General features: G+C 40.2%; 1 protein-coding gene, 1 long non-coding RNA gene and 1 pseudogene across 2 annotated transcripts in view; 2 read left to right on the top strand and 1 right to left on the bottom strand.

The window, feature by feature from the left end:
* The first annotated feature begins 30,922 nt into the window (after positions 1–30,922).
* Positions 30,923–31,758, top strand: LOC147887947 (uncharacterized). The gene has a single exon (XM_087393862.1). It carries the CDS (start codon positions 30,978–30,980, stop codon positions 31,650–31,652), a length of 675 nt encoding a protein of 224 aa, XP_087249988.1. The 5' UTR covers positions 30,923–30,977; the 3' UTR covers positions 31,653–31,758.
* Positions 31,759–36,853: 5,095 nt separating this feature from the next.
* Positions 36,854–37,660, top strand: LOC147887946 (uncharacterized; annotated as a pseudogene).
* A 33,319-nt stretch (positions 37,661–70,979) lies between these two features.
* The window catches only part of LOC147887945 (uncharacterized), a 22,480-nt gene continuing 21,370 nt past the window's right edge, over positions 70,980–72,089 (bottom strand). Inside the window, exon 3 of the long non-coding RNA XR_015543166.1 lies at positions 70,980–71,245. This is a non-coding gene — a long non-coding RNA (uncharacterized LOC147887945). The remainder of the gene's footprint in view (positions 71,246–72,089) is intronic.

Here is a 72,089-nt window from a genome sequence, read left to right as displayed (position 1 = left end):
CATGATACTTTGCAAGGGACTTAAAGTAGGTGAGTTTAAGTCCCTTGAAAAGTATCATGGCCATCGAGTCCCATCTGCACCCCTAGCAGACCACCGAGTCATTCTTTCTTACACCCATGCTTGATGCATGAGCAAAAACATGAAAATATGGCTTCTTGACCATGCAAATGGTACTTGGTGCTCATGATACTTTGGACAGGCCTTAAAATATGTGATTTTAAGGCCCTTGCAAAGTATCATGGTGATCGGGTCCTATTTGCATGCCTAGAAGACCATCGAGGCATTTTTTTCACGCACCTGGGCGAAGCATTAACAAAAACATGGAAATATGGATTCTGGACCATGCAAATGGTACTAGATGGTCATGATACTTTTCAAATGCCTTAAAATAGTGAGTTTAAGGCCCTTGAAAAGTATCATGACCATCTAGAAGACCATCGAGGCATTTTTTTAATGCACATGCATGATGCATGAGTGAAAAATGAAAATAGACGGTACTTGATGGCCATGATGATTTAAATGGGCCTTAAAGTAGGTGAGATTAATACCCTTGCAAAGTATCCTTACTGTTAAATCCCATTTGCATTCCTAGCAAACCACTGATGCATTTTTTTCTAGGCACATGTGATGCATGAGCAAAAATATGGAGATGGCTTCTTGACCATGAAAATGGTACTCAAAAATCATGATGCTTTGCATGGGCCTTAAAGTACGTGATTTTAAGGCCCTTGAAAATTATCATTGACATCAGGTTCCATTTGCATGCCTGGAAGACTACCAAGGTAGTTTTTTCATGCATGTGTGATGCATGATTAAAAATATGGAAATATGGCTTCTTGACCATGAATATGGTACTCGATGGTCATGGTACTTAGCATGGGCCTTATTTATGGCTATTGCAAAGTATCATGGCTATCATATAATAATTGCATGCCTAGAATACCCCGAGGCATTTTTTTTAATGCACATGCATGATGCATGAGCAAAAACTTGAAAATATGGCTTCTTGATCATGCAAATGGTTCTTGATGGTCATGATACTTTCCATAGGATTTAAACTAGTTGAGTTTAAGGCCCTTGCAAAGTATCGTGGCCTTCAGGTACCATTTGTATGCTTAGAAGATAACCATGATACTTTTCCCCGCACATGCATGATGCATGGTGAAAAAAGTGATATGGACCATAAAAAATACAATAATACCTACACCAAATGAAAGAATACCTAGCAAGAATATTTGTATCATCATGAATTAGAGGCCGACCAGCTTTTGTCCTGTTTTGCCCGCCCACCAACTTTTGTCCTGTTTTGCCCATGGATGCCTAACATTGCCATGGAAAAATGACATCATGGACACTTAAGGTCCCGGTGCAATTAAAACGGTATATGGACCCTAAAGCAATGCTTATGGGCTACGATCCATTTCATGTTATCATACTTCAAATTCTATCAAGAACTAGAATAGAGACGAGCATTAAAACTTTGATTCCAAATAAAAAACGTGAAAAATTCTCCAAAAAATAAGGTTTTTGATTTTTGAAGCTTTTTTTATGGACACTAATATTGACGTTATCAGAGGTAAACCACAATCCCGAATCGCATATTCCTATATACTCTCTCTCTATATATCTATCTATCTATCTATTTAGAGAGAGAGAGATAGATAGAGAGAGAGAGAGAGAGAGAGAGAGAGAGAGACGCACACACACACACACACACACACATACACACACATGGGTGGAAGCATGGTATAGTGGCACCAAAAAGTGAGGTCCATGACATTACTATTTTGCCTTGTAATAGTTGTAAACCACTAACCTTAAAAATATTAAAAAAATTAAAGAACATGCTGCCCCTCTCTCTCTCTCTCTCTCTCTCTCTCTCTCTCTCTCTCTCTCTCTAAGCCAAAGTCCCAGCGATGAGCTTTTTGTCAAATGGTCTAGCATGGTTATGTTAATGAATGTAGGGTCGAGTGAGTTGCCTCAGTTTAGCATTCATGTAGCATCAAAAGCATTAAACATTCATAAGAGGAACTTCTATGCAGGCCAATGTAGGCTTATTGGATTTGCAGGTGATTCATTGCCTTTGGATGCATGTCAAAGGAAGGGCCGGATTAGCTCAATCACAACAGAGGTTTAGGAGCTTGTATTTTCTTTCTGGGCTGTCCATACTCGTGTCTTGCCAAATAAAAAGGATGTATGCCGAAAGCAAATAGGGTTGAAATCATATGTGAATCATCTATGGTACATTTCCTTGAAATACCTTGGGTTTAGTCTTCATGCCTATCATCTTGGCACTACCTTATCTACTATTTCAAATTTTTTCTTTTTTTTGTAGACTACATACTAGCTTGCTGCACAATACTTAGGTGGATTCATGCTATGAGTTGCATAATAGCTGATTGCAAAGTCCTCATATTGACTAGCTACTAACTAGCTTTCTTGAAACTAGGTTGTTGCGTAGTAGTATACAAGTTAGGTCTTTGCAATCCAAATAGCTACAAAAAGTAGCTTCCAAACTAGGTAGCTCTAAACCACAAACTAGGTAGCTACAAACTAGCTTTCTCTTGCATAGGTCTTTGCAATTTAGGTTGCCAATAGCTGGTTATGTACAACCTAGCTAGCCGTGAACTAGCCATCTCCAAACTAGATACCTACTAACCAGATATCTTCTAGCTAGCTACTTGCAAACCAGCTACACAAAAACTAGCTGCATGCAAATGCAGAGTAGTTATTTTGCAAACTAGGTTTGTCCAACTAGCTGATTGCAAAGTCCTCATATTGATAAGCTACTAACTAGCTTTCTTGAAACTAGGTTGTTCCGTAGCAGGATACAAGTAAGGTCTCTGCAATCTAGATCGCTACAAAGTAGCTTCCAAACTAGGTAGCTCTAAACCACAAACTAGGTAGCTACAAACTAGCTATCTCCAAACTAGCTTTCTTTTTCATAGGTCTTTGCAATTAGGTTGCCAATAGCTGGTTATCTACAACCTAGCCAGCCATGAACTAGCCATATACAAACCAGGAATCTCCCAAACTAGATACCTGCTAACCAGATATCTCCTAGCTACACGAAAACTAGCTGCATGCAAATGCAGAGTAGCTATTTTGCAAACTAGGTTTGTCCAACTAGCGAGATTCAAACTATGTACCTTCAAACTAGCTATCTGCAAACTAGCTAGCTCCAAACTACACTAGCTAACTGCAAACTAAGTCCAAACTAGTATGCAGTTAGCTAGCTCCAAACTAGCTATCTGCAAACTAGCTAGCTCCAAACTACCTATTTGGGCACTAGAAAACTAAATCCAAACTAGTATGTCAGTAGCTAGCTCCAAACTACCTAACTGCAAACTAAATCCAAACTAGTATGTTGTTCATTGGCTCCGAACTACCGAATTGCAAGATATGTCCAAACTTGCTAGCTTCAAACTATCTAATTGTTGGTATGTCTCTTGAGGGGTCCCCTTTAGCGACAAGGGCTATATTGACATGCATTGGACATATATGGCATATCGATATGGCCCTTGCCTCTAAGGGGGACCCCTCAAGGGCCATATCGACATGAAAGGGGACCCCTCAAGGGAAAATGGTGCAAACTAGCTAAGTGCATACTACCACACTGCATACTAGTAGCTGGATTGTTGCAAGCTAGCGACCTATGAACAAGGTGGCTGCAAAGTAGGTATCTCCAAGTGTACATGTTGTTGCCAAAATCTAATGTATGTTGATATGCATTCCTTTCTATATCTAATCATGGTTACATATGGTTTAGGGTTCCGTGCTTAAATTGGTGCATACTACCTTGCTGTGAACTAGCTACTTGCAAACTAGCTCACTTCAAACTACAAACTAGCTAGCTTTAAACAAGCCAGGTGGAAACTAGTGAATTGCATACTACTATGTGAATACTAGTTGGGTAGTTGGATCTATCAACAAGTTGGTGCAAAACATATGAATGGTGCTGATATAGAATGGTGCAATTGTTGATATGGCCCTTGAGGGTCCTCTTTAGGGGCAAGGGCCATGATATCAACATGCATTGGACATATATCGCATGTCAATATGGACCTTGCCCCTAAGGGGAACCCTCAAGGGCCATATCAACATAGAAGGGGACCCCTTAGGGGAAAATGGTGCAAACTAGCTAACTGCATACTACCATGCTACATACTAGTTGGATATAGCTGCATACTAGTTGGATATAGCTGCAAACTAGTCACCTATGAACAAGCTGGCTGTAAAGTAGGTATCTGCAAGTTGGATGCATGACTAGTTGTTGTCAATATACTAGTTACATGTGCCTAGTGTTTTGCATTAGTATAACTAGGTGTTTATACATTCCTTTTGACTGATTGTGTCATTGGTGTTGATACAGGTTGAGCTCTTTCTCGAGTTTAGAAAAGAGTTTCTAGATGTGCAAATACAACAACATTCTTTTGAGTGCTTGAAACCTTTTTTTGTACAAAAATTGAAGGATATTGTATTCAACATATTCAAATGCTATATCTAAAGGAAGCTATTACCCAAATGCAATAGGCCAATGTTGGGTTTTATGAGAAAACCCGTTATTGCACACGTGATATGCAAAAGTAATGGTGAATAGCATGGTTGCTTTGCCTCACAGAAACCAAAACTCAATGTTTCAACATTATATGAATGTGTGTTATGTGAGAAGTGTAGGGGATCCATATGCAATAATTTGAAACGCATCTTTGGATAGTGCCACGATTTTGGTTCAGATCATTCAATTAGAGAGAAAGACTTGTAACATGTGGTGCTTAAATATTAAGATTGTTAGTCGATTCGATTCCCAACTATCTCCTTGAGTTCCTCTCTTAGCTGATTTAGCTCATTCAATTAGAGAAAAATACTCCATACATCATGTAACATGTGGTGATTCAGCTTCCAACGAGTTAGGTCTTGTTTCTTAGAGGCCAGGGCAATGACTTGCATGGCTTTGGAGACATGATAAATAGGGTGACTATTGGAAAATCTAAAAATCCATATCTCTTGATTCTCTTGTCAAATTCCCATGAAATCACCAAGATCAAGTTGGTAATTTTACCTTGTAATTGTCTCCTCATCCACGGGTTTGAGATAATTATATGGTGTTCTAAAATTTGCAAGATTCATTGAAAAAATTGATTGGGTGATCTAATTAACACATAAGCTTAAACCTCATAATCTAATGTAATTAATCTAATCTCTGCTCAACCTTGCCCCTCTGCCTCACTGCCTATCCTCTCTCTCCCTCCCCACAGCCTCGTCGCCCCCCCTCCCTCTCTTACTCACTACAAGGCACAGGTCCTTTTCTGACGAAAATATCGACCTTTTTTACACAAAAGTTTTTTTTTGGACAAGCGCAAAGGTCGATATTTACATCGCTATAAGCATCGAAAAAGAATGGTCGCCATATAAGCGTCGCTATATAGTGACACTAATAAATGTCGCTATATAGCGACACTGGTAAATGTCGCTATATAGTGACACTCGTAAACGTTACTATATAGCGACGATTAACAGAAGCTTTAAAAAAACATTAGTGGGGCTAAATAGGGCCATAATAACAAGCCTGTTTTGCCCCACTAATGTTTTTTTAAAAGTAATTACGAAAGAATTTTGTTTGTTACAAAATTTTCTTTGTGAAAAGGGTGATACAGAATCGCTCAAACGAGCCGAGCGACAGAAGCATATACATATCGAAGATACAAATTGTTTGTTTTAAAATTACCCTTTCGAAAGAGAGGAGAAAAGAAGAAAAGAGGGAAAAAAAGAGAAAAAGAGAGAAAGCATATGCTTATGAAAAGAAGAGAAAAGAAAATGAAAGAGAGGAAATAAGAGAGGAAAAAAGAAGAGAAAAAAGAGAAAGGAACATGGAAAAAGAGAAGGAAAAAAGAGAGGGGAAAAGCATATGAGCATATGAGCATATGCTCATGAATAAGCATAAGCATATGAGCATAAGCATAGGCAAATGCATATGCTTATGAAAAGAATAGAAGAGAGGATGAAAGAGAGGAAATAAGAGAGGGAAAAAGAAGAGAAGTAAGATGAGAAAAGAGATGGAAAAAAGAGAGGGGAAAAGCATATGAGCATATGAGCATATGCTCATGCATAAGCATAAGCATAAGCATATGAGCATAAGCGTAGGTAAATGCATATGCTTATGAAAAGAAGAGAAAAGAGGATGAAAGAGAGGAAATAAGAGAAAGGAAAAGAAGAGAAGGAAGAGGAAGGAAGAGGGGGAAAAAGAATGAAAAAAGAGACGGGAAAAGAGCATGAGCATTAGAGAAAGAAAAAGAAGAGGGAAAAATAAGAAAAGAGAGGAGAAAAGAAGAAAAGAGGTAAAAAAAGAGAAAATGAGAGAAAGCATATGCTTATGCTTATGCATGAGCATATGAGCAAAGCATAAGCTTATGAGAGAGATACATAGACAAATGAATATGCTTATGAAAATAAGAGAAAAGAGGATGAAAAAGAGGAATTAAGAGAGGGGAAAAGCAGAGAAAGAAGAGAAAGAGGGGAAAAGAGAAGGAAAAAAGAGAGGGGAAAAGAAGAAAAGAGAGGAAAAAAGAGAAAGCATTTGCCTATGCTTATGCATGAGCATATGAGCATATGCTCATGCATATAAGCATAGGCAAATGCATATGCTTATAAAAAGAGGAGAAAAGATGATAAAAGAGAGGAAATAAGAGGGGAAAAGAAGAGAAGGAAGAGGGAAAAAGAGAAGGAAAAAAGAGAGGGGAAAAGCATATGAGCATATGAGCATATGCTCATGCATAAGCATAAGCATATGAGCATAAGCATCTATAGGCAAATGCATATGCTTATGAAAAGAAGAGAAAAGAGGATGAAAGAGAGGAAATAAGAGAGGGAAAAAGAAGAGAAGGAAGAGGAAGGAAGAGGGGAAAAGAGAATGAAAAAAGAGAGGGGAAAAGAAGAAAAGAGAGGAAGAAGAAGAAATAAGAGAGGGAGGGAAAGAAAGGGGAAAGAGGAGAGGGGAAAGAGGAAGGAAAAGAGGAAAAGAGGAAAAGAAGAGGGAATAAGAGAAGAGAGGGGAAAAAAGGGTTCCTACGCCCATCACTGCGTTGCAGGCCAATGCAAATAACGGAAAAAAAAAAGGAAAAAAGAGGAAGCACTTTCTTACCTGAAAAACTCCAGCTCAGTGTTTCGTGGACCTGGCCCTACAAAAGAGAGGAAACATATCATTTTTCAGATAACTAGTTAGAGGAAGGAGGAGTTTGGAGAAGCAACTTCCAAAAGGGATTGGATTGAGGGAACAAGCATAAGCCTATAAACAAGGAGAAAGCACGAAAGGAAGGGAAAGAGGAGGAAGAGAAATACCAAAAAGAGGAGAGCAAATCTCGTTTTTTATCCTTAATCTCTGAAAATCAAGCATGAAAATTAGCACATAGGCTTAGCAATGCAAGGAGAAACATGCTTCAACACTCACAAAATGAAATCTCACAAAAAATGAACCTACATTGCTTAAAGAGACACACCTTCTTGAAAAACTTCCTTTCACACAAGTAGAGAGAAAGAAGGGTGGAGAGGGAGCACAAGTGTCAATGGGAGAGGGGCTTGGTAGGGGTGAGAAGTGTGGAGAATAGAGGAGGAAAGCAAGGTCGCCAGTTATAATGTGGGAGGAGAGATTTTTGCTTTTCTCACAATAGAGTTGTGAAAGACGGCGTCGCGCGGGGTTTTGGGTTTTAGTCCCTCAGCGTTACTATATAGCGACACTGGTCAGTCGGTTATATAGCGACACTCATATCCTAAAAGTGTCGCTATATAGCAACACTTCTACCCTAAGTGTCACTATATAGCGACACTTATATCCTAAAAGTATCGCTATATACTTATATATCCTAAAAGCGTCGCTATATAGTGATGAAACAGGGTAAAGCATCGCTATATAGCGACAATTCAGGACACTTGATCTAAGAAGAGAGAGAAGGAGCTCATGGGTGGCTATTTTTTGGATCTTAATGGATTTCCTTGCATTTTGTGTTGTGATTTTAGAGGTGTGTAGATGGAAAAGAGTGGAAGGTTGTTAGATGATGCACCAATGCTCGGGAGTGCAGAGTGGCTTACGGAGAGATTGTATTGTCATTGCACTCATTGCAAGCGAGTACATCAATGCCGTATTGTCATGCACCACTTGAGGATGTATAGGGATGAGCCCAAACCCGTACCCATTATTGGTGGTGCACGTGGTGATGAATCATCAAAAAGTCAATGCTATTTGAGTTCGTGACTAATATTGCATGCGTACACGACACGAAATCTTGAGACAAGATCTTATATTTACACGAAACCTTGAGACAGGATGAGGAGGATGGTGTGCATATACCTTCACACTTTGAGGAGTATAGTCTCCTGGATGTGCCAGATGATGACAAGGATGAAATTGATTTCAGACGATTTAGTATTTTCATTCTTGATGTAAAATGGTTTAGAACTATTTACGACGGTCTTTGTTCTTCTCGAGCATTGTGAGTAGGTGCATACTAATGATTTAATTAATTAAATCTTTCGTTTTTAAATATCAATTGGTACATGTACTTAAGCATAGTTTCATATAATTGATGGCATTTCGCACCCATCTTCAATATAGGTGGTTTTTCATCCAGATCAAGATGGTGGTACGTGATCCAAGTTGCACCACGAAGTAAGCAAATTTCTGAAGATAGAGATGTGGATATGGAGATGCCACTACTAGTGCCGGATCCAATTGATCCAGATGGATTTAGAGAAGAAGATGAAGATCACAATATAAGCCAAGAGGAAGATGTGCATAATGACATCATACAGGAGGAAGATGGAGATCATGATATTGAGGAAGAGATGAAGAATGGCTATACAAGGTTCATTATCCTTGGTACAGCTACCAAGAACCAAGAGCATGGATGGTCATTTTAGTTTATTAGGAGAGAGAGAGAGAGAGAGAGAGAGAGAGAGAGAGAGAGAGGGAGGGAGGGAGAGAGAGATTCTACTTGTAACTAGAGAGACAATTAGCAAAAGATGGTTAGCAGCAAGCCCCATGTATGTGGAACAATAGAAACTGAGGGCAAATTAGACAACAAATTGATGTATTTGAGCCCCTGATTGGAGGGGACATAGGGGCAATAGAAAATAGGTGGCAAGGTAGGCACCACAGCGTCAAAGGGGGCCTACACATAGGGCTTGGAAGAAGGCTGGCTGTAGGGCAGGAAAGGCCCCACAACAAGGCCTCATATAGGCCCAGATCTTGAGGTCCATTCAAAAGGGCATACCCTTTCACAAGTGTCCATTCATCCCAACATCCACAAGTCTAAGGAATATATCATTTTTTTTTCAGATGGCATTTTGGGGTTTCATCTAAAGGTACCCATGTTTGCAATCGCTTTCCAAGTTTTTAGGCCTTCTGAGCTCATTTTCGGTATCAAAGAGGTCAAATTGTGCATGTATCAAAAGTTTTATTTTGTTCCAAGGAATTTATACCCCTCTGGCAACATAGTTCAAGTTTTCTTTTGTTCCAAGGAATTTGTACCAATGGAGCAAAGTAAAAATGGTCATCCATGGGTCGAATATTTGACCATTAGTAATTTCTAGTTTTGTGGGATATGTGTCTATTTGTATTGGGTCCTCTGCATGTACGAATACAAGTTGTGCATATAACATTATCTTAATTTTCTCCCAATGCTAAATGCATAGTTTTGCTTAAATTTTCTCATTGAAAAAAACATTATGGTTGAGTCAAAATCAATCCTTGTAGCTAGAGATCAAGGTGGTTGTAAGAGTTTTACACCATACGATCTTTAATGGCATATTGCCATGAGCTATAGAAAAAATTCAATAAAAACTTGCAAAACTCGCAAAAACTTACTCGCAAAATGCCAAGCCCCGGATGACGGCAAGTGTAGACTTCTATTGTTGACTTGGCATGTATTGACTTTTATTCATCTTGTTGACTCTTTTAGAGTATTTTATTCTTCTTTCTATGGAAGCCTTCCAAATTCATTGTCATTTTTTGAAGTTGGGGACAAGTGTAGTTATAATTATTGGTCTCGGCACTGGCCTTGCACCATTCAAGGGGTTCATGCGGGTATATCCTATTTATCCTTTACTTCTTTGGGATGGGATAAATCTTTTGGCGAGCTTTTTAATGTGAGCTTTTTTACCATTTCCTTTGTTTTTGCGAGCTTTTTTTAGAAATCCATACATGTTTTTGTTATAAGAAAGATGGGGAGGTTAGAAAGAGGGGGAGAGGATATAGGATATATTCATTTTCATAGCATGTGGAAGGGGTGGAAGAGTGTATACTATGCACAAGGGGGGGGCGGATATGAGTGGTAGTAGGAGGCAAAAAATTATGGAAGATATGTCCATATTCAAAGTAGAAGGGAGGAACTATGGGAGATATGTTCATTTTAAAAGTGTATAATTTGAAACTTTTGACCTCATATTTGGATTCCTCGTCGAATTCCGGTCATTTTGAGTACCAACATGACCATATTCCGATAAAATAGGCCCAAAACAGGCCAAAATGACAAAAACACCATTTTTCCAATTTTTATCAGAATATGGTCATGTTGGTACTCAAAATGACTGGAATTCGACGAGGAATCCAAATATAAGGTCAAATCTATCAAATTATACAATTTGAAAATGAACAAATTTCTCATATGCTCTCCCTTCCCCTTTACATTTAGTAGATGAACATAACTTTCACATTCCTCATCCTCTGTCTCCTCCTTGCACTCCTTTTTGCATACCTTATAAGTTCCCCCTCTAACTATGATAACGAATATATGTTCCAACTCCCCTCCCCTCCCTTCTCCATGCCACTTTACCCATGCGCCCATCCCTCCCCTTTTCCTTTATCTCCCTTCCCCCCCTCTCTCCTCTTAACTGCAACCACAACCCAAACTTTCCACCCACCCCACTCCATGACCCCCCCCCCCTCTCTCTCTCAGGTGAATGAAAAGCTCACAATGTTCATGAAAATTGAAAAAAAGCTCATGACAAAAAGCTCACCAAAAAATTACACCCCTCTGGGATTGACAAGACTATGCAAATGTTGCTCAGGCAAGGTGAGCTCAAGATCTTCTCCTATCTCTCTGCATTAACAATGGCTACTTGCTCCTTTTGGTGAGCTTCAATGGCTTTCTGCAAGTGCTTAGCAAGGCCCCACTTGGACCTATTTATAGATAGGGAGGGACTTTATAATGTCTCCTCATTCTAGGTTGGCTGAATAGCTCTTAGGATAGTCGACCAGGTTGCCTTGCCATGTGCTAGCTCATCAACTAGCCTGGCGACTTTTCTAGTGGCACTTGTTGATCATATATTGGTCTTAAATCTATTCTACCTTCAAGTTTGGATCATACCTTCAACTCCAGCCCATTCATCTCTATGTATGCCAGTCCTTTGTGCTTTCTTTGATGCATGCTTTTTGTTGCCCATGTAGAAGCCTTCACATGTCAACCTTCATGGATGCACCGTGTCTAAACACAGCCATGCTAGTTGTAGATGCTACCCATGTGTCTGCCTATGAGCTGGCACATTATGCATCATGGTTGACTCCTTATTAAGGAAATTGAGTGTGGAGTAGAACCCTTGTTAATAAGTGGGGGCCTTGGTGGAGATGCTTATTACTTCAAGAACAACATAGGGCAAATTTTTGCTTTTGTGAAGCCTCCACAGATGTAGCTTGCTCCTAATAATCTAGCATGTTCTTCATGTTAACAGTGCTATGAATGGCCAAAATCTTTGGAAGATTTGTATTTTGAGTCATTGCCCATGGCTATAACTAGAGATGAAAGTTTTGAGTCTTTGATTTAGTGACTTGTTATTATTGATAATTCTTGAATTGATCATCCAAAACTTGCTGTCACATATGGGTGTCTAACTTTTTATGTCCCTTGTTGTTTGATAGGTTTCTATTGTTGAGATATGGAGGAGACTATCGATCTCACAGCAGACCCTGCTGCTCATCATGTAGGCTAGGCAAGTTTGAGAACACAAAATTAGTAGTCTCACAGGTTCATTGTGACACATTGAAAAGGAAGAGGGCCAAAAATTGGAGTAATATACAAGTCTATGCCTTGATTCTAGCAAAAAAAGCAGAGTATAACAAGTATGAGAGCCGTATATCCAGAGTGAAGATGGTAAGTAGCATATAAAGGTGGAATTCTATAGTTCAACATCTAAAGGAGAATGGATTTGAAAACCGAGTGCAAAGGGAAGTGGGAGAATTTGCTTTCAGAGTACAAGCTTGTTAAAGATTTCCAAAATAAATCAATGCATCCAAATTACTTCACTATGACAAAAGATGACAGAAAGAAAGACAACCTTCATGCCCAATTAGACCAAGAGGTGGATATGAAGCTAGATGAGTTTTTAGGAAGGTGTCCTATAGTGACACCGCCTTCCATGATGGACTGTACTTTGCATAGTCAGACTCTCATGATATTGGGAGGACTCCATGTGATATGGAGTAGGTCAAGCAGTAATTAACAGAGGAAAATTAATAATGCAATCAATGCTATATTGGAACTTTTTGGCAAATGAAGACAAAAAAAGAAAAGAATTACAAGCATGCCATCGATGTTGAATGCGAGAAGATTGATCTTGAGAGTGAGCGAATGGAGAGGGAATCTCTAGATAGGGTAAAGTTGTGTTTACAGCTGGGAAACTTGGCCAATGCATTAAAAAATAATTGAAGGATAGATGTAGGGGTATGTAAGGAGTAGTTGCAGGCGTGTGTAAGGAGTGGTGCTGAGGTGGTGCTATGGTATGAAAAAACTAGTGAGCATATACTTAGTGAGATGATATTATACAGCTTGCTCTTGTGGTGTAACATGACATGGAAATTTTGTGCTTCTTTAGGAGGCCTCTGCATCTAGAAATCTTGCCAATGTTGATGTATTTTGTTGACCACTTGTTGAAGGAACAATGTGCAATCCAAACTTCCCCCCCGAAGGTGTTTTAGCTACTTGCAAACTTTCTTGAATGTGGCATATGTTTGGTTGGTGTTTTTTAATGTAGAATAGTTTTAATTGTTGATTGCTGAAACCATGAGTTGGTCCATGGAAAGAAAGTTTTTTGTTTTCAATCTTCTCAATATCCCTTGGAGAACTAGGATGATTGTTCATGACATGAACTTCTTACCATAGGGGGGTTGAGAGTATGGATGGGATTAAGATTTATGCATAACTAGGAAATTGCTTGGCGAATAAGGTTTTACATGAAGTACTCTTGATGCAGTTCTTATTGATGTTTTACATTTTTTTGCCACTCCTTTATGGCTATGCATCTTCAAATTGCTATCTTGCACCTGTCTTTGACTTTGTTGGCGAGAACATGACATATTAACACAATGGATTTACTACTTATTATTGGCTTTGTAGTGCTGTGTGAGTGTGTGCTATGTGTGTGGTGTGTCCGTGCCATGTACTATGTGTGTGCGATGTGTTTACTATGTGTGTTGCATGTGCGGCGCATGTGTGTGCATGCTTTCTGTGTGTTGTGTGTGTGTGTGTTGCATGCTGTGTGTGTATTGTGTATAATGCGTGTGTGTTTTTTTTTTGTGTGTGTGTGTGTGTGTGTGTGTGTGTGTGCATGTGTGTGTGTAAATAATTCAGTATCCAATCATATAAATGAACCATATATTTATTTCCAAGTAATATTACCAATAATTGAAATAGGAAATTAAATTAGAAAAGATACATATACTCCAAACATTATATTGATCCTTGCTGAAGTGCAAATTTTTTTTAAATTGATTTTTGATGAAATCAAAAGGAGATAAAAATGTATCTTCAAGGGGTAGCCAAGGTAGTCGTGTATTTGATAACAATTATTCGAGGACAGAAGAACTATATCTACCAACCAACCAGACAATAACGAAAGTTAGAACTTTACTAGTTATCGGATGGGTGCCAGGTATCCAAGCATTCTTCCCTCGCTTGTTGAATTGCTTTCACGAATAATATACATCAAATAAACAAGAACCAATGCTAGTAAATGTCGTATACCATGAGCCAAAAATAAAGAGGAAAGGGTAAGAACATATTAGGTGCAAGAGAAACCAAGTTAAACTATATGGAAAAAACATTTCCTAGCCTTCCATATAGGAGGCATAATACAAGTAGAGGAAAAAAGCCTACCATGTAGGAGGCACCATAATTTAAAGGTTAGTGAGATATTTTCCTAGCCTACCATAAAGGAGGCACGATAATGTAATTGCTAAGCCTTCCATAGAGGACGCACAATAAATGTTAGAAACAAATTAGAGAAATTGATCAAAGTTAGAATTTCATTGCAAGGGAGTCCAGTGCATAAGCATTGCCATATTGCTTATTATTTATGGAAACCAAGATTATTAGGAACATAGACCAAAAGAGATATATACACGCAACGAAAAATTTCAATAAAAAAGTAATCTAACAAAGGTGCTTCCCAATCAGAGTTCATCTACTTATTTCTTGGCTTTTCTTGCCAAATAAGGTCGAAGCCTACATTTAGCTTCTTCTTCACAGGCTTTCTGCATCTTATGATTGACAAAAGCTATATAACTAGGCTTTAGATTGGCATTAGTTCTAGCAGTTTTTTGGTCCACAGGGGTTTTCATGCTCGATTCTTCCTGTAAGACAAGAAATATTTTAGTGGAAAGGATAGAAAAAAGCATTATAAGTGTGTTAGTTAGAAAGCTAGCAAATATTTAATCACATAATAAGTGGTGGGAAATGTAAAGAGATGCAAGACTAACAAGGAATCAATTACTAAAATAATACACAAAGTCCTAGATAATGGGAAATTATTACTTAGCATTAAATATGCCCATACAATAAGAAAGAAAGGGACAATCATAAAATGAAATGCCCATGTAAAAGGAAGCATAGATCAAGCGAGAATGTTTAGAATACGTAGAATACCACTCATGCAGGCACGGAAGTACATAGAGCTAAAGGTAGGCATCGACCTACACAAATGTATCATAGCAAGCAACCAAATGATGCTAAAGCAATCAAACAGTCAAAAGCTAAGACAACAACACAGTAGAAATGATTCCCAAAGCTTTGAAAAGAGCTACTGAGAGCTGGTAAGTAATCATCAAATTAGTAAAGGGCCTAGGGAAGCAAGACCTATAGACAAGACTCCGAAGGGAGAAACAATACCTAAGTCGATGCCATTGCATAAAGGGAGGCTATGAAGTTGGTTGCACGTAGAGGGGAAGGATTAGAGTGCAGGCTTAGGAAGATAGGGAGTAAAGGTAGCTAGAAGTAGCAAATATAGAAGCTACGACAAGGGAGGATAGAGGCAAGTAGGGGATATTTAGGTACTAGTTAGCTCGTGAACCAGTAATGGCACCGCAAAGTAGTTCCATCAATCTTATCCCATACTAAAAATGAGGGGGTAGATCCATATGATAGCATACAGTAAGCTTAGAGAACCAAATAGAAAGAGTAATTAAAGGTCGAACCACACTTGCACTAAGAAGCTTTTTAAATTAGCCAAATTGATCCATACACACACCTACAATTGTTAAAATTGTAAGTTGGCATTGACTCTTTGGAGCAATTAACATATCTGGACTTGTAAAGTACAAAAGACTAAACAATTTCAATATTTGACAAGGTGCCAAATGTTAAAAATTGGGGTTGATTAATTAGAGGCAAATACAAAAGGGATCCAACCCATAGCAAGTTGCCTGTTACATTGATGTTTGAATACGGCAACCTTCTCCATACAAAGAAATGCTACTACCAAATCCTCTAGGTAAGTTGCATTGTATCGACCCAAAACATTAATAAAATTCATATTGTATTAGGGTTAACAGTGTGTATGTGTGACCATCATACGACCAAATAATAAGCATGTGCATGTGTGTGCGCATGTGTATTTGCATGTGTGTGCTTTATAAGTGTGTGTGTGTGTGTGAGCATGTGTGTGAGTAAATATGTGCATGTGTTTGTGTATGTAATCGTATGTAGCCCATGTGTGTGTGTGTGTGTGTGTGTGTGTGTGTGCGTGTGCACGCATGTGCATGTGTGATGTGTGTGTGTGTATGTGTGCTATGTGTGATGTGTGTGTGCTCAATGTGTGTGTGTGTGTCTAAAATAAAAAACCTTTTAACAACACGACACACGAAGCTCAGATAAAGGTGGGTGAAACATTATTTTTTACATGGTTGTTCATTAAACCAAAAGTTGGTATAAAAAGTGTACACAAAAATTATAAAGCTGGTGTAGTCCTAACAAGAATCTTATTTATTGAAGAGGAGAATCTGCATACCTGCCACCATCCAACAAGAAAACATGGTAAGAACCAGCGCAACTTTAATTGGGAAGACATGTGTCATTGACAATCCTCCCTTGTTATCGGATCGGGGTCACAATAAATCAGAAGCTTAGTCATAAACTTAGCCAGCACCAAGTAAAATATTAGGTATAAATGATAGGTTTTTCCAAGTGTGGATTGGGTTGAGTGGTTAGGAAAAAGGTTGAGTAAAAAAAATCTTTTAATTATATATACAAAAAAAGGGGGAATAGGGAGAGGAGGGGGAATTTTGTAGAATTAAAAAAATCAGGAAGAGAGGATTTTGTAAGGATGAAGTTTGATAAAGTCAACTAAAAAGTAAAGAAGTGAGGGGTGCAGGAAAAAAGAACCTAAATGAGAGTTTTAAAGTAAGTGATAAGGGCTAACTAAATAAAGGAGAAGGTCTTTTTAGATAAAGCAACTGTAAGGAGTGATAGGGAGTTATTTTAGGAAGAGAGGAGGATGAGAAAGAGTTTGGGGGAGGATAAGAAAGAGGAGATAATTAGAAAGGGAGAGAGAGAGAGAGAGAGAGAGGCATATAGATGGGTAAGAGGGGGGTTTATGAGTATCCTACAATATTTAAAAATAAATAAGATAAGGATGGGGGGTAGATAATTTTTTAAGGTTTGCAATTAAGAAAGTTAGAATTAAGAAGGGAATTACAATATAATGGCGGGTTTTAAAGGGAAATAATTAAAGATCTAGAAGAGAGGGGGGGGGAACCAAGGGGGGGAAATTTTATTAGAAAATAACTAAACAAAGACAATAAAAAGGGTTAGAGTCTTAATAAATATATAGTAGAGGGTTAGAATATATAGTAGAGAGTTTAGAATATATAGTAGACAGGGGGCTCTAGGAGAGTTGGGAAAAGAAAAAAGAGGGGGGGGGGAGGGGGGGGAGAGGGAAGGAGGGAGGGAGGGAGGGAGGGAAGAATATATATATATAAGAGGAGGGGGGTTTATTAAAGAGACTAAATGCTTAGAGAGGGGTGTGGGGATGAAGAATCAATATAACCAAAGAGGGGGGGTTCAAGGAATGTATGTATTAAGGAAAAGTAATCTTAGAGAGGGGGCGAGGATAGCCAAAAAATAAAACATAGAGTTATAGTGTGAGATATGTAAGTAGGTAAAGAACTTGTGTCCATGGTCGCCATGTGGAGCAAAATTTGAGGAGCCTATTGTCACTCAGAGCCATGCACGTGGTACATTCGTAGTACCAACAGTAGCACAATATTCAGACTTCCAAAGCAGGGCACTAGGCTAGAGTAATTAGCAACGGAGGCACCTAGCACAAGCCGATAGGTGTAGAGGGGCACGCTGTTGTGGGGCTGTTAGCAAGAGAGAAGACCAAAACGCAATGCGCAGTGGAGTTGTAGGTAGTAAGGAGACTTAGGCCAGAGCACAAAGCTCTTTGTAGAGGGCAAGCATGTGGCGTGGAAGGGACTTTGAGCATGTGAAGGAGAGGTTTAAATAGAGGGTGATAGGGGTAGTTGGGATGGTAAGGTAGGAGACTAAGGAGGGGGGTGGGGAGCCCAAGGATAGCGTACACCTCGAGGTATGCACAATGGAAAGAGGCAACGATGCATTCAGCAATGCACCCCACCCCCTCTCCTTAGTCTCCTACTCGACTACCCCTATCGCCCACTATTTTAACCTCTCCCTCACATGCTCAAAGTCCCTTCCATGCTACATGCTTGCCCTCCACAAAAGAGCTTCTGCTCTGGCCTGAGTCTCCTTACTACCTACCGCTCCAAGGTGCATTGCATTTGGGTCTTCTCTCTTGTTGACAGCCCCGTGATAGCACGCCCCTCTATGCCTATCCGCTTGTGCTAGGTACCCCTGTTACTAATTACTCTAGCCTAGCACCCTGCTTCGCAAGTCTGCACTCTGTGCTACCTTATTGGTACTATGCACGTACCATGCACACGATTGCAACAGCAGGCTCCTTAACTTAGCTCCGCATGGCGACTGTGGACACAAGTTCTTTACCTACTTACATATCGTTGGCTACCAGTAGCCTGCGAGGAGGATTGTTGTGGCTTTCCCTTGGAAGTGTCCTCCTGCAATGCCTTCATGGACTTCACTTAGGATTGGCATGATCTCATGAGGCATTACACATCTTCTTAATACCTGGTCCTTGCCTATCTTGTACAATTGTCCTGCAATGAGTTGATAGGGTGTAGCCTTTAGAATTAGTTTTTTGGCATCGACTGCTTTCATTTCAAGGGGTGGTCTTTCTATCATTAAGTACCCAATGATATCTCCATACCACTCTGGAACATCATCTATTTGAAATAGTGTTGCATCTGGTAAGTCATCTTCTACTCCAATGGCTTCTTCTCTCGACTTGACACCTGACATGTGATCGGCAATGTAGCATTGGGTACCTTTGCGAACCACTATTTTGAAGTTGAATTCTTGAAGTAAGAGAAGCCATTTGGTTATTCTTCCTGTTGTACATGGATGGTTCACAAGATAAAGCAATGCTTGATGGTCGGTGTAGAAGACAAAATCATTTATCAGTAGATAGTGCCGAAATTTCTTAACAAGTCTATGTTTTATTTTTTGGCTATCCCTGCCCCCTCTCTAAGGTTAATTTTCCTTAATACATCCTTGAATAGCCCCCCCCTCTTTGGTTATATTGATTCTTCATCCCCACACCCCTCTCTAAGCATTTAGCCTCTTTAATAAACCCTTTTCTAATTATATATATATTCTTCCCTCCCTCCCTCCATCCCTCACCCCCCCCCTTTTTTCTTTTCCCAACTCACCTAGACCCCCCTGTCTACTAAATATTCTAAACTCTCTACTATATATTCTAACCCTCTTCTATGTATTTATTAAGACTCTAACCCTTTTTACCGTCTCCGTTTAGTTCTTTTCTAGTTAAAATTCTCCCCCTTGGTTCCCCCCCTTCTAAATCTTTAATTCTTTCCCTTTAAAACCCACCATTATACTGTAATTCCCTTCTTAATTCTAACTTTGTTAATTGCAAACCTTAAAAAATTGTTTACCCTCCCATCCTTATCTTATTTATTTAAATACTATAGGATACTCACAAACCCCCCTCTTACCCATCTATATGCCTCTCTCTCTCTCTCTCTCTCTCTCTCTCTCTCTCTCTCTCTCTCTCTCCCCCTCTTTCTAATTATCCCCTCTTTCTTATCCTCCCCCAAATTCTCTCTCTGTCTCATCCTCCTCTCTCCCTAAAATAACTCAGTATCACTCCTTACAGTTGCTTTATCTAAAAAGACCTTCTCCCCTTTATTTAGTTAGCCCTTATCATAAAACTCTCATTTAGGTTCTTTTTTCTTGCACCCCTCACTTCTTTACTTTTTAGTTGACTTTATCAAACTTCATCCTTACAAAATCCTCTCTCTTCCAGATTTTTTTAATTCTACAAAATTCCCCCTTCTCTCCTTATTCCCCCTTTTTTTGTATATATAATTAAAAGATTTTTTTTACTCAACTTTTTTCCTAACCACTCAACCCAATCGACACTTGGAAAAACCCATCATTTATACTTAATATTTTACTTGGTGCTAGCTAAGTTTATGGCTAAGCTTCTAATTTATTCTGACACCGATAACAAGGGAGAAGTGTCGATGACACCTTTCTTCCCAATTAAAGTTAAGCTGGTTCTTACCATGTTTTCTTGTTGGATGGTGGCAGGTATGTAGATTCTCCTCTTCAGTAAATAAGATGCTTGTTAGGACTACATTGGCATTATAATTTTTGTATATACTTTTTATACCAACTTTTGGTTTTATGAACAACCATGTAATAAATAATGTTTTACCCACCCTTATTTGAGCTTTGTGTGCCATGTTGTTAAAAGGATTTTTATTTTAAACACACACACACCCAAACCTCGTTAACCCTTGGCCGGGTTAACCATGTGCCACATTGATAAGGCTGGGTTGGGACTTGGCACATGCCACGTGCCACGTTGCTTGCTAAACATTTTTTGGGTGGTGGTCTAGGGATGAGGTTCTTGTACAACTCTTCTTGAGGTAAGATTGATCCCCTTCAGGTTATACTCTTTAGTGGAATTGTCATAACTACACAATCGTTGTGCCTAGTGCGTGATTGTTTCAAGATAGTTATGGTAATTTCAGTATGTGTCAAAGTACATTGAACAATGTGATGATCACAAATGGAATAACCACTAGAAACACTTATGATATATTCCTTTTTTCAAATAATTATAAAGAGGCTTCCTCTTTTTGGGTGCGGGGTAGGACACCATTTGATGGCTGTCTTGCCCCCATCTAGTGGTGTCCCCTCAGGTAAGGGTGGGTACACACACACACACACACATTTCCTACACCTTCCTCTCTTTTTTGTTCAGACCCTCGCCCCCTGGTCTCTCTCTCTCTCTCTCTCTCTCTCTCACTAAGTGCTTATTCTTGCATTTGTAATTTTTTAATTATCCATAATTTTTTTCCTACTACTTTTTTTCCCTCAATGTTCTCTTGTCCTTAATTTTCTTCCTTTTTTTAAAAATTTCTTACTATTTACCTAGTTTCCCTTACAAATTTATATTTTCTTGTTAAATTTTTCCATCATTTATATATACATGTATATATATATATATATATACTTTTTTATGTCGTGTCTTCTAACATCCTTATCCTTATTGTATATATTGAATTCACCACTATGAATAAACAATTTTATTTCTCTCAATTATCTACCTACACCCTTTAAAAATCTAACTAAAAATTGGAGGTCTAATCAATATATCAGTGATATCCTAGAGCTTCAACACAGAGTTCAGATTTTGCACCCCAAATATGGGCATGAAGAGGACAATGATTCTAATTCTGACTCTCAGCTAGATGATTCTGGTTTTCAAACCACTTTTGGCTCTCAAAGTTAGAAAATTCAGAAAGGCTCTATGGTTTTGGCAAGGGGTGCTAAGTGTGGGACTTTGTATCCCTTACATGTATCAGGGGTGTCTAATTATGTTGTTGCAATAACCAAGGAGCCAAGTACTTCTTTGTGGCATTGTAGGTTGGGGCACATGAGCCAGAATGGAATGAAACTCTTATGCCATTCCACATTTGAGTTTTCTTTACTTTGAATTTTGTGAGCATTGTCTCTATGCGAAGCAAACTAAATCATATCATAAAAGAAAGATCTTGAAAGGCTTGATTTGGTGTATTCAGATGTATGTGGTCCCATGCCTACACGGTCATTAGGTGGGGCTGAATACTATGTGACATTCATTGATGATGTAACTGGGAAAGTGTGGGCTTATGCCATAGCTTAGAAGAGCGATGTGTTCCAAGTATTTCAAAAATGGCTGGCTTTGGTTAAAAATCAGTTAGGTAGAACGCTTAAATGCCTACGAACTGACAATGATGGAGAGTATCTCTCTCATGTCTTTCATCATTTTTGTGATACACATGGGATCAAGAGGGAGCTCACGTCCCCTCGTACTCCAGAGCAAAACCTAGTTGCAGAACAGATGAACCGCACCATTCAGGAAATGTTGCAATGTATGCTTTCAAAGCAAGTCTTTCTGGTGGTTTTTGGGCTGAGACAATGAAGACTGTAGTGCATGTGTTCAATACTGAAACCAAAAGGCAAAACTCTTCCATACAAATTCACCACTTAATCAATTGGAGAAGAAGAACACAAATCACACCACAAAAATGACAACAGACTGGGTACAATCTCCCCCCCCTAGATGAGTGGCTCATGCTTCCTCATCTAGAGAATTTATAATATTTCATAAAAGCACGAAGGAGCCAAAATTATCCCTCTCTTCCAAAATGAGGGATTTGCATTACATAGCCAGTTTTGGGCCCAAAATTGAATTATGTCCATTCCAATATACATTGCTCAAACTTGCAACAATAAAGAAATAAAAAATTGGCCCATGGCCATAAATAATGCACTGTGCGACACCTCAATTAGTACCCTCGCACTAACTCCAATCCTTGCTATGAGTTCCATCACCTTTACTCAAGCTGCCAATTATATTAGTTATTAACAATCGATTGAACGAATCATCGAATCAACCGATCCCAACATAACCGCGCTTAAAGCACATTAACCAAGCATAACACCAATAAGACTAGCAACATCAGTATTAAAGTATCCACTAGGACCCTCGCCGCATCCGGTGTGCTCCTATGGAGTACTTTGCCATAGTCACACTTGACTATAATAATAATGTCCAAAGCAAGATATATCAGAAATATAATTTACGTAACAATCACCTAGTAAGAGTTTAGATGGTGGTATTCCTGAAAAGGCATGGAGCGGCAAGAAGCCATCTTACACTCATTTGCGTATATTTGGGTGTGAAGGCAAATGCACATGTGCCAAAAGAGCTTCGGAAGAAGCTAGATTCAAAGTCTAGGAAATGCATCTTTCTAGGTTATGGTGAAAGTGGGGAGATGGGCTATCATTGCATAGTGATACCATGAGTGCTATTCAGCTAGCACAAAATCTGGTCTTTCATGCGAAGACCAAACACATTGAGGTTAGATACCATTTCATCAGGGAGGTACTTGAGAACAAGCACATAGAGCTTGTCAAGGTTCATACAGATGATAACCCTACAGATATGCCGATGAAAAGTCTACCTATTCAGCAGTTTGAGTATTGTCGTGTATTGATTGCCATTGGATAGTATGTCCATTGGTTGTTTTCCCTTAAAGGCACATTGGCCTTTAAGTGAAAGGTTGTACGGGTTAAAGGCCAATGTACCTTAACCCTGGTTATGTACAATACTCAAACACACACATATATATATGGATGACATAGAAGATTAGGTGTTCTGCACCCACCAAAAATTGTGTGGCTCTCTCTTGTGGCTCTCCCTCTCTCTCACCCCTTCCATTCCAATTCTGTTGAGAGCACTCTCAGTGTGGAGGCTTATCCTTGGGCAGTAATCCCAGAAATTACTTAAAAAGTTGTACTAAGAAAATTCTTTAAATAAAGCTACACACGTAAAGAAGGAAAGAAGTATACAATAGATAGAAAGATAGGTAAAAAAGAGTATAAATAAAGACATGTAAATGTTAATACATATAAATACATATATATATATATATATATATATGGCAAAAGAGACAAACTCATGTAAGTTTAAGGAAAATGAATATATATATATATAAGTATATATATGTATGTGATATATATATACATATAAAGAAAAAGAGAGTTAAAAAGGGGCTAACAGAGACATAGACAGAAAACAAGTGCAGCTACTTCCACCGTAATTAAAGAATGCACAAGCTACATTGTAAACAAGCCTGCGAAGAGAATTGTAGACAAGGCCACATATGACTAAGGGAAAAACTACTTGAGTAGAGGAGGTAGTAAAGCGAGGAGACAGTGTTATGGATAAATTTGACCAAGGTAAAGGGCATAAATATGTGTGTGTGCTTGTATGTGTGGCAATAGTATAATAAAAAATAGTGTGCACAGGGCCCAAGGTTGAGGTGTTAGGGCATGACCATGTGCCACCCTTCCACGTAAGAGGATCCATAAGGTGTGTTGTACATAATCCATGGTAGTAATATTATAAAATGTTAAGGTGGCATGGTTCCTCCATGTGCCACCCCTCCACCTAGGTGGTCCCATGCTTGCATTTAGTGTGACGGCCCAAGGACCATGGGAGAAGTAATATAAAATAGGTGGAGATGGATATTATATTGGATTATTTCCTCCATGTAGGATAGGCCCATGTGGGGGGGTGTAGATAGTCCAAGAATGCAAGTTAAATAATGGGGAAAGTAGGATGCGGTTGCAAGACTCCTTGTGCCAACCCTCCACTTGTCCTCCTAGATGTTTGAATGTATTATAAAATTGGGAAGGGACCGAGGGAGTATCTTAGACTTGGGATATGGGGTTTGATTTATGTGGAAAAATTAGGCAAAGGGTTGTCGCACACAATTGAGAGTGCGTACCTACCTAGCCCACATGGGAGATTCCTCCACATACACCATGCATGTGGGAGGATGCATTTATTGGGAGAGACCCCCTCTCTTGGCTATAAAAGGAGGGGGCTATTCCTTGATGTGACACACTCATTCTTGTAAAGCCTCCTAGCTAGTACTTTGATTTCCCCCCCCATCCTTCCTAAATAAAGCATGACTCTCTTCCCTTGATGTCTCTATCTCTACATTCCACCTCCCATCATGCACATGCTCCTCTTCCCCCTCTTCCTTCCCCCTTGTGCCATAGTCCCCCTCTTCATTCCCACCCCTCTTAATCCCTTTTCCCCATCCATGTTAATGCTTCTCCCCTCACGTTCCCTTGTCCTCTATGGCCCTCGAGCATCACCATGCCTAGCATCTAGCCTCATGCCTTGATTTCTTTTCTAGTTAGTAACGGCTGCGTGCAACAATTAGCACCAAGCAACATAAAAGAAATCAAACCTTGCGTTCAAGTAGTTAGGAGGAAAAAGGGGAGACAAAGGGCCAACTAAGAAGAGATACGACATGCAACAAGCACAAAGAGAGCAGGAAACCATGAAGGAGGGTAAAAGGAGGTAGAGGAAGGTTGAGATAAGTCACAAGCACAAGCTCACTTTGAGCCAACAATGCTAATAACTAAGAGATGCCAAATTAGTGAACCAAGAAAAAAACTTTGCAAACCATGAAAGAAAATGTAAGAGACCATGAAGAAATACTACAAAACCACATAGTAGTCAAGACGGGACTCCATCAAGGAAAAGTTGTGTTAAAAAAAGGGATTTAACATGTGTGTGTGTGTGTAAATAAGGGTATTTTATAAGGAGGGTTAGAATAAAATCCAAACAACCAAGAGTAGCCATATGGGATTTACATGAAGGGTTAGGGGAATTACATGGGGAAATTTAGAAACAAGGATGGGTTAGGGGACTAACAAGGGGTTATTTTTTTAAAGAGAAGTGGGAAGACTGAGACAAGTGGAGGGTTAGTAAAGCACATAGGTGATGGTAAGGGAAAATTGTGTGTACTGGTGTGTGTGTGCATGCATGCATGCGTGCATGTGTGTGTGTGTGTGTGTGTGTGTGTGGGGGGGGGGGGGGTGGGTGGGTGGGGGGGGGGGAGGGGAGGATTCCAAGTGAATTTGAAAACAACATAAGGAGGTTGAAATATTAATGAAGCATATACACGTGAGTGTGTTGGAGAAATTGGAGGAGAGAGAGAGAGAGAGAGATAGAGAGAGAGAGAGAGAGAGAGAGAGAGAGAGAGAGAGAGAGAGAGTGTGTGTGTGTGTGAGAGAGAGAGAGAGAGAGAGCACACGTGCATGCGTGCATGTGTGTGTGTGTGTGTGTGTGTATGTGTGTGTGTGAGCATGCCCTACACATGTGTGCACACGAAGATAGGAAGATTTCGAGGACCCCAATTTTGATCTGTTAGTGATAGGAACTATTCATATTTTGCATGCTAGGACTAGATGTTTATTTGCATGAAGATAGAAACGGATTGTTGATTGTGTAGCTAGTGGTAGATAAGGTGATGGAAAGAGCATGCACATACAAAAAGTAGTCGCACCTCCCCGAAAAAAGTAGTTGTGACTATTTTTGTGATAATGTTTTGTTCGTAACTCGAATTTAGGAATTTTGGTATTGTTGCAAAGCTGAGTATGGATTTTTAGAAGAACTTGAGGTTTACAGTAGGAGAGAGGGTAGAAAACTTAGAATACGACATGCAACCATTTTTTCTTGAAAAAGGTGTAGGGAAGCTGGTGTTATTGAGGAGCAAAGGAAGTTTGTGAGTGTCTTGGGATTTGAAGAAGGGTGATGCTTCCACTTTGCGCCATACCAAAGTCTTCCTTGTGTATGTGAGTCCCCTTTAATCATCGTTCTTGTCTGTAGACACAGAAATTAAAAGTGTGGGTCGAAGAAGTTATAATTTCTGCAAAGTGTGTTAATGAAATACATGAGTTGCTGATACCTTTCTAGTGTTTGGCATATGTTTGTGTGTTATAGGCCTATAATCTAGGTCACCCATGGTCCTCTGGTTTCTCTCATCACTATTTTGGAGCCCCCATCTAAGAGTTTTCTTAGGAATTTCCTATGATTGAGGAAAGCACTTATGTCACATATATACCTATTGTTTCAAGAGCGAGATGGCCCAAGATTTTCCCAAGCTTCTTGGATTGTCTAATGAGGATTCTTCTCAATTCATCAAAGATATAGAGTTCACAGCATTGCTAAATGAAAAAGATAGACCCATAGTTCTTTTACAAATCCTACGCTCTTATTTCCAAGGTGAAGCAAGGCTATGGTTTCAGAGTTTTGTTCAAGGTGTTTCATGAACCCAAAATTAGGATGTTGAATATTAGGAGGTAAGAGCTACATTTTTGGTCAAGTATGCACATGAAAGGGATATAATCAAATCTAGAAGGAGTTGTGTGACCACCAGCAAACATCCAATCAAAAAGTGGACCACTACCTAAACCAATTTGCTAAGCTCTGACAAGAATGGATCCTTCTTTGCATCCTGAAGTCCACTCAAAGTACTGAAGATTAACAGATTTGTTGCTGGGCTCATGGCGAATCTCAGATTGAAGGTGGAATTCAAGAATCCTTGTCACTTTGATGAATCTATTGAAACTGCACATGCCAAGCAGTGAAAAATGCATCAATTGGTTTGATCAATGTCAAAGCTTGTAAATCCTGATTGGGATGTGTCTGTGTTGCCTTATATGCCAAGCCGTGATTTTCTTTTTGATGTATCAACTCAACATGCTGGTAATGCCAACGATGCAATTGGATACGATGTAATGAAATGAGAGGAGACCAATGATGTGATAGAATGTGACAAAGGACTTTTGCCATCCCCAATGATAGGTGTTGCAATTTCATTTATAGAAGGTGGTGAAGGACTGCTTGATTACACTTCAAACTCTCAATTCATAGATGAGGAATCGTTTTTAGCCAAGGCCAATGAAGTGGAGCTAGAGATGCTTGAAGGGGGTGATGAAGAAGAAGCAAAGAGCTCTTATCGGTACAAGGCTCAATTAGAAGAGGATCCAAGATATCTTGAAGAAGGACCAAACATGGATGCTGAAAATAAGGAGGATTTTTATGTTGTGAAGAAGAGGAGAAGCATGTGATTTATATTTCCAACTAGAAAGAAGATTGTTTAAACGTGACAGATGCTCAGCATGATGGAGAGGTAGATGCTTGGGATGCATTTATGCAACTAGTCCATGAGGAGGAGACAGTTATGGATGAAGGTAGACAAGAGGATGGGCATGAACCGTATCAATCCCATTTTGATCAAGACATAGTGCCAGTGAAAACAAAGTGTGAAAACAATGACAATGATAATGAAGAGTAGGGAAACAAGCCTATTGTAGAAGCTCTAATGTAGAAGGATAGGATTCGAAGATTCTCATATGAATATGCCTCTTGATGCTATGGATGTACTGCAAATGCAAGCCTATGATTTGGATTCCTTTGACAGAAATATATATCTTTCCAAATCATGTGAAATGAGGAAATCTTAGATGACCAGGTAAAGGTAACATGCCACATGATTCAATGCATGATGCATCTTATGGAGAGTTCCCAAGTAGAGTTATATAGGCAAAAATCAATGGCAATCGAAAGATTCTTGATTGGGGCTTTGAGGAGTCAATTGAGGGATTGGATTTGAAGATGGCATGCATATGGGAGAGATTAAAACATGGGCTACAAACGTTGAAGACACATGGACAAGAGACTCAAATATGCTTGGATGTAGGTGGCTTGAGGCAATGTGGCTAGTATGAAAGGAAGGGTTTACTTCCTTTTGACCTAGGAGGATAACAAGGAAAAATAAAAGGATGCTATTCGACATGAATGTCTACAATTGAGGGGTGGGAAAAAGTGATAGGTAGGTCTTGAGGACCTGATATTTAAATTGCTAGCAATAGGAACTAGGTGGAAGTGATACTATTGTACATCTTAGATCATGTTTTGCATGCTAGGACTTGTAATGTGCACAATAGATGAGAATGAAGAGCAAGATGAGATTGTTTGATGTTTGATGACAAAGTCCACAGTCACAAAAAAACTTATGGATGGATGAAGCAATCTCTTCAATGTAGGGAAGAAAGAAATTTGAAGTATTTACCAAGACAAGTTGCCCTCTAGAAGAAACAACTACACATAGTGCATGGTGATGTGGTGGCATCCATCAAGTTGCCAATGCCTAGATTGAAGCATAAGATCAAGAAGTTAAAACCAAACTAGACACAAATAGATCTGTAATTGCAAACATAATACCTTTAAAAATCCAACAACATATATGTATATAGATAAAGACCAAACATGATATGCATAGAAACCTTGTATGCACATAACCTTGCAGCTAGCAGACCATAGCCCAACAAGTACATTCTATTGATTAAATCCACTCTTTCTTCAAATTTTGAGGCACATTATCCATAGAATCTCTCGATTATCTTTTTAAATTTCTCCTATTCAACACTTCCATATGTGGGAATGTGAACCGTTGAGAACTTGGGACACATAACTACAATTTACAACACTACTTTTAGCTCATGAAAGTGAGGACCAAATGTTAAGGCCATCTGAAGGAAAGCTTTTTAAAAAAGCCCTTTTTTAGAGAAACAAGAAAAGATACACTCCATACACATTAAGGTATATTCTTCTTCAGCTTGATAATATCAAATAATATATGTATACGTGTATTTTTCCAAATAATTATGTGGAATATTTTCCAAGCGTTTTTCTTGTATTAATTTTAAGTGCATAGTTTTGATCATGTTTTGATGCTTCTCTAGCTAATCCTAATGCTCCCTATTAATTTATATGATAATTGTTTCATGAAATAGATGGTTAGCATGTGATTGTGGGTTTTGTGTATATAATTGTAGGCAACAATCAAAAATTCTTTTGTTTCTATCGTTATAATCACTTCTTATGCCCACAAGAATGATAGCTTTAGAACCAACATAAAGAGACATAGTTAATCTCATTCAAACCCTAAGCACACAGCTCAACTTAGCACTAAAATAAACCACAGTTCACAACATTACTTTTAGCTTTGGAAAGTGAGGACCAAAAGCTAAGGCCTTTTGAAGGCAAACCAAGAATATACCCTAAAATACACACTTCTTGCTCATTAAAATCTGTTCTAATTTTGATAATGTATAATAAATAGATGTATACAACCATTTTTGGCAAAGTAGTAACTTGTTAGAATATTTTTAAGCATTTTATCTCATTTTTAAATAAACCTTGAGGAAGCTAGCATGTAACACACACACATGCATGCACACAAGTACACGTTGATGAGAGAAACTAGATGATTGTAGGCAACCTTTATGATAGGCTTCTAACACACGAACATACACCAAACACTAGAAAAGGGTCAACAACTCATATATCTCATCAACACACCTTGCGACAATCATAACTTCTTCAAACCACATTTTTAAATTTCTGTGTTTGCAAACAAGAACACCAATCAAAGGGGACTTTCATACACAAGGAAGACTTTGGTTGGTGCAAAGTGGAAGCACCACCCTTCTTCGAATTGCAAGACACTCACTAACTTCCTCTGCTCCTCAAAAAATCAGCTACAAAAAAATGTCGCGTGCTATATTCTGAGTTTTTGACCCTCTATCCTGCCAATCTAGACCCCAACTTTTTCTAGAAAGTCATAGACCTCAATCTCAGCTTTGTGGAAATAACAAAGACTCCTACAAATCAAAAGTTATCGCAAATATAGTGGCTGTTGCTTTTTTTGGGGAGATGCAATTGCTTTTGTTATTTGCATGCTCTTTACCCACTCCTCCACTGGCCTATTTACCACTAGTTTCACAATAAACAATTAGTTTCTATCTTCATGCAATAAAAAAAGTTGTCGCACCTCCCCAATTTCTAGCCACCTTTGGCTTACACAGGCAATCATTTTTGCTTCAATATGCCAGGGTAGCATTGAGCAATACATGCTCTAAGCAGCATCGAAAACCGTGGGATGGTGAGTCTATGTATTTGGTTCAACCACTTTGCACCTCGTATCTTTTTGCTAATCCACTATGCTCTCATTTTCATTCTCTTCCTCCTCTACTCCACTATGTCTTGGGCCTGACTTGAACGCATAGAAATATGTGACATGTTGTTGTGCCCAATTTATGTTAGTCTCTTATGGCGTTGTCACCTCCTGCAATTTGATTTGTCGCCACAATAGGGTCTCATTGTGCGGTGGCGTCGTTGTGCCCAGGTGGCAAGGGTTTGGTTTTGTTTTGAGTGCCGGCTTTTCTGTGTGAGGCACTAACACCCACTAGATGACTCATGGAGAACTCTTTCCCCCCATCTTATGAATTTAGCGCCACCTCAAGTGTGGACTCAAATTCCCCTATACATCTCAAGGTAGTCGATGGTCACGGCAAAGACAATCGAAAAAATCTTATTTGTGTTTCAAACCATCGGTTTTCTACAATTTAAATCTTTGAGCCACAACTAACCTGAGAGCGGAGAAGGTACCAAGATCCATATGGACCCAAGTATGCAGGGCATGCCTAAGGCCCAAGACCACACTAAAATTCCAAACAAGTGATCATGCAACTTGGCATCCCTGAAATCCAATGAGAAATCGAGGTGCAATACCGATACTAGGGGGGAGCTCAACCCAAAGTCACTCAACCCAAAGTGTGGGAAATGAAGCTATATGTAAAGCAAGTGCTTGGAGGTAAGTAGCAAGAGCTGGGCAATAGATGGGCTATAGCTATGGCTATGGCTATGGTTATGGCTATGGATATGGCGCCATAGCTCCATGGCCCTCCTTCATCTCTCCCAGATTGCTTGCTTTGCCTTCCTTGTCCATCCATCGATCTCCTCTCTGTTCCCATTACCTTAGCTTCTCCATCAATCCTGTTCGTCAGCTCAACCCCCTCTTTGCTCCACAACCCATCAACAAAAACCCATCTCCCATTCACCCCCGCTATTCCTCCCCTCGCAACGGCGATCCTGAAGAGTCTAGTCCTGCCGAGAAACAGCCAAATGCAGGGAACGAGAAGGATTTTTCCGACGTTGAATCTGTAGACCAAGCAGAAGAAGATGCTGAATTAGCCGGCGTGGAAACCCAGGATCTCCCTTCCCAGGGGGGCATCTGGAAAAAATTTAGATGGTTTTGGAGTTCCGAGAAGGAGCAATCTCCACCAGAAAAACTAATCGGATTGGATGATGAAGTATTTGCGGTACAATGGCGTGATATTCTCGATCCAACGTCAGAAAACCTTCTTGCTCTTTTGCTAACTGGCCTGCTCGGCTTGGCAGTGGTGCAAATATTTTGGCAGTTACTATTGGTAGCGATCGCCATAACCGTAGCTGCTTTGAAATACTCCGTCATAGCAGCAATTCTTGTTGCCCTTCTGGTTGTCTTGCTTTAGCTGCATATCAATCTTGAAGCCTATGAAATTGGAATTGAGTTCATCTATGAGGAAGCAGTAAGGCATCGTCTTGGAACTCGCAGAAGACTGATATATATTCGTCAGATTTAGCCCTTTTGAAGTGTTTACTGACTTGAATGTTTTAACCTTAAATTCTATTGATTTGCTTTCTTTAGTCACCTTCTTCCTTTCTTCTTTATTTCTTGTTTTCTCTCTTTTGTTTATTTGACATATTTTAGTAAGCACTCGGTTTGCCCAAGAGACTCAGTGGGTCTTTAGAAACCCAATATAGCTGCTTATGCTTGGGCACTGATGACGACAAAAGTGTTGCTTTGCTTGCTAAGTATGTCTTACTTATGTTTTTCAAAAAAGTTTTGTTGCCTCTTTTTTCTTCTCTTTCGTTTTCTCTTTTATTTTCTGTGTAGATTTGTGGACTTTAGAACAACAAAAAATCTAAATTTGTATGATTGGATATATTCTAGTCTTACAAAGGTATATATTCAATTTTATGGCACATGATTTTGGCACATAATGCAAAAAACGGAGACGCAGATGCTTATGGGATTCATAACGTGTTTATAATTGAAGAGATGGTGCATGAGAGGGTTTATGAACCTCTTCTTGATGTGTGACTATGCAGGTCATTCCGAGAAAATGTGCTGTCGGTTCTCTCTTGCTGTCCATGCATTGAGCACATACCCTTTTCTCCGAGTTTCACACTTGAATTGGCAAGAGCCTCTCCACATACACCTGATTACTCTCACGATCTTGTTGGATAGTTTCTCGTATCTATGGGCTCTATCATCGCCTTCTTTTCTGTAGAAAAATATGATCTTATATTTTTTATCTGATTTGGTTCCCATTTGTCAATGAGTTTCCTAAGTAGGCTATTGCATCTACTTCTCTTCCAAAAGCTCATTTGCTCCCCGTTTTCCAAGCTCTTGCTATCAACTGCCCACAACATATTGCTCTGTTTGGTCTTTTAGGAGGCCTGTATTCTTTTAAAATGGAGATTGCGTGTTTTGGCATATTGTGAATGTTGTAGAGGTTGAGAAGTTTCAGAGGCAAGAATCAGAAGAATGGGGCAACATGGTCTAGTTTGTATTAACCTTCTTTTGGACTTTTTTCAATACATTCCTTGTGTTTGTTTGATAGAGCAGTGAGGGCCCCCCTAGAGTGGTGGGGGTGGAAGGACAAGAAGTACCATATTATTAGATTTCATGCCTTGTATAACCGCCTCAAGTAAGAATCCATGGATTTCTCAAGTCGCAGCAATGAGAACAAAACAATCACTATAATCAAGCCCTGAAATACCTGGCGATCTCACCACCCGGCCATAGGTCATGTACCTTGAACCACATGTGAAGCCTCATGTCAAAACGATTGAGGATTGATAGTTAGAACACATGCCCCTTTTATCAACCTACAACTTTTTGCCAACTGGGCAACACAATTGGACTTACTTTACCTAAGATGTCCCTAGCAATGGGACCTTGACTTGTATTTATACAAGTAGCTGTCCTATATTTGGCACCTAACTTGAATCTTAAGGGTTTATGGCCTAAAATAGCCTGATTTTCCACACGTTCCTAGAATAGCTCTTACCATGGCATCAAGCTCTAGACTCAACTTTAGGTTGTTTCTAACCCTTGGTTAGAATATTCCCTACCCTCTACTGATCCAATATTGAGTTAGTGTGATCTCAATTCTTTGTGTGTGTGTGTGTGTGTGAGAGAGAGAGAGAGAGAGAGAGAGAGAGAGAGAGAGCAGGCGCTCGTAAATACACATATGTATATCTATTTTCTATACGTACATACATATTTATGTATGCATGCATGTATGTGTATGTGGGGGGGGGAGAGAGAGAGAGAGGGGGGGGGGGGGAAGGGGGGTGGGTGGGTAAATATGTCGTCCAATGCCCATTTGGTCTCTATTAGTATACGAGACAAAGTATAGTACAATGTATGAAATGCCACAAGGAACAACAAAGTGTGTAGTACACCTCTACTAAAATAGGATGATACAATGTAAGATGGGTGTTGCTGAGATGTGCCATCATCAAAACCTATTTGAGATCTAAGCGTCGTGTGATCAAAACATTCCAAGAATTCCCTGTCATTTCTGACAAACTACCCCCCCAATCCGAGAATATGCTTGCTATTTGATTCACAAGAGGTTGCAACTGACCCCAAAAACCACTGGATCTTTGTATATCTCTCCCCTTCTCCTCAAAAAAAAGGTCTAAGAATCTCTTATTCGAATATTTGATGAAGCAATACATGCAAGAGAATCATCCTCTAATCTTAGAAGGAGAGATGCTTACACCTCTTCCTTAAATATCCCCAAACTTTTTATCAGGATGAGGACAACATGCAGTAAGACCACTGAGCTAATTCCATGGCCATAGATAAGCCAGTACACAACCTGGATATCATACAGGTAGCTCAGATTTCCTCTATTCTTACAAGCCACTAACAAACTGGCAGCAACTAGATGCCCGTAGAGAGTTGATGATGCACTTGAGACTATTGGGGCTCTTCGTGTCAGAGACATGGGATGATTGGGGCTGCTACGACTTAGAAGCACTTCCAACTCTGGAAGACTGCTCAGCAAAGTAGACAGCTGGGAACATATATCTGATGTGGACTGATTAATATGCAAACATGCCCCAAATTTGATGTCTATGTAGCAGTCTAGAGCTGACCCACCTTCAGGCCTTTGAGTACCAAAAGGGGGACTTGTGCTCCTTCTATTGCTGGATGTCTTCCTGTCTGTTGTATGCCAGAGGAACGATCTAATAAGATTAGGGGTTCAAAGGCACCCTACAGGGGCAAAAGACACTGGATGGATGGCAGTGGTCGTACGGTTGTATGGGGCAATTCCTGCTGCTGCCGTGCAGTTGTACGGAGTTCTTGATCATTGCTGGTACGGATGGCTGTACGTGATGTACGGCTGCACGTGCGACGGCGTACGTGTCTGCAAACCAGTTGTGTAGGATGACGTATGGATTGTTAGTCTTCTTCCACGGGCTGTATGGAACAGCCTAGCCATTAAATGCAGGCTGTACGGAGGTGTTCCCTGCTCTTGTACGGCTGGTACATACATATTGTACAGGGCATTAATTACAAGGCTGTATGGATTGCAGCAGCATACATAGTACGGGGTGTACGGAAAGCACGGGCTGCTTGATGGCCATTGATTACAAGGTGATGGCTTTGTGGTTGTATGGGTTGTACAACAGCCACCCACGTGCCCCTTTGATATATGGGATGCTACTAAGTGGCTGAATAGAGGTTCATCTCAGCTTGATAGGGCAGGCTTTGAGTCCATGAGGGTGTGCACTTAGCTCATGAATGAGCTCGGTTGAGATTTTGGTTTCATGAGGATGCACCTATGCACTCATTCCTTCTAGTGAATGCCCGTGAGCATTGGCCTGGTTTGTGAAGACACTTGCTTGGCAGAGTGATCACAATGAATGCTTGCAGAGATTGTTTATGCTTCTGAGCACCGGGGGCAGCTCAGTTATGCTTTCACCCATTGTTTGGGTATTCCAGTGAGTCAGTGGACACTTGTCTCCCATGTTAAATGCATGTGTTTGCACTCAGTATGGATGCCTATGGTCACATGGGTGTGACTCGTGAGAGCAAAGCTCTGCAGCCTAATATGTTGTGATACTGATGCATACTGAGTGAGGGAAGAGCACTAAATGGGAGTGAGTTGTTACTCATTGTGTAATCTACTCGTGGGACTCTTTTCAATTAACAAAGAAATACCGAAAGGGGCACCAAGGCTTTGGGGCCAGTCTGTGTCTTTGTACTTGAGCAGGAGCGCTCTAGCTCCCCGTATCTGTGTTTGGAGTGTTTGCTGTGTATCCTAATGTAAAAGTTTTTGGCTCGTTAGTGTTCTACCACCCTCTTGTCGGCCTTGAGGCTGGTTTCATGGTTCCGTTGCCGGGACATCATCATCTTTCTTAAGGAGGTGAGCCTGTGATTGTCTCTGCTGAGTGTTTGCTGTAATTTGATTACAGCAAGAAGAAAATTAGCAAATATGTCTTTGACAGATAATGATTGGGATATGGAGGGGCAGTCTTCCCAGGATGAGCAAGAAGAGCAATCTATGCATGAGGGTGCCTCCCAAGATGACCAAAATGTTGAGGCACAGCAAGTGGTAAATCCTTTTGGTGTGAGTGCCTCTCAGTCGAAAGGGTCAAAAGGGGTTGAGGATGCAGAGGATGCCGATGCTATCTTTAAGGCACAACTAGTGAGCGCTGTGGGAGCACTCACGTAGCTCACGCAGGATCCGTGGTTCTTTGAGTTTATGCAGACTCCTTTGAGGTCTAAGGAGAGAAAGAAGCATTCTCATTCAAGGGAGCTTAGTGGGATTCAAAAAGAGCCATTTGGAGTGAATCCATTGGATGGACAACCTCGAGTAATGCCAAATGTATAGGGAGTTTCAGGGCAGCAGCCCTTTCAAGTCCTGGTATGGTTATGCATGGGGGTGATTTTCAGAATTCAAATCAAGGGCAGCAAGCTTTTCCCCAACCCTTTATGCATCCAGGGTATTTTGGTGGGGGTTCAGTATTTCAAGCAATGGCTGGTCAAGCTAATGATGGTCAAGGAATGCTTGGAAATTACCCCGTTGGTTTTCAGCCTGGGATGCAAGGGATGCAAGGCAATGTATTTGGGGAAATGCAGCCCACAATGCCTAACATGCTGTATGGCAATATTGGCATGTAGCTAGGAATGCAAAGTGGAAGTTCAGGGACCTTTGGAGCTCCTGCAGGGATGTTTAGTATGCTTGGGGCTGGTTTGACAAACCCTCTAATGGGTAGTGGTAGCGCAGGACAGGTTGGAGGGAATGCAATTCAACATCCATTTTTGTAGCCGCCTATGTATGATAATCTAACACCCAAAGTGAAGGTAAAAGATTACAAAGAGGGTGGTGCAGCAGTGAAGTTGGAGACCTTTAATGTTCAGGACAGGTTGAAGGCACTCACTTTTGTGCAACAGTTTGATGCAGCCTTCTCAGGGGGGAACTTCACTGAGTCATCTTAAATGCGAAAGGCAACCATCTTTTTGAAGGGGAATGCTGTACAGTGGTGGACAAATTTACTGCTCCAAAATAGAGCACCCATGAGTTGGGTTCAGTTTAAGCAGGTGTTTTCAGCTACTTGGTTGACCACTACCTTTGAAGTAGATTTCATGACAGCATGGCACAAGTTGGATGTAGCTCATTGTCATAACTTGGAAGAATACTACAAAAAGTTTGGGGAAGCTCTCTTGCCGGTCAGCTCCTATAGGCATGTGCTCTTGTAAGAACAGATTGAAAAATACTGTTGTGGGCTGCCAAAGGAAATTAGACACTGCTGCACTAAAACAAGGGTTACCAACATATCTCAACTCATTGAGAATGCTACCATAGTTGATGCATTGCTGTTGGGAAAAACCAGCGGGTATAAAAACAGTAAGTTTGAGTATTTTAAGAAAGCAGGGAATGCTTCCAAGCCTCCTTTTAACGAAGGGAAGAAGCGTGATTGACCAGGTTCTAATTCGCTATCACGTGAGGAAAGGAAAGCCTTGATGGAGGCTAACAAATGCTTTCAATGTAAAGAAGAGAGCCATATGGCATGGAATTGCCCAAAACGCAAGCTTAAAGGAAAAGGTGATGATAGGGAAGAGCAAAAAGGCAAGAAGCCTAAACCATCTACAGGGTTAATGCCCGATGTTATCAGTGAGCAGCCTAATGATGGTGCTATAGAGCTTTGCAAGGCATGGGGCAAAGTTAGGGATCATATGACATTGATTTTCTTTGACCCAGGTGCTCGTGCAAATTTTCTCTCTTCTGAATTGGCAGGCAAACTTGGAATCTGTGCAGAGGAGATAGGGCCTATGAGTGAAGCAGGATTGGCTTGTCCTGGGTTTAGCACTCCGGCTACCTCTATCATTGGAAAGCTCCGACTACATATACAGAGCTTTGTGGACAGCGAGACAGTGAGGAATTTTATATAATGCCTTACGGGTTGTGATGTTTTGCTGGGAATGCCTTGGTGTCACAGAGTACATGCTTTGGTGGACACGTATAAACGGAAGATCTCCCTAGAACATAGAGAAAAGAAGCATACTTTGGATGTCAAACTAAAGGGAGAGTCAGTCCTTGTTGTATTTGCTTCAGCTACATGCTCAGTGATGAAGCATCATATTTCTGCGTATTTAGTTTTTGCGAAGGATATTAAGTCTGATGATTCACAATTTGTAATCTCTAAGCTAGATAAATAGTGGACATGTTTTCTTAATTAGTTTGCAGAGTGTTTTTTTGACTCGTTGCAACTTCCACCTGAGAGGCCTGAGGATCATGCAATTGATTTAGTGCCAAGCAGTAGTCCACCAAACAGGGCACCTTATAGGGTGAGTGGAGACCAGAAACAAAAAATCATGAGCCAGGTGAAAGACCTTTTGGATAAGGGGTTAATTCAGCCCATCTCTTCCTCTTATTGTTCACCGGTTCTGTTGGTGCAAAAGAGTAATGGTTCTTGGAGAATGTACATTGGCTATTGTGCACTCAACAAGATAACCATAAAAAATAGATTTCCAATTCCAAGGATTGATGATATCTTGGATAGATTAGAAGGGTCAGCCATTTTCAGTCGCATAGATCTCAAGAGTGGGTATGATTAGATACACATTCGTCCAAAGGATGTGTCCAAGACAGCCTTTAGGACCAGCTTTGGGTTGTATGAGTTCTTAGTTATGCCATTTGGGCTTATGAATGCTCCTGACACTTTTAACCGGATGATGGATAGAATCTTCCGTGAGCATAGGGCTTTTGTGGGCACTTTCTTCGATGATATGGTTGTGTACTCAAAAGATGAGGTAGAGCACAGGAAGCATCTGGCAATTGTGTTTGCAGAACTTAGCATGCATAGGTTGATTATAAATGCAAAGAAAAGTGATTTTTTCACGCCTGAGATTCACTTTCTATTGCCATGGATTTTATATTTAATCTTCTTCCTAGGACGCCTACAGGGAATGACGGTCTTATATGCCGATTTAGTAAGCAGGCGCACTTCATTCCAATAAGGAAGAAGATTACAGCGTATCATATGGGTTGCTCATACAGAACATTTTCAAATATCATGGGATGCCTCAGTCTATCGTAAGTTACAGAGATTCGCGCATGACGAGTCTCTTTTGGAGACGGCTCTTTGAAAATATGGGCACTACGTTGAGATTTTCATCTTCTTTTTATCCTCAGTCAGATGGGTAGTCCGAAGAGGCTAATTTGACTGCTCTTGATTTGTTGAATGTCTGAGCATAAGACACAATGGGAGCAATTTCTGCCCTTAGTAGAATTTGCTTATAACAACAGTGTACATACTTCCACTAGGAAAGCTCCTTTTGAAATAGTGGAAGGAGGCAAGAAAGTTCCACCTATCTTGCATACAAAAGATAAGATTTTTGAAAGCTGATAGGTATGTTGAAAGCATGGATGTGGCATATAAGAAGGTGAAGCAGGCTCTCTAGAAGACTCAGGCAAAGCAAAAGAATGGAGCTGATTGTCACCGTCGTGAATTGATATTTAATGAAGATGATTGGGTTCTTTTGCGCTTTGAAAAGGCAAGGCTAAAAAAGAGAAGGGGCAAAGACCGGTTGTTCCCCAAACTCAGCATGAGATATTATGGGCCTTTTCAGGTTTCAGAGAAGCTGAGTGATGTAGCTTACATGTTGAAGCTATCGGATCACTAGAGGATTCACAATGCTTTCCATGTGAGTCTCTTTAAGCCTTTCAAGGGTGATGTGCCATAGAATATGCCTGTTGAGATGCAACCTAAGGAAAGGAAGATCAGAGGTAGAGTTTCCTACCACCACTTGGTAAAATTGAGAAATTATTCTCCATTACATGTAAAGTGGTTGGAAGAGGGTTATTTGGCAAATACACCTCATTTATTACAACTCTATCTAGATGCTTTTCAGCTTGAGCTGACCTTGGTTGTGGCTCCTTCAAGCTCAGTAGAGCGTAGGTTTGGAGCATTGCCTGATGCTCAAGAGAGGGGTAGTACCTCTGTCTCGTTATTACAGACAGGCTCAAATATCTAGAGGTTGCTCGGTGACATTGTTTGTTTCACCCGAGGTACTATTTGCTGACAATATATCTGCCTTGGGACTTCTATGATCAGTGTACTAGTCACTATTTGTTGGGTTTTGCAATTTATATGGATTGCTATCCTAGGTTTTGAAAAATCATATATGCTGTCTTCAATGGTAATACATGCTTTCATGATGGTATATTCACATGTATTCCAACTACTGCATATCCTTAAAATATTCTTATGCAATCAAGGTCGCTTGCCATGTTTAAAGAGAGGGGTATGTCACGAGGCGTGAGTTTTAGGGTACTCACATGTGGGTCGACCTTGGGAATCATCAAGTTGGCGAGGGCTCAGGATGAGGGTGTGCAAGTTTCCCCCTAGGAAGGTGTGCCTTAAGGGCAAATGAAAGGTTTAGGGCCAAGAGGAGCCCAAAGTACCTTAGAAATGATGTTAGTCATTGGTGGGGTTTAAAAAAAGGCCCCATTAGAGGGGGGCTAGGGGCAACCTAAGGCATGGGCTGCCACACAGCAAGTCCATGCGACCCCTTTTGGTAAGGAAGGCTTGGAAGGCCTTAGAGGAAGGAAATGAGTTGGGAATCATGTAGAAGGGACAACGGGACCTTGTGGGTAGAGGGAGAGAGACACTGGATGGATGGTGGTGGTCATATAGTTATACGGGGCAATTCTTGATGTTGTCGTGAGGTTGTACAGAGTTCTTAATCATTGCTGGTATGGATGACCATACATGATGTACGGCGGCATGTGTGATGGTGGACGGGTTTGCAAACCAGTTGCGTAGGGTGACGTACGGATTGTTAGTGTCTTCTTCCACGGGATGTATGGAACAGCCTAGTCATTAAATGCAGGCTGTACGGAGGTGTTCCCTGCTCTTGTACAACTGGTACATACAGACCGTATAGGGCATTAATTACGAGGCTGTACAAATTGCTGCAGCATACATAGTATGGGGTGTATGGAAAGCATGAGCTGCTTGATGGCCATTGATTACAAGGTGATGGCTTTGTGGTTGTATGGGTTGTACAACAGCCACCCACGTGCCCTTTGAATATGGGCTGCTACTAAGTGGCTGAATAGAGGTTCATTTAGCTTGATAGTGTAGGCTTTGAGTCCATGAGGGTGTGCACTTAGCTCATGAATGAGCTTGGTTGAGATTTTGGTTTCATGAGGATGCACCTATGCACTCATTCCTTCTAGTGAATGCTCGTGAGCATTGGGCTGGTTTGTGAAGAGACTTGCTTGGCAAAGTGATCACAGTGAATGCTTGCAGAGATTGTTTGTGCTTTTGAGCACCAGGGGCAGCTCAGTTATGCTTTCACCCATTGTTTGGGTATTCAATGAGTCAGTGGACACTTGTGATTGTCTGGGAAGCGTGTGGCCTTGTTTGGGCTACAAGTAATAGCTCGCACTGAATATGGATGCCTATGGTCGCATGGGTGTGAATGTGTTGTGATACTGATGCATACTAAGTGAGGGAAGAGCACTAAATGCGAGTGAGTTGTTACTCATTGTGTAATCTACTTGTGGGACTCTTTTCAATTAATAAAGAAATACCAAAAGGGTCATCAAGGCTTTGGGGCTAGTCTGTGTCTTTGTACTTGAGCAGGAGCACCATAGCTCCCCCTATCTGTGTTTGGTGTGTTTGCTTAGTATCCTAATGTGAGTTTTTGGTTGGTTAGTGTTCTACCACATCTTGTCAGCCTTGAGGCTGGTTTCATGCAAGGAGGTCGAGTTTGCCTATAGAGGGTTAATGCAATGAGGCCCAATGGCATCCTTATAGAGCCAAGGGACAGCCAATTTGTCATAGAGCTGACCTACTTGAAGCCCTTTGTTGGACTGAACTGAGCACACAAAAGGGTAATTGTACTCCTGCTTATACATTCCTCTCTGCCATGGTTGTTCAAATGAGATCCAAAGGCACCTTGGGGAGGGTCAATGTGGCCCCTCTTCCTTGCTAGCCGACTTGGTCTGCCAGTCGAATGACTTGTGAGCTTGTACCAAAATGCTATACTATTACAACTGTAGGTGAAGACATCTAATTTTGGTAACGTTGGTACCTATTTGTAAGATTCTCTCTCAAATCCTTTAAATAACCAACACATGCACAAAAAGACACATGTCTCTATGTGTACTCATATATAACAAGATCTCAAGGATCTTAAATAATCAAGATTTTGACATACGAAGAGTTGGCATTAATTTTCTAGAAAGTTTAAGAAGTAGAATAATAATATTCCTTAGTACATCTTGACATGCATAACTATGTATTATATTAATTTTCCTACATTGTTTCCTATTTAAAAGTGCACATACCATGATGCCACAGATTTTAACATTCAAATATGCAAATACATATTTTCCGATGAAAAACATAATTACCATCTTGAGGCCTTTGTATGGGCTCTTAATTATCAGTAAAAAATGCCAAAAGTAAATTATCATCTTGAGGCCTTTCTTGCATGGGTTTTATGTGCATTCATTTTGGCCATTCTTTTAGTAAGAGAGATAAGAAGAATGCTAATATTTTAAATAAGACGGAAGTGGGCTTTTTGTATATCAAAACTTATTTTTTTAACCTTTAAAGGCCTTTTTAAAGGGAGAAAAAAAAGTAAACTCTCACTTCATCAATGATGAAAATAAGGGAGGAAAAAATGTAAACTCTTGTTTCAATAAGGATCACATTGATGAGATGAGAATAAGGGGGAAAGATGATTTTTTTAAAATGGGGTAATTTGAACAAAATAACCCCTCTCTCCCCAAGTTGCCTCATCAATGATCTCATCGATGAGGGAAGATTGGGAGGCAAGCAATAATCAATGGAGGGGAGGTGGTTTTTTCTTGTAATTCGAATTCTTTGGGAAAAAATGAAATATAAGCCTTGTGCCCCCAACTCTCACCCCATCAATGATCTTATCGATAGGGCCAGACTAGAGGAGTGGGGATTTGTTGAAAATGTACAGTGGGGGGTGTGTTTGTGTATTTGGAATATGAAAGGGGGGGACTACTATTTTTGGAAGGGCTTCCCCACTCATAAGTGGTAAAAAATTGACTAGAATGGTAAATTTTGTGGCCAAAAAAAAGCGCCCCCTCCCTCAACTCCTTCATGGTCATGAGATCATCGACTATGATTAATGATTCCATTAACCATGAAGTAGTTGAGGAACGGAGAGCTCTTTTTTTGGAGGGGGAGGGGGGGTGAGGGGGCCTATTATGGTGCTTAATTGAGGCCCCTATCCCTCTCATGAATTAAGCCCTGCCCTCTTCCACCAACGTCCCTTCATAAATGTGCCCTCCCCATTCTTTTTCGAAATAATAAAAGCTCAAGGGCCCGAATTGGAAAAGAAAAAGGGGGAGGATCAAAGACCCCTTCCAAATTATCAATCTCATTATGAGATCATCGATGAGGTTGATCCCGGGTGGAAAGAGGGGGGGGGCTCTTCTTTTGTGCTTTCTTTTGGCCAAATTGAGCCCTTAGCTTTTTAGGAGGAGACATTAATGAGAGTAGGAGGGCCCTTGAGGCCCCATCGCATCTCCTCAAATACATATTGTTCCTCATTCCATTTTGGACAAAGTGCACCCCTTCCCCAAACTCTCACCCTTCACCATGTTGTCGTTTTGCACAAAGTGCACCCCTCCCCCAACCTCTCACCCTTCACCATGGAAATAAGGGTCCATTGTCCCACCTGTAAGCCCCCATATGAGGAGAGCACATGGACATGGTACCAATGTAGGATTGGAGGGCATGAGAGTCTACTATGTGAGCATCTTTGGTCCATCACATGGATGTTTGGGTATTGTGTCTTGCCCGATATGGATATGAGGACATTACATAGTAATCCAAATTTTGTATATAGGGGGGCATGTTCTACCATTTGGATTAGATATTACCTCATGCAATCCATTGCTCAATTCCTAGGTGGGACTCTTTAAATTTTGATTTTTGTTATTCAAGTGTAAGGGTTGCAGCTTTCTAGCATCCTTGCTGTTGTCAATTGGTGTTGAGATATCGAGCTCCACTCGTGATATGCAAGGGTGATCGTTGTGCATTTATGTCACCAACTTATTAGCTGCAGATGCGGTTGGTACACCACCCATGAATAATAGCTGGATGACAGCTATCTTTATGTACTCTAGTTAGTGGCTCAGTTAGTATGCCACCTTAGTTAGCTAAGTTTGGTTTGAGACCCACATATAGGGTTCACCTATTCTTTTGTACTATGAGAGTTCTTTTGGCTTTCACAACTAAGAAGAGGAAAACTGTTTTCAACCTCCACCTTTGTGTATATTCCCCCATTGTGTATGTGAGAAAGCTGCAAGTGAGACTCCTTCCTTCTCTCCCACTCCCTTCACATGGTATCAGAGCTCGGTTCGTGGTAAGGAGCTCAAGAAAGCAAACCAAGTTCGCAGTGTCCTAGTAATAGGATCAGTGTTGCTTTCCTTTTTTTTCAAGTTTGGGAGCAAATCTCTACAGGTAGCATAGCCGAAAAGTGCAAGAGTGCACTGTCTCCGATTGGGACGCCCTTCACAGTGTGGCGAGAGGGCAGTATATGCTACGGGATTGGGCAAAGCCCTTGGTGAAATTATTTTTTTGATTCGAGGCCATTTCGGGGCCCGTTTTAGTGGCGGAAGTTTTCCGCAAGCACTTAGGAAAGTGCCCTGTTTTTGCTGTGCAACCACTGTTCTGCAGGTCGGTGAAAAGTTATCACAAAAATTACATTGTATGCCTGTGCGCAGAGATATTGGGAGTGACAAAATCATTCTTATTGCCTATTGATGCATAATCGTCACTAGGAAGTGACTGTGTGGTCAAATACCACTCTCGTCAGTTTTGCAGATTTTCACTTGTGAGGCAGAAGTTGTGTTTTTTTGCAGTGACAGAATATTTTGCAATTTTCTGTAATGGCATCTGATTCTCTTTCACAGATTGTCACTGAAAAACTTGACAAGAACAACTTCCAAGCATGGAAGTTTAGAATGACGAATTTCCTTAAGGAAAAAGGCTATTGGGAGTTCATTACTAGAGCTGAACAAGAACCAATTATTCCTAATGTTCCCAATCAACAGGACTTGCAAGCATTTAAAGGCTGGCATGAGAGAGCCAGAAAAGTTATGTACTGGCTGTCTATCAGTATTTCAGATTCTATGATTGTGCATATTCAGGATGCAAGCACGCCAAAGGAGGCGTGGGATACTTTGACAAAAATGTATAGCATAAATACGCAAGCCACGAAAATGCACCTCAAGAAAGAGTTGCATAATGTGCAGAGAGAAAATATGAGCATCAATGACTACCACGTGAAGGTGAAGAAGATTGCAGATGCACTTGCTTCTATTTGGTCGCCAATGGAAGATGATGATTTAGTTTTTGTGACCTTGAATGGTCTAAGGAAGGATTATGCACAATTCTGGACATCCATTGCTGTCCGTGATAATTTTTCGGATTTTGAAGAATTGATTGCTCTTCTAATTTCTAAAGAGCAAAGAAATGGTGGTGCATCTTCTTCAGGATGAACTTCAAAAGAAGCTGTCTTCTACTCAAATGCTGGAAGAGGTAGAGGTAGAGGTAGAGCAAGCTGATTTGGAGGCCATGGCAGAAATTAGAATATGCAGCAAATTCAAGAAAACCAGTCCTATGGAGGAGGACGTGGTAACTTTAGAGGCAGGGGAGCCAAAGAGGTCGTGGTGGATGGCAGAGAGGCCAAAATGCAAACAACAATGTTGAATGCTACTACTGTGGTAAAATGGGTCATATGGTTAAAGACTGCTATAAAAAGCAAAATGACATCATGATTGGAAAATTGCAGCAAGGCAATTATGCATCCTCTAGTAGACAGGGTGATGACAGAAATGAGCATCTATTTATGGTGCAGCACATGACCAATTCTGTGACAAGTGTAGAAGAAAGCAATGATGCGTGGTATGTTGACTCAGGTGCATCAAACCATATGATAGGTCATGTAGAATGGATGCAAGATGCAAGGAAAATGGAAAGACCAAGATTTGTTGAGACTAGTGATGATACTGCATATCCTATTGTGCAGATTGGTAAAATTTCTTTGTCTATGTAGGATGGGAAAAATAAATACCTGTCTGATGTATTTCATGTCCCGAATATCACCAAGAGCCTGGTTCTGTTGGTCAAATGGTTGAGCAAGGCTTGCAGGTCAGATTTAATCCTCATAGATGCTTTGTTGAGGATTTGAAACATAAAGGTTGCTTGATAGCAAAAGGGAAGAAGAAGGGCAGGATGTTTATGTTGGATGCGAACATGCCTGAATTGATTGCAGCAATGTTTGCACATGGGACTGGTGTAGTTGTAGATATTGATATCTGGCATAAATGCATTGTTCATGTTAATGTACAACAACTTAAATTAATGCAAGCCCAAAATATTGTTGCAAGATTGCCTAAGTTCAAGGTTGCAAAAATGCATAAGGTATGTGAAGCCTGTCAATTTGGAAAACAGGCAAGGAAACCATTTCCTAAACATGTTCAAGAGAAAGAGGCCATTGTAATTAATCCACTCTGATGTGTGGAGTACTAAAGCTACATCTGTTGGAGGCTGTCATTATTTTGTCACTTTTATTGATGACTACATCAGAAAAGTTTGGGTGTATTTTATGAAAAAGAAAAGTGAAGTGTTTGGGCATTTCAAAGCTTTTAAAGCTATGGTTAAAAAAGAAACAGGCTTGCAAATAAAATGCCTAAGGTCAGATTAAGAGGGAGAGTACCTCTCAAATGAGTTTGCAAGTTTCCTGCAGGAGCATGGCATAAAGCAGCAATATTCATGCAGTCATACCCCACAGCAAAATGGACTTGCAGAAAGGAAAAACAGGCATATTGGAGAGGTATCTCATGCCATGCTCAACGAAAAAAACCTGCCAGATTATTATTGGGCTGAAGCACTTGCTACAGCAGTCTACATAATGAACAGGACTCCCACTATAGCAATACATGGCATGACACCAAAGGAGAGGTATACTGGTAGGAAACCATATATTTCTCATTTGAAAGTTTTTGGTTGCATTGCCTATGTTCATGTGCCAGATGAGTTGAGATCCAAGTTGGATCCAAAAGCTGAGAAGTTCATCTTTATTGGTTATTCTCTACAGTAGAAAGGGTATAGATGCTATAACCCTTCTACTCGTAAGTTTAGAGTGAGCAGAGATGTTGTTTTTTATGAGATGAGCAGCTGGTATAAACAATAAATGTGATTGATGATGTAGATGCACAAAATGGTAATGCTGCACAAAATTCACAGCAGCAATCACAAAATATTAGTGGACCTGTAGTGTCCTCTAGTAGTGGTTCACATACTTCGCCATGGACAGACAGATTGAGATCAAGAGGATCTCCTCAAAGCAATGCAGATAGTGGTATGCAAGTATCACGAAAAGGAAAAGAGAAAGTAGATCAGCCCATGGTTGATGTGAATGCAGGTCACTCTTATGTGGATGGTGAATCTAATGGCTTAGTCCTTTTGTTGTTACACCTGGAGTAAGAAAGACAAGGGATGTTTTGAGAGCACCTCGTAGTGAGCCTATTTTGCATAGTTCTACCAAAGCTAGGTATCCTATGGATAGGCTGAAATATGATGGATTTACAACCATTCACTATGCCTATATGGTCAAAGTGATACATGAACCAGAACCCACTTCTTTTGAGCAAGCCATGGGAAAAGAAAAATGGGAGAAAGCCATGGATGAAGAAATGGATGCCTTGGAAGGAAATGCTACATGGGAATTGGTGCCTTTGCCTAAAGACAAGAATGCAATTGGCTGCAAGTGGGTTTATAAGGTGAAGCACAATGCAAATGGTTTTGTGAACAAATACAAGGCAATATTAGTTGTCAAGGGGTATGAACAGACATATGGCATTGATTATGAAGAAACATTCAGTCCAGTTGCAAGGATGGCAACTGTAAAAGCAGTCATTGCTATGGCTGCATCAAAGGGATGGTCTTTACATCATGGATGTAAAGAATGCTTTCTTGCATGGTGATTTGCAAGAAGAGGTCTATATGGAGCAGCCACCAGGTTATGTTCATGCTGTTCATCTTGAGTTTGTTTGCAGGTTGAAAAAAGCCTTGTATGGCTTGAAGTAAGCACCTTGAGCATGGTCTGACAAGATAGGACAGTATCTTGTCTCTATTGGCTTTCAGATTTCCAAGGTAGATTTCTCACTTTATGTGAGAAAAACAGAGAAAGGCATTATGCTGCTTGTCATTTATGTTGATGATTTGATCATCACAGGTGATAGTGATGAAGATATCCTTCATGTGAAAATGCTATTGAAGTAGAAGTTTGAGATGAAGGATTTGGGAGAGCTGTGTTACTTCTTGGGCATTGAGGTGATTAGATCCACAAGTGGGATATGGCCCTTGCAGAGGTAGTATGGATTGGACATGCTGTCCAAATATGGGATGACAGGCTATAAGCCTATTTCAGTTCCTTTGGAGCAGAATGTGAAATTGAGCGTAGATGCAGGTGAGCTTTTGAAAGACCCTACTATGTGCAGACGCATAGTAGGAAGTTTGATTTATATGACTATTACCAGGCCAGATTTGAGCTATGCTGTTGGGTTGGTAAGTCATTTTATGCAGGCTCCAAGGAAACCACATTTGGATGCGGCTAGACGCATACTGAGGTATGTGAAGTCCACATTGCAGTATGGACTATTTTATGAGGCTGGGGTTCAAATACAATTGCATGGATACACTGATGCTGATTGGGCTAGTAGTATTTTTGATAGACGATCTACAAGTGGATATATGTTCTCTTTTGGGAGTGCTGCAGTCACTTGGAGCAGCAAGAAACAGCCTACAGTTGCCTTGTCGAGCATAGAGGCTGAGTACAGGGGTGCAGCAATGGCTACATGTGAGGTAGCTCGAGGGGGAGTGTTGAGATATCGAGCCCCACTCGTGATATGCCAGGGTGACCATTGTGCATTTATGTCACCGACTTGTTAGCTGCAGATGCGGTTGGTACACCACCCATGAATAATAGCTGGGTGGATGATAGCTATCTTTATGTACTCTAGTTAGTGGCTCAGTTAGTATGCCACCTTAGTTAGCTGAGTTTGGTTTGAGACCCACATATAGGGTTCACCTATTCTTTTGTACTATGAGAGTTCTTTTGGCTTTCACAACTAAGAAGAGGAAAACTATTTTCAGCCTCCACCTTTGTGTATATTCCCCCGTTGTGTATGTGAGAAAGTTGCAAGTGAGACTCCTTCCTTCTCTCCCATTCTCTTCACAGTTGGGTGTATAGCTTACAATCCCTCCTAATTTAAGATGTAGTTTGGACTTTAATTTTGTATCTGCAAGCTCTATTTGTCTTGCCATTCACGATATTATGTTGGTTGTGCCTAAGATGTAGCAGCTATTTTGGGTTTGTATTAGAGCTCTACTGTTTGAAGTGGTGTAAGGACCAAAATTTATAAACAATGACAGAGAGAGACTTTCCCATGCAACATCTCACACTACTAAACACGTAAATACATATTCAAATCATAAACAATCCATAGTAAATACAGTGTACAAAACTATATATTTATTGCAGGACCAAAATAGTGAATCATTGTAAGGTCCCAACGGACCAAAGATCTAGTGTAGCCACTTCACATGCTTGGCAGAGAGGCTTTGGTAGACAGGATAGGTAGGTTAACAATCACAGAAGAGGCTGTGAGGGCAGGACTGTTGGGGAGTAGAACTGAATAGGGAGAGGGTGTTATATAGGGCCATTGTCAAGCCCTTGGATTGGCTGACTTGGAAGTCTATAGGGAGGATAGTTAGCTAACCAGCCTGGTTGGCTAGCCAAATGGAGCAGACTAGGTCTGGCCAACCTATCTGCTCCCCTACCTGGCTTATAAAAGGCATCTCGGCTAGGCCTTTGTTGCCTAGGTCTGGGACTGCTTCTGGCAACCCAGAGTAGCTCCAAACACTGCCAAAGTCTGCAACAGCAAACAAACAACAGGGTCTATCAGGCCTTGCTATACTCCATAGAACAAGGTGAATTTCATTCAATAGGCCTACCAAATTTAATCTATGCTTGTATACAGAAGTGAGTGGTCAGACCAATATATGAAGTTTGCGCCATATGTTGTGTTGTTATGATTTGTGTTTTCCCATATGTGGTCAATTGTGGAACCATGATTTGTTGTTGGTTCTTTTATTAATTATATGAAATTGTATTTTGTCATGAATTTATGAAGTTGTGATGTTACGGAAATTATATTTCTGATATATCTTGCTTTGGACATTATTATTTTTAGTTGAGTGTGACTATGGCAAAGTACTCCATAAGAGCGCACCGGACGCGGCGGGGGTCCTAGTGGATACTTTGTGTGGTTAGTTAGGGACGCCTGACTAGCTTGTGTTTTGCCATGCTACATGGTCGGTATTGTGGGTGATTCCATGTTAATACTGATATCGTTAGTGTTATTGGTGTTGTATTTGATTATTGTGCTTTGAGCGCGGTTATGTTGGGATCGGTTGATTCGGTGATTCATTCGATCGATTGTTAATAACTAATGTAATTGGCGGCTTGAGTACAGGTTATGGAACTCATAGCGAGGATTGGAGTTAGTGCGAGGGTACCGATCGAGGTGTCGCACAGCGCATTATAAATGGCCATGGGCCAATTTTGTATTTGTTTTATTATTGCAAGTCTGAGTAGTATATTTTGTGGAGGACATAATTCATTTTGGGCCCTAAGATGGCTATGTAAAGCAAATCCCTCATTTTTGGATGAGAGGCATAGTTTTGGCTCCTTGGTGCTTTTATGAAATATCATAAATACTCTAGATGAGGAAGCGTGAGCCACTCATCTAAGGGGGGGAGATTGTACCCATTCTGCTATCGCTTTCATGGTGTGATTGTGTTCTTCTTCTTTAATTAATTAAGTGGTGAATTTGTGTGAAAAAGAATTACCTTTTGGTTTCAGTGGTATCAGAGCTTAGGTCACGCTTTTGTGGAGGAAAGAAAAGAAAATTTGTGTGATAGGAGCTGCTCAAATGTCTACCATGGAGGGGAAGGAGAGTGGTCGAATCAGATGAGTCTTAAAGGAGCTTGCCTCAAAGTTTGCGACATTAAGGTTGAGTTTAATACTCAAAAAGGACACTTTGGAAAGAGAAGCCTTGTGGAGGAATACTTGAAGCTGCACCTCTGATTGTGCATCTCGTTTCATGCACTAGTCTGCATCGACGCCCGAGCCAACTCTGTTCTCTCGGTTCAACTAATGCCCATCAGCTCCTCTGCGGCTCTGCCTCACGAATCGCTCCCGCAAATAGTCGATTTTTGCCTTGTCTTGGCTTCACGAATAACGAAGGCCTTTAATATTTAGTCTGTGTAGTGCACAGCACCTCGATTTTTGCAATGAAGATCAGCAGCCGCTTCTAAACTCGAGAGTTTCTTTGTCTTCAATGCACCGTGTGCCCATCTTTGCAGGGTCCAGATGCCCATCATAAGCATGCATTAAGCTGATTAAGCTGCTTTGGCAGTCGAGCTTTCCGCTAAGCTTAGAGCATTGACGTGTATTGTGCAGCCACCCATCACGTGTATTGTGCAGCCACCCATCAGTCTGTGAAGATAGTGGGAGAGAGGGAAGGAGTCTCACTTGCGGCTTTCTCACATACACAATGGGGGAATACACACACGGGTGGAGGCTGAAAACAGTTTTCCTCTTCTTAGTTGTGTAAGCCAAAAGAACTCTAGTACAAAGAAATAGAAGAACCCTATATGCGGGTCTCAAACCAAACTCAACTAACTAAGGTGGCATACTAACTGTGCCACGAACTAGAGTAGATAAGGATAGCTGTCATCCAGCTATTATTCGTGGGCGGTGTACCAACCGCATCTGCAGCTAACAAGTCGATGACATAAATGCACAACGGTCACCCTGGCATATCACGAGTGGAGCTCGATATCTCAACACTCCCTCTCGAGCTCAATCCCAATTCCTACACACCAAGCAGGTCTCTAAACTTGCGCAGCTTCTCTGTGCCCAATGCCTTCATGAATATGTCAACTACTTGATCCTGTGTGCTGACATAAACTAGATCAATAAGACCTAGTAAAACCTTCTCCCGCACATAATGATAATGCACCTCAATGTGCTTTGTTCTAGCATGATAGACTGGGTTATTTGCTAAGTGTATACTGCTCATGTTGTCATAATAAATGACAATTGGCCCATCTGTAGACTGATGCATATCATAAAGTAGCTTATGCAACCAAGCTACCTCACATGCAGCCATTGTTGCACCCTTGTACTCAGCCTCTGTGCTCGACAAGGCAACTGTAGGCTGCTTCTTACTGCTCCAGGTGACTGCAGCACTCCCAAAAGAGAACACATATCCACTGGTAGATCGTCTATCAGAAATACTACCAGCCCAATCAGCATCAGTGTATCCATGCAACTGTATCTGAACCCTAGCCTCATAAAATAGTCCATACTCCAATGTGGACTTCACATACCTGAGTATGTGTCTAGCCGCATCCAAATGCGGTTTCCTTGGAGCCTGCATAAATTGACTTACCAATCCAATAGCATAGCTTAAATCTGGCCTGGTAATAGTCATATAAATCAAACTTCCTACCATGCGTCTGTACATAGTAGGGTCTTCCAGAAGCTCACCTACATCTGTGCTCAGCTTCACATTCTGCTCCAAAGGAACTGAAATAGGCTTACAGCCTATCATCCCATATTTGGACAGCATGTCCAATCCATATTGCCTCTGCAAGAGCTGTATCCCACTTGGTGATCTAATCACCTCAATGCCCAAGAAATAACGCAGCTCTCCCAAATCCTTCATCTCAAAATTCTACTTCAATAGCATTTTCACATGAAGGATATCTTCATCACTATCACCTGTGATGATCAAATCATCAACATAAAGGACAAGCAGCATAATACCTTTCTCTATTTTTCTCACATAGAGTGAGAAATCTGCCTTGGAAATCTGAAAGCCAATAGTGACAAGATACTATCCTATCTTGTCAGACCATGCTCTAGGTGCTTGCTTCAAGCCATACAAGGCTTTCTTCAACCTGCAAACAAACTCAGGATGAATAGCATGAACATAACCTGGTGGCTGCTCCATAAAGACCTCTTCTTGCAAATCACCATGCAAGAAGGCATTCTTTACATCCATCTGATGTAAAGACTATCCCTTTGATGCAGCCATAGCAATGACTGCTCTTACAATTGCCATCCTTGCAACCGGACTGAATGTTTCTTCATAATCAATGCCATATGTCTGTGCATACCCCTTGACAACTAATCTTGCCTTGTATTTGTTCACAGAACCATCTACATTGTGCTTGATCTTATAAACCCACTTACAGCCAATTGCATTCTTGTCTTTAGGCAAAGGCACCAATTCCCATGTAGCATTTGCTTCCAAGGCATCCATTTCTTTATCCATGGCTTTCTCCCATTTTTCATTTCCCATGGCTTGCTCAAAAGAAGTGGGTTCTGGTTCCTATATCACTTTGACCATATAGGCATAGTGAATGGCTGTAAATCCATCATATTTCAACCTATCCACCAGATACCTAGCTCTGGTAGACCTGCGCAAAATAGGCTCACTTCCAGGTGTTCTCAAAACATCCCTAGTCTTCCTTACTCCAGGTGTAATAACAGAAGGAATACCCAACTCATCATCAATGCTCTGTTCTGAGCCACTGGATTCACCATCCACATAAGAGTGACCTGCATTCACATCAAACATGGGCTGATCTACCTTCTCTTTTCCTTTTCGTGATACCACTAAATGCATTGCTTTGAGGAGATTCTCCTGATCTCAATCTGCCTGTCCATGGCGAAGTATGTGAACCACTGCTAGAGGACACTGTAGGTCCACTGATATTTTGTGATTGCTGTAGTGAATTCTGTGTAGCATTACCATTTTGTGCATCTACATCAATCATCACATTTGCTGGTTTATACCAGCTGCTTATCTCATCAAAAATAACATCTCTGCTCACTGTAAACTTACGAGTAGAAGGGTTATAGCATCTATACCCTTTCTGCTGCAGAGAATAATCAATAAAGACACACTTCTCAGCTTTTGGATCCAACTTGGACGTTAACTCATCTGGCACATGAACATAGGCAATGCAACCAAAAATTTTCAAATGAGAAATATCTGGTTTCCTACTAGTATACATCTCCTATGGCATCATGCCATGTATTGTTGCAGTGGGAGCCTTGTTCATTATGTAAACTGTTGTAGCAACTACTTCAGCCCAATAATAATCTGGTAGATCTTTTTCATTTAGCATGGCCCGAGATACCTCTCCAATATGCCTGTTTTTCCTTTCTGCAAGTCCATTTTGCTATGGGGTATGACTGCATGAATATTGATGCTTTATGCCATGCTCCTGCCTTTTTTTGAGTACCTGCGAAGAACTTCCGCCTTCAAAAAGGGCCCCAAAATGGCCTCGAATCAGAAAAATAAAGTCACCAAGGGCTTCGTCCTGTCTCGCAGCATATACTATCCTCTCGCCACACCACGAAGGGCGTCTCAATCTGAAACAGTACTCTTACACTTCCGGCTGTGCTACCTATAGAGATTTGCTCCCAAACTCAAAAAAGGAAAGCAACACTGGTCCTCTTACTAGGACACCGCAAACTTGGTTTTCTTTCTTGAGCTCCTTACCACGAACAAGGCTCTGATACCATGTGAAGATAGTGGGAGAGAGGGAAGGAGTCTCACTTGCGGCTTTCTCACATACACAATGGGGGAATAGACACACAGGTGGAGGCTAAAAACAGTTTTCCTCTTCTTAGTTGTGTAAGCCAAAGAACTCTAGTACAAAGAAATAGAAGAACCCTATATGTGGGTCTCAAACCAAACTCAACTATCTAAGGCGGCATACTAACTGTGCCACGAACTAGAGTAGATAAGGATAGCTGTCATCCAGCTATTATTCATGGGCAGTGTACCAACCGCATCTGTAACTAACAAGTCGGTGACATAAATGCACAACGGTCACCCTGGCATATCGCGAGTGGAGCTCGATATCTCAACACAGTCCCACGAACAGCCACCTTTGGAAAACTTTGCGACTTGGGAGTTTTATTTATTTTTTTGTTAGTGTGCCCATTGCGGAATAACCAAGAGCTTCTCGTGTTTTTTTTCTATGTCGTTCTGCACATGCGATTAACTTCTGCTCGCCTACAGTCTCTTGACCAACGTGCCCTTTTTGTACTCCGAATTCCAAAAGTAGTAGGTGCTTCGGGCTCTCGGGCCTCTCTGGACACAGACTGCAATAGACTTCACGCCGCCGCCCTTAGGGAGACAACCTCTGTATAGCTGCCGGCCCGCATCGTTATTTCTCTTCCTAAATTTGCATCAAAGTGTTGAGCCACTCCACCAACCAATGAGGGCATATAAAAGAGAAAGAAGACAAGGAAAATTCAACAAGCTACAGGGCTCCTATAGGCGATTCGAGCTCGACAAGGCGAAGACCATTGCCAAATCTGAGAAGCTCGAATCAAGAAGGCGATTGGAACCACGAATCACTGAGCAATTAATTGGAGATCAGTCGAGCGCATAAATGACTACGAGCGACATCATCGGTCACATCTCCCACTCTAGTTCTTCTTACCTCCAATCAAAGAGCGGGATAAGTGATTTCTTTTGCTTTATATCTCATACACAGTATTTTCCACCGTCTGTTGTCTTACCATACACTCGAAACACACTTTTCCATCCATTCAAATCTCATACACTTAGTATCCTTATCTTTCTCTACTCCGCTTTATTTGTACTTATCACAATATCATGGCACATCAGCCACAACCACCCTCGCTCCAAGAGCAGTTACATGCACTTCAGGCACAGTTGGCCGATGAGCGTGAGCATAGGTAAGAAAAGGAAGAGATTCATCTAATGATGAGTCATCCGATAATGATTTCGACGATGATACTATTATCAGGACAGTCAAAGCCACATTGAGAGCACGAAATTCGAGGAAGGAGAGTAAGATAAGTAGAAAAGCTTTCTCATTTCAAAATTTTGATGGAAAGAAAGAAGCACGCACTGTCTTGTCGTGGATCAGCCAGCTAGATGATTATTTTTCAAGGGAGAAATTCTCTGAAAAAGACAAGATTAAATGTGTTGCAAATCATTTAGTAGAGAGTGCTGCACTTTGGTGGAACATCACTAAGCACAGTAAAAGACGACCAAAATCTTGGAAGTCTTTTAAAAAGCTCATTAAGAGAGATTTTCTTCCATCACACTTCAAAGCAAAAGCTAGACAACAGTGGGATACTTTCAGGCAATTTGATAAGGAAACGATCTCCACATACACTGATAAATTTTGGCAAATGTTGATCCAATTACAATCCTTAGAGGAAGTTCATGAGCGAGATCAACGCAGAAAGTATGTGGTAGGTCTAAAGTCTAAGTTGAGAGCCGAGATTAACATGTTTCATCCTCGCTCACTGAGCTCTACAATTTTTCTTGCAATGAATTGTGAGAGGAAGAATGGGATCCCAAAAGAAGGGAAAGATTCTAAACGGCATGTACCCTTCCATAAGAAAAAGAGATTTGATAAAAAGCCCTTCTTTAAATCTAAAAATGGTTTTGTTCCACAGAAGATAGATTCTTCTTCGAAGCCGAACGATGGGACTTTTCCAAAGAAAGAAATAAGGTGTTTCAAATGCAACAAGCAGGGACACATAGCCACTGAGTGTCCTGAAAGAAAGAAGACCTCGATAGCGAAAGTGCACATGATTGACGACGAAGCAACCAAGCAAGAGGGAGGTAAGTATAATTGTCATGCTCTTCTAAAGATGAGAGGTTTCATTAATGGCAAAGAGGTTGTTATTTTGCATGACAATTGTAGTACACGTGATTTCATTTCAGAAAGAACCTTAGCAAAGCTAAACCTAGAGTCTTTCCCATCTAACTATAAGGTCAAAGCTACTTTTACTAAAATAAAATACAATTGCACTAGAGAAGTCAAGAATCTTGAAATCTCAATCAAACCCTACAAGGATACACGAGACTTTCTAGTGGCACCCCTACAGGGAGTGGACATCATCTTAGGAATGCCATGGAGGCATCAATACAATCCTAAGATAGATTATGATTCACATCAGATGTGGATTGAGAAGGACAAACAAGAAATATGTCTAAAAAGCTCAATGAGACCTGAGATCAGTCCTTTACTCAACCACACACAAGCCAAAAGACCAATTAGAAAATGCGAGAAGACATATCTGATTTTGGTGAATACGGTAATGGCTACTCAGCCAAACAATAAGCCTACCCACCAAAAGTTTCTTTCTCAGTTTTCTGATTGTTTCTTGGATGATTTACCGCCTAGACTACCATGTTCTTGACCTGAAGATCATAGGATAGAAATCCTACCAGGCAATACTCCACCTTGCAAAGGTCCATATAGAGTCAATCAGCTAGAACAAAAGGAAATACAAAAGCAAGTGGAGGAACTGATAGAGAGAGGATTGATAAGACCCAGCAGTTCTCCTTATGGAGCACCTATCTTACTAGTCAAAAAGAAAAATGGAACCTACCGAATGTGCGTAGACTATCGTGCACTAAACAAAATCACAGTGAAGAACTAAACAAAAACACAGTGAAGAACAAATATCCAATCCCTAAGATTGATGATCTTTTGGACAAATTGAAAGGGGCCAAGGTCGTCAGTAAAATATATCTCAAATCCAGCTATCATCAAGTTCGTATGGTAGAAGAGGATATATACAACACTGCTTTTAGAACTCAAACGGGACATTATGAGTTCCTAGTTATGCCTTTTGGGCTAACTAATAGTAGAATGATGAACCAAATCTTTCTTAAACACCAAGATTGTGTGGTAGTATTTTTCGATGATATTCTGGTGTTTAGCAAAGATGTTGAGGAGCATAAGGAACATCTGAAGCTAGTCTTTTTGCTCTTGATAGAAAATCAATTGTACATAAATCCTGAAAAGAGCAGTTTCTTTCAAGATCAGATAGAGTATTTGGGTCACATTGTATCGATCAACGGGATTCGAGTAGATCCAAAGAAGATTGAGTGCATAAACCCCGAGATATACATGAATTAAGATCATTCTTGGGATTGTGTAGCTTTTACAAAAAGTTTGTCAAGAATTTTGCACACATTGCACATCCATTGACAGACCTTCTTAGAAAAGCTAAGCATTTCTTATGGACTGAGCATTAAGATAAATCTTTTACAACTTTGAAGGAAGCTCTCACACAAGCGTAAAGACTAGATGAGTGGATGGAAACAAGATAGAGGAAAGAAACGAGATAGGACTAGGGAGGGAGCTAGTAAAGCAGACGAGGAGGAGGGAGCGAATACAGAAGTAATTGAGCAGGGAGGAGTGAGAAGCGAGTGAAGAGAAGGCCAGAGGCAGAAATAGCAGGGCACAGAGAGAAGGGAAACTCTTGCATGCGCCTACAATAGTAGAGTCCAATATTCATATCGAATGAGTGGATGGAAACGAAATAGAGGGAAGAAACAAAATAGGGAAGCGATTGACTTTTGTTGGAGCTAGTAAAGGAGATGAGGAGGAGGGAGTGAACACATAAGTAATTGAGCAGGGAGGAGCAGGAACCGAGCAAAGAGAAGGCTAGAGACAGAAGCTAGTAGGGTACAGAGACAAGGGGAACTCTTGCATGCGTGTGCTTGGGTTCCAATCAATAAAGTTGAGGATGGGTGGAAGCAAAGGCAGGAAACGACACTATCACATCAGTAGGTACGACAAAGAGAGGACGAGGAAGACAAAACAGATTGGTTTCTCTGATGCAGAAGAGTTGAGTATGAAAGCAAGAGGGAGAGGAAAGTACAGGAAGACGCAGCGGAGGCCATAGAAATGTGATAGGCATGCATGTAGAATCCGAGCAGAAGTATACAACGTGTCAAAGATATCGTTCACAGGGTTGGAACCAGCACGTCACAAAAATAAAGGAAATGAAAACTCGTGGTTGCTTCACATACCTTGCATAGCCAGCTTCGACTGCATTCCCAAAGGCTCAACAGATACATCTCGTTTAGCTGAGGAAGGCATTTCTCCTCCTAATATTACATCTGGGCAAACTTTAGCAAGCCCTGCACCCAACAGAGATCATATCAGTAGAAGAAATCCTGAAGTAAGGAAGGATGAATGAAGTGGAAGCCAAGGTGCAAACCTTTTGCTAAGGCTCCACTGTCAGTTTCCATATCGTCGGTCGAAAAATTCCATACAATCACCTGTGATTATAAAAAAGATGGCAGACCAATATTTATCCACAACAAGGACATGCAAGCTTATATAGACACCAAATGAATTCCACGAGGTGCGAGAAATCCATGAAAGAGAAGAGAAGAAACACATTTATGTCTAGAGTGGAGGCACACTTAAAATTTTATTTGTAGAGAGACAAATAGGCATCGAACTCTTCCAACAACCTTGCTGTGCCTCAATCCTCCATTAAACACGAGAATAATTTGATTCAAATACTATGAATTACACAATCGCCATGAGACAGATGAATTCATTCGATTCATTCGATAATCTACAATACGCAATAGGTTGACTTGGAGTGGGTACCACACAACCATTAATCGCTACTAGAATAAATCGATTCATTAGAGTAGCCTGGCAGAGAAGAAGTAACGAAAGAGATTTATTGTTGCATGATAGCAATGCATCGTGTATTGAATCAATGATTTTCAGTGAGGAAGGCAAAAATAAGTCTCTCTTTCGCCTATAGTCATGAATAAAGCATCTCATGGCCTTTGCAAAGGCTGCCTATAGTCGAATTCGTGAAAGGACTACAAAATCATAAAATCCTTCAACGAGAATCTGACAATAGCAAAATCTTTGAAGGAACAAGCTCGCAAATGACGACAACGCGCCGCCAAAACACAAAAATATTCAAGGAAGCAGGTCAGAATGGATGAATGTATGCAGCAAACGCAGACGAAGGAATTGCGATGCATGCAACCATGCAAAGGGAGTCACCAAACTGGAACATGTGGCAACAAAAAACGAGACCATGCAGAGAATGCGGTGCAAAATGGCACACGTGGCAAACAAGACGCAGATCATTTAATAATAAATTAATTTCTATTTTTTAGAAAATTTTATTCGTAATTTTAGCTTTACCAAAGCATCGCCATTGCTTAGGCTACCCATGGTAGGCCAAAAAGGATTTCTTCCCTCCCTGATGCTTGCCCAAAATATAGGACATAATAACATCTACAACAAAAACCTGGGCAACCCCATGTCCCTATAAAGAGTGCTACCCTCTTTCAAAACCCACTCCCAAAGCCTAGCTGTGGGCCTATAACCACACACTGAAGTGGATATTCATGCTAGCACTATGTGATTGTTGAGATGGGACAGAGTATTCCGAGAGGAAATAATATTCAGTGTTCGTTTTGGGCAGAGGAAGGCTTTGCAGTTGTTCGTACTTTGAACCAAACTACAAAAAATGCAATTGATGCAAAGACGCCTCTTGAAGCAGACACAGGGAAGAATCCCAACATCAAACATCTCTGAGTATTTGGTTCTGATGCTTGAGTTCATGTCCATAGCAACATAGGAGCTAGATGGATGCAAGTAGCTAAAAGTGCATCTTTGCCACGGCTATAGCAAAGAATCCCAAGCCTATAGGTAGTATTATCCCGTCACCAAGAGTGGCAGGGGATTATTCTCCAATTTTGGTTCTTCTACCAAATCTATTCTTGAGTACATAACTAGTGACCTATGCTAGGCACTATGCCGATAGTAGCAAACCCAACTATAAACGTCAGCACTCCCATTTCAAGTAATCATATAAAATTCAAGAATCTTCTTCTTCTTTCTAAACCATTCAACCTCAGCATTTGGTCTAAAGTTCAGGGCAAATTCTTATGTCACTTTAATTATCGTGTAGTCTCAATGACTTTTAAGTGAGATTTACATGGGCATTGAAGAGAACACTGGATTAGAAGAGCACCAAGGAGCACGTGATGCATGATATTTTACCTTTTCTCCCATGATGTTGTGAGATGCCATTAGTGAGCATTGAGGGGTTTTGTAGGAGAACGAGTAGCTAGAAAGTGACAATCAACGATTTCATGCATTGTTGTCACAAAGTGGCCACCAACAGATTAGACGATCCAAAATCTGAGGAATGCTGACATCCCAAAAGTTTAATTTTAAGGGGGTACCTAGGTTAAGACAACTTTGAAATCTACAAAAAAGAAGAGGTTCAAAATTAGATAATGAGGTGAAAGGGCACCCAAAAGTGAGGGAGAGGGAAGGGAAAAACGTGGGAGATGGAAGGAATGTAGTAGCTAGATGGGAGGGTTTGGATTTTGGAGATTTGGCTAAAGTTATAGTTGAGAAATTTGGTTTGTGGCTTGATTGCACTTTAAAAACATGATGGGGCATGCGAGGGCCTTTTGAATTGAAAAATGAGGATAGTCAACTAGCCTCGACGAACCAATTCTATATAGATTTTTCCACCTTGATTTTTTGTAATGAGTGTGTGTGTGTGTGTGTGTGAGAGAGAGACAGAGAGAGAGAGAGAGAGAGAGAGAGAGAGAGAGAGAGAGAGAGATTACATCGTAGGAATGATCACAAGGAACCACAAGTGTCTCATTTAATACGGTTTAAGGATCGAACACAAACAAAGCAACAAGAATCAAACACCACGAGAGAGCGGAGTATTGCTCGAACTGAGTGTATGGCTTGCACATGCTGGCTTGATCATCTCTCTTTGACCCTTTTAAGCCTATCAAACTTTAGTTACATCGTGCGTGCCTTGTTGATATCTGGGTTTGTAGCTTTCATATGTTGAGGATTTGTATGTACGAAGGCCTAGTCACTTAGATATCTGAGTGATCGAAAAAAGATTATATCGGTGATGTTTCATGTTTATAGGTTTTGTTGGGTTTGCAATTATATAGATGTTACTTTTTGAGGTTCTTCTATATGATGTCCTTGATCTTCCATGATATTGATTCAATATCTGTGGCTTTTGGATATCCAAACCTTGGGGTGCATTTATATACTATTGACAAATCGACCAATATTAATTGTTTTGGGGATGTGGGTTCATCTGGTTAGTCTAATCACCAATATATGTTTGTTGGCTTAGTATTTTTCTCACTTTTAGTACCTGTGCATCTCTTTTATTCACTTTGCAAGTTTGGTTGTGTGTTTCATTGCCTAAACAAGCTAAATTTCACACTTCATGACCATTGCATAATGGGTTCACGAAGATACGTTATGCTTACATGCTGTTAAAATAAGCATGGGGGACAAATCTTTTGATGCTTGTTCATTAGCATACCTTATGACATAATGCAAGTTTGAGTAAGAAAGAAATGCAGAATGTTGTGTACAGTGGAGCTCCTAGAGCAAAATGAAAGACCAACAACTTTCAAGATTCCCAAAAGTGTCAAGGTCTAAAATCTAGGATGCAGCCTTTTATCCTCACTTTTGGGTATATGCTTCGTTAATGAGATCAATTAACTCAGCCTGAGTATATTACTTTGCCAGTTGATGGAGAGTGCTAAAGATTAAAATCTGGTTATTAGAGTGGAAAGAGATGAAATTAATCATCCATAGCAAAAACATGAAAAAAGTAGCCACAATCCATTAGATTTAGCAAAGACGTGCAAGCCATTATAGTTGCATTTGGCATTGAGGAGAACTAGTTTTCATCTAACAAAAAGGACATTTAGAGGCATTGAAGAGGCTAGAAGTTATACATATGACAAACCATTCATCTTCTAGATGAGCATCAAGTATTGTTTGCCTTGATTTGTAGTTCTAAAGTATATTTATCTTTCTATTAGAGACAACAATTAGTGGTCCATAGTGCTATCTAGTAGTTGTGGGAGTTGCCACTTCTTAGTAGTATTTCACAATATTCTTATGTAGTTGCCACTTCTTAGTTGCATTTAGCAATGACAATGGGTTGCTATCTATTGCTAAGCCCCTACATAGCACTACAGTGTGGTGGTTAACAGTGGTGGTTAACACTACTACGATATAAAATAGTAAGAGTATGTAGCAATTACCACAAGCACACTATGAATTAGGATTGATTTAATGATTAGAAACTAACGTATTAGTGATACGCCCAAGCTTTGAAGAAGGGAGAATCGAGTTATAAGTTTGCACCCAAGTTTATAAGAAGGAAGAGTGAAGTTACAAGTTTGCACTCAAAACATATATGTATGTGCTTTTGAAGTCATTTTGTATTTAAGGCCTTGTGGATTCATGATCAATTGGGCAAGAGAATGGAAGGAAAGGTGCATCATGACCAAGTCATGCATTTGCTAAGATATAGATCCTTATGCTGATAAATAAAGTAGACATGAGTAATGATCAAGGCAACAACAATGACCATGGTGCACAGACTTGTCTATCAAGCAATAGGATTCACACATGATGATGCAGTTTGTTGGCCTATAATTCCGTTCTTTAATTGAGGAAGCATCCATGATATGTCTTCTTCTCACCTTTGTCACCTATGCCACATGTATAAAGATGATGCCACCAATGGAAGTGCATTGTAGAGAGTAGAGCTCTCCCATTATGACGTCGAAGCAAAAAAAACTATTATGCTAATAATCATTGCACATTATAGCATTTGTCGCCTATACATAGAAGTAGACAAGAATTGTTTTTTGACAGTCATTATAGCAATTTTTTGGGCATTGAAAGAAGCGCAATTGTGACATTTTATGCTTGCAATTACATGCTCAATTTCAATATTGATGGTGCATTGGTGCGGGTACAAATCATTGGCACATTAGTGTGGGTAGAAATCATTCAGTGGGGTAAGTCCTTGCAACATATTTCTTTGGTTTAGATAAGATATGTATCCAAGTGCAAAAGAGTTGAATCAGACAATTGCTACACATAGTAGCCCTTGCTTGGTGGTCTCAGATTGTTATGTGGTGGGTTGGTTGTTCGAGAAAATGTCCAAGTTCCTCATTGACTGGAATGCAACTTTTTAAGACTTATGTCCCATTGTGAGACTTTTGCACTAACTAAAGATAAGTCTAATAAAGGAGGACCCACATGAGCATGCTTGCACAGAAGAAATCTTCACTAGGCTGCAAGCTCTCCAATTCAACAAGGACGAAGCAATGCACCTATGGCAGAGGCATGCTATAGTTCATTTTGAAGAAAAGGACCATTTATGATAAACCATACAAGGTCAACTATCCCTGATACTCTAAGGTCTTGCAGCTCATCTATGAAAAATACACATGACTTCTCCCATGCATCAATGTTCATTCTCATGAAATCTTTGTACCAATGCCATTGATGCATGATAATTTTGTATCTCCATATGATAACAGGATATCTTAAGAGAAGCTGAAAGCAGCATCAATGATTGTTGTACTTTGCACGATGCACTCCAAGATCTTCTTCTTGGCCTTGAACTATTTTCTCTCTATCACTTTTGGCATTTTAGCTCTTAAATCCTTTGTTGGTGTGGCATTTGCATCCATTGAGCTCAACCACTTTCTAGTCCATATCTTGTCAACTAGTTGACTAAGGGGCCAAGTGCCTTCTTCTTATCCACATCAACTACTTTACCAGCTAACTCCTCATCTGAACTAAGTAAAAATAATAATGGTGATAGAGCAGCTTCACTTTGAGCCATTCAAGTGACCACCTTCATCCAAGTGACTATGCTTGCTCTTTTTCCAAAGAAGCACTCAAAGTTTGATTTTTTTTTTTCCAGGAAATCATGGCAAAGTCTAAGGCTCCAAAGGTCCATGTCATTAAGAAATTCATAGATCATGATTGGTATTGTTTGGAGGAAATTTTAAAGTGCTACTTCCTGATCACCTCCGAGAAAGTCTCAAGCTCTGCACATAGTGTGGAGACAGTACAAAATGGTTGGCCTAGTCTCATGGATAAATATTGAAGACAAGGGTTTGATGAAAGTTGTGTGCAAAAGCAAAGAGGATGAAGATTTGGTATATACGATACACGCTAGCGACACGAAGTACTTTATGAAGGCTATACCAAATTTAGTGCAAGGATCTCTAGAAGTACTTAATGCATCCAATCATTCGAAAGAATATGGGATGCATTGCAGAGTGTGGTTATACCTGCAATAAGTGCACCATCGGTAGCATCTCACTCTGAAGTTGTACCCCCAATAACATCTTTGGCTAACTACAACATCTACAACTGTAACTACACCATCTATGGTTTTAACTATAGGAAAGCAAGGGGGTTGTCTTGGGTTAAGTTCGATTTCCACAGCTATTCCAAGAAACAAAGCCAAAAGAACTCCAACTCCACATGAAAACCGCTCAAGTAGAGCTTATTTACCAGTAGGCATGAAGCTGGATAGTGATGAAGAGGATTCACATGAAGATGTAGTTACAAATTTTTTTGTAAGGATGGTCGATTTACATCCTCCTAAAGATGAGGGATATGTTTGGGTATTTTTGCAATTCAGCATGGCAATAGTACTTATTGATCATGATTTCTTGTTCACAAATCAAGGAAAGCTGGATAAGCATTTTGCATGTAAATTTTATGAAGATATAAGGAAAGCTAAAACACTATTTACAAGTAGTATCACTCTCCATTCTATGATGTTCAAGAGACTTCTAGAAGATGATCCTATATGCATGAGGTTACATTTCAAAAGCATGGAGATTTCTCCAAGCCTTTGAAGACTTCAAACAAAGTGATTTTGCTGGTAAAAAATAGGTTCTTAGAAAGATGTAAGTTTGAGCCCATTGATGGGCAACACTTTTGTGAATCTTGTAAGATTGCCCTTGATGAGGGACAAGAGGAAATTTGGTAGAGGTTAAGGGGATGGAAAATTTTCAATGGGTCATTACTTTAAGGATAAAAAGGCTAAACTTGATGTAACAATGGTGGATGTTGGATCCCAATCTAATAGTGGAGATGGCAGGAAACTTATTGGATGATGGATGGATGGTAGCATTGTACCAAATGGGTTTTGCTATAGAAAAGTTGCGACGCCAGGGTATAAATGTAAATTTCATTGATAGCCCCCCATCAAATCCGCTTTTTTGACACATTACAAGTGCACTACCTTCTTTGAAGAAGAAAATACCAAACGAGAGAAAGAGGAAAAGGAAGGTAGAAAATAATAAATTGACGACTCTAGATCAGCAAGTGATGAGGAGGATGATAGCTCTACATCTAATGAGGTGTAAAAAAAAGAAACGTGCATGAAGATGTGGGGGGATCTAAAGAGTCAAGGAGGTTCCACTTGTCACATGGGAATGCCAGAGGCAAGAAGTAGTCCACTACATCATAGGAAAAGGTAAGGCTATAGAAGTGGAAATCGATGCCTTGAAATTAAAACCCAGTAAGAGACCAAAGTCTCAGTTGAGGATAGCGGAACAAGCAAGGAGTCCTTACCTTTAAGAGGAGGTAATGATAAGCCGAAACCCAATAAGCAAGAGTAATCAAGAGGCAATGATGAGTCTATACTTGTAACCTCGCGGACTCAAGAGCAGCCGATGAGTTAGGACCCCAGTAGTCAAGGGCCTAGTATTGAAGAGCTTCCTAGGAACATGAAAGCTAACAGTACTATAATCATAGGCTTTGAGCTTCGAATAAAGCATTTGGCTTGTATTAGTATGCTTTTTGTTTGCTTTGATGTCTTTACTCTCATTAGTCTGTATAAAGGTGGTTTATTAGTTTCATTTTATACTTAAGGGTGTACTTTTACACCAAGAAGGTGTATATCAGCACCACTTTCTAAGAGAATCAGTCTCTATTGATGATAGCTCAAATTACAAAATTTATGGAAAATTTTTGACTTACAGCAAATATAAATTTTGTTTCTAGATCACTTATAGAATTATTCATTATTTTGGCTCAAGAATTATAAAATTTTTAAAGATAGCTTACATAGCTAATATTCCATTAATTTTAAAATATTATATTGAGTGATTAAACATAGTAAGATTTTTTGAAATTCTAACAAGTATCTGGTTATCCCACCACATTTTGGTATTGAAATTTATCTTAAAAATTCTTGGCAAAATATTCATCATAGGAAGTATTTACGGAATCTTAACTATTTGGGATTTACACAAAACTTTGATTTTAAATTTTAGCCTTAAAAATAGCATTACCAATGTATTCATAAATTTTGGAGTCTTTTTAATTTTAATTCTAAATTTGGACTTTAAACAAATCCAAAATTTTGAATAGTGTGTTTTATGCAATATCCAAGTGGTAAGAATACATCTATTGATACAAATCATGTGATGTTAATTTATAATTAGGAAACCTCAAATGAAAACCCCTCCTATTCCATAGCAATTACATAATATCTGTCTGGATCAATAACTTCATGTTAGGTCTTTCAACTCCAAGCACAATGGCATCATCATCACAACCACCATGAATGCAAACTGCATATGAGGCCAAAGGCCAAGAGGCCACATGGCATTGTAGGCAACCACCACAATGGCTAAAATTAAACTCTAAGGACAATGGCTCACGTCAACAAATTATGATAGTTGAGCCCACCACCATGATGGTTGTAGCTAGCCAACTATCCATGCAAATTATTTTTTAAAGCCCTTAAATTAAAAGGACAATCCTAAAGACATTAAGTGCAAACCTATAATAAATATCAAGATTTGTAAAATCAAACTAGTACTCATAAGATCAAAATTAATATCATAAGATAAAAATTTATAACAAGTTAGAATATATATGAAGAAGCTTGTATGCATAAGACCTATTGTGCAACCACCATGCCAGCTATTACATGACCACCATGATGGCTAAAATTATACTATGGGCCTCGTGGTTCACATCAACCATGGTGATGATCAAGCCCACCAACCAAAAATGCTATGCCCAACTGGTGAACTACTCAACTTCTCTAAGTATGACCTTCAAGTCAATCTATTGCCTAACGAAAAGCCTAACGAAAATGCACTGCCCAAATAGAGAGCTACTCAAGTCAATCCATTGCCTGACAAAATTGCTTTGCCCAACTGGTGAGCTACTCAAGTTTTCTAAGTATAACCTTCAAATCGATCGATTATTCTTGTGGTATGGTCAACCTGTGAATGCAACCAATCCACATAAAAACTTCATCATTGTGGACTCGAACGTGGATCTCATGTGGAATGAATCAAGAAGATTGCACGGTGGGTCTAGAGGTGGAGATGAGGGTGGAGCAAGAACTGCAGTAGGAGGGTTGAGTAGGAGACAAAGGTGGGAGATGAGGGTGGATATGTGTCAATTGATGAAGGTTATGGAGATGAGAGTAGAGCAATGTGAGGCTAACAATGGTGGTGGAGATGATGAGTGTGTAGTAGTGTGAAGTTGACAAGGCAGCATGGAAGGTAAAGAGCCAATGCCCAACGAGCCACCTTGAGAAGCAATTGGCTATTTTGATCAAATTACATTTGACGAGCCACTAGATACCTAGTAAGGGGACTACAACAAATTTTTACCAACATGGCTCTTTGTTTTGAAGGGGGGATGGGAAAAACCCTAGCCTCCTTTGAAGCACGTCGTAGAGTTCATTGGATATAGCAGTGGATGAGACGGTCATCCCATCATGCAAGCCAGGTCACTATAGGAGCACGGTGGATATTTAATTGTGGCTGCAAGCCTTGTGGTGAAAAAGTAATAATTAAGTCATCCGACTTAATATTAAACAAACTCTGAGGACCATCACTAAATCCTTGTAGAGAGTGTTGCCCGCTCCATCATTTCTTTCAACTACCATTAGCTTACCTTACATAACCAAATCTGTAAAGTTAAAGATAACATAAGTTATAAGGGTTACAAGATTCTTGACTAAAATTATTGCTCACTAAGTGGTTTTGGTAGTGGGAATAGTCAAAATTCATGCATGTGATCACTAATTGATGGGGCCAACACGATGGCTGATTTTCACCACCATTGTTATAAGCGTCCATGATCCAATTAATACTATTGAATGCCAACATGGTGGCCATTTCTCCAACACAAAAACTAGTTAAGCATATAAAATTCCTAGTTAAAGTCAAAAAATCTTGGTAATTGTATAGATTTTAGGGATTTTTATAATTCAATCTGTGATTATTAAATCACGTAGTGGTTGCAATCAAGCATGAATGGTAACTAGAATTGATGAGAATAGAATTTTTTAAGTTATAGATAACCAATTCTCCTGAGTAAAACTACTAAATAGTTCTAATAGTGGTAATAGTTAGAAGTCATGCATGTGGTCATTGACTAGTAGTAACTGGTAGTGCCAACATAGTGGACAATTTTCACCATCATTATTAAATTAAGCCAATTTCCTCCAATTAGGCCTAGCACGTGGCCATCATGCAAGCTCGAAGGTTGTACTTGAATGCAAGATTTTGGGTAGAATTAGAGATGCATCATCAAATCCCTTTGTTGGATCTCGCAAGCCTTCTCCTTACAATCATTGCAATCCTTGGATCTCGCAAGCCTTCTAGAACCCTACAAGTCTTACGTCCCTCCACCATAGTGGATAGAATTAGAGATGTACTCTCCTTGCAAGCCTTGCATCCTCTCCTACTTACTCCCTGCACTCCTACTTCCTCCTTGCAATCCTTGCACCTTACAATCCTTCTCTTTACAACTTTTGTTCCTTGTACTAATAATAGAAGTCTTAGAGACACATCTAAGGTCCATTACCCTCTAGCCAACTCCTCTGTGACATCCTGTGGTTCCACTACTGCAGCTGGTCTCAAAATCATGACATCCTATGCATCCAATAATCTCTCAATCAATAGCTTGTCGAGACGTCTCTGAGCAAAGTAAATGTGAAGGAGGGATACATTGTATATGAGGGTGCTACAGTCCACATTGACACAAAGATGGTTGAGGACATGGTCAAAGTCCCTGGAGGTAGTTTGTAGGTTGGTTTCTTAGAGCGTTTATGGAAGAAATAGGATGCCATTAAGGGATTCGCCCTTGTGCAGGTAAGCAATGATGGTGGAGTCAAGGTCACGACCTTGCCAACAAAAGTTCAAAGAGAATTAAAGAAAATTAGGCATTCTTTCTGGATACTCAAGGAGCTGCAAAGTACTGGCAAGTTTAGGCAATAGTAGAGCAATTGCATGGAGCTCTCATCTCCTATTCCAACATGTTATGGAAAATTATGAGGGAAAAACCTTTGGCAAAGTTTTTTCTTCATATCCTCCCAAGATGAATACTTTTGATTATTATGATTGTTTTGATAGTAATTCTTCCAATAGTGTGGGCATTGCCCACAGTCATTAAAAAATGGGTGAAAGAAAACTTGCTTCTTTTGTTGTATCTAATCACACGTCCCTAGGCTCTTACTTTTTTACTCAAAACTATTTTCTTCACCTTTGAATGGTTCTAGGTGGGCTATATGAAGACATTCTCTAATGATTTTATCCAAGGTTTCTTGGCAAGGAATTTTCTCACAAAGTCTCTTAGGCCCCTTCCTCTTTCTTGAGAAAGATTTTTACATAGTTGATCTAAATAAAATCCTTGATATTCTCAATATGATACAATAAGCACATAATAAGTGTGTATTATTAGCACCCTTTGCCCACAAGTCTATTCATTCAAACATAGCCCTACATAAATCCAATTCATGTATTGCAAGCAGAGTGGTACTACCTTATATTACTCTAATAGGCCACTCCTCTAATAAGTACATATGTTATTAGCACCCTCTATCCACAAGTCTATTCATTCAAACCTAACCCTTACATAAAACCAATTCATATATTGTAGACAGAGTGCTCCTAATTTATATTACTCTAATAGGCCACTCCCATTCTTTGAGTGATCGAAGTAGAATTTGAGAAACACCCACCAAAACAAGAATTCCCATGTATCATCACCAAGAACCATTTGTTGTAGACCAAATCCCCGAAGACATCTGTATGCTACACAATACACCACGGTTCATCACGTTGAACTCTTACCATATATTCAAGTTTTCAAAACACTATCTTATTTGTTTATGAGCTATCAAATGTTTTCAAGACACCATTATATTTTGAAAACACCAACATAAACACTACCATATATTTGGAACACCATCATGGACAATATCCAAATTTGGTTTATTTGAAGAGACTTTTTAAGGAGACACTATCAATGGAAGCAAAAAGGGAATGCCACTCCAAGTGAAATAAACACCAACATGGACACTATGAATCGCTAACATTTATTTAAAGCAACTATTTATCAAGAAACTATCATGGACAACAAAAAAGGAAGGCCGTTCCTAGTAAAATTCCAATTAGGAAGGAGGCCATTACATAAAATTTTAAATGTTCCAAGTGAAATGCTTCTTAGGAAGGAGGCCAGTACATAAAATTTCAATCCTGAAAGTATTATAATACAAAATAGATGGGCTCCACCACTCCACTCCCTATCAACAAGAGTCACATACATCATGAATGAAGATGCTTTGCCTGATTCTGCTTCATACCAAAATCATCCACCATAGCCCCTTCACTTGCTTCCATGTAAATAGGTAAGACACTTGCTATAGAAGCAAACCAAAAGAGACACCAACATTTAGACCACAATGCAATCAGATATGAGAGCAACAAATACTTTAGTTACACCCAATTTGCAAAAGAACATTGAGGAGCAGATTCAGTTATTATATATCACCATATCAAAGAAGCCAAAATGCATAACAAAAGTAAATAACCGAAGACATCAGCACATGAGTCCAAATCCTTGATGAAAAAGCAGTTGGTAGAGAGCATTGAGGAGAAGAATTTAATCCCAATCCTCAACTCCATCAAGACTTTTAATATGAATGCTCGATTCAAGATGCCTATGATGAACGAGCTGATTGTGATGCTTTACCAAGAGGATAAAATGCACACATATGACCATGATAAACATGCCTTCTATTCACATGGCTGTGGGAGAGGCAGAGGCAAGTACCCTCCATAGGGTGGGAGAGGTACATCTCATGGAAGAGGAGGCTATGCACAGCCCTCTTCTTCGCCATCTTTAGGAAGGGGTGGTTCAGGGTCCTGCTCACATGCATATGGCTCAGGCACTGGTCAGAAATCAGCCTACAAGAAGGGTAATTGCCACTATTGTGGCAAGCCCGGTCACTTTGAGAAAAAATGCCGGAAAAAGATGCAAGACCAAGGACAAAATCAGCCAGGGCATGCAGCCCAAGATAATCCTAATAATGACACTACGAAAATTGTTTAGGAGAAGTGTAATAACATGGCAGAATGACCCTTCATTATGGCTGAATCTACCCTGCATCTCCAGAGCTCTGACAGAAACTCAGTATTCTGACCTTTGTAGAAATGTATGCTCGAGTGTGTGGGTGCATGTTGGGGGATGTGTGTGAGCATACA

This window comes from Dipteris shenzhenensis, chromosome 22, assembly GCF_047967505.1.
Source record: "Dipteris shenzhenensis isolate YYH24624 ecotype China chromosome 22, Dip_SZ_1.0, whole genome shotgun sequence".
Classification (NCBI taxonomy): Eukaryota; Viridiplantae; Streptophyta; class Polypodiopsida; order Gleicheniales; family Dipteridaceae; genus Dipteris; species Dipteris shenzhenensis.
Note: the sequence above shows the minus strand (reverse complement) of the source record. Positions and strands in the feature narration are given on the sequence as shown.

Coding starts and splice junctions, on each gene's coding strand:
- LOC147887947 (XM_087393862.1), top strand. CDS start 30,978: ATGGGCTATAGCTATGGCTATGGCTATGGTTATGGCTATGGATATGGC.